Source organism: Lemur catta, chromosome 4 (genome assembly GCF_020740605.2).
Source record: "Lemur catta isolate mLemCat1 chromosome 4, mLemCat1.pri, whole genome shotgun sequence".
In the NCBI taxonomy this organism is placed as follows: domain Eukaryota; kingdom Metazoa; phylum Chordata; class Mammalia; order Primates; family Lemuridae; genus Lemur; species Lemur catta.
Genome location: NC_059131.1, coordinates 28,245,041 through 28,306,539, shown reverse-complemented (window position 1 = coordinate 28,306,539; position 61,499 = coordinate 28,245,041). Strand labels below are relative to the sequence as shown.

Sequence of the window (61,499 nt, the reverse complement as noted above, 5' to 3'; positions counted from 1 at the left end):
ATTGTTGTGTGAGTACTTAGGTTTCAAGAATCAGATGCCTCTTATGTAAGATCTAGATAGCTGTTTCTGCTTCAACGCATGCTGGTGGAGACATTTTTTTCTTTTGTAATGGTGGTACTAGAGGTTTTGGTGTTCATTTATTAGCTTCATGAATATCAGGAAGCATGGGTGGTGCATCTATTTTGCTGGTGCAGATTACAGTTGGTATGGTATGATTCTGGAGCTAGCCATCGAAGTGGCAGCTTCCTGATCATGGTGGATTCCAGACTGTGGCCACCGTGGTGTAGTGGTGGAGCTGTCAGCTTCTCAATGAGGGAGAGCACAGCTATTTTGGTTTTCCAGTTCTGAGGTATAGTTTTGAAAGTCATTTCACTAGTATTCTCAATTTTTTAAGAGTTTTAATACTTCTAGCTTATACTAAATAGAGTGTATTATGTTCTCTGCAACTAACTTTGACTGATACAGTCTGCTCTACCTGTTTTCAGTAACACTGATATTTTAGCAAATATTTATTGAGGACATTCTATAAACAGATGTTGAGATATATTTTTTCCAGAGGTGTAAAACAATAGTTTCAGTTCACACAAATTCTGGGTTGCTTAAAAAATTATATTTTCAGGAAAGTAGTTCTGTCCAAATAGGGCAGAAAAATTAAAAGTTCCAATTTCAATGTAGTCACCATAGATAGTTCATATGTCCTTATTGATATAGTGAAAAGAAGATGGGAATTTAGAGACAAAAGATTAGTCTTTCTGAGCTTCATCTGACAATTGAAGACAGTAAGGACCTGCCCCATCTACCTTATAAGGTTTCTGTGACAATCAAATGAGACAATGTATGTGACAGTGCTTTGTACATAGTAAAGTGCTACACAGTGCTGGTTATTTATTTGTAATTAGTAATAATAGTAACTTTATCCTACAAAGTTTTCAACATCAGATGATTATAATAGCACCTTCAAAGAAAACTACTTTTGTTTGCCTAATTCCTCAATTCAGTGCAAATTTTGATTTTCACGTAATGGTGTGCTTAAAGTAAATCAGAGAGTAACTACTTGCTTTGTAAAGGAATTTTCACTTTTGAAGATATTCACAATAGGAAATTTTTTGTTACAATGCCTCTCTCACATTTATTACAATTGGTTGATTTACAAATTCAAATCACACATATTTTGGTACATCGGGTGCACAAAATGAGCCCTATCTGTTTGGTTACTTGAAAAATGAAGTTATATTTTAAAAATGATTTAATTTCAAATATGAGTGAGGAGAAAATCAAATTTTAGATCAGTCTTTGGGATACTTGTATGGACATAATTTTCAAAGTTTACATGCTTTGTTTCATGTGCCAGAGAAAGAGAAGCTTAATTTAGATCAACAAACATCTAGTCAGTGCCAGGCAACGTTCTAGGTGCTAAAGACAGAAAGATAAATGAGATACAGTCATTCTCTATGCTATAGTCCAGTCCAAATATGTCCAATGTGGTAGGCGCTTTTTATGTGGCTACTGATAAAGTGTGGCTAGTGGGACTGACATTGAATTTTAAATTTTATTTCATTTTAATTAATTTAAATTTAAATAGCCACATGTGACCACTGGCTACTATATTAAACATCACAGGTCTAGGCTAAACCCCCTAGTTGATTTGTGGTTACCAAAGAGAGGATGCATAGGCAAAACTCTTTTGTTCTGTTTTAAAATAAAGGTGGACTATTAACTTTCTGGATTTAGGGGTAAGGATGAAGAAATTGGTGGAACAGTTTGGGAAAGTAAATAGCAACAAGGGAAACAATTATACAATTCTGTATAAACTCTGTTTTATTGATTCAAATGTTCCCTAATATATTGAGAATGCAAAGACATTACCTGGCTTTCAGAATGCTGAAGACAGCAAGGGTCAAAAAAACTGAGCTTTGAGACCGGGCGCGGTGGCTCACGCCTGTAATCCTAGCACTCTGGGAGGCTGAGGTGGGAGGATCGCTCAAGGTCAGGAGTTCGAGACCAGCCTGAGCAAGAGTGAGAGCCAGTCTCTACTTAAAAAAAAAAAAAAAAATAGAAAGAAATTATATGGACAGCTAAATATATATATAGAAAAAATTAGCTGGGCATCGTGGCAAATGCCTGTAGTCCCAGCTACTTGGGAGGCTGAGGCAGAAGGATCACTTGAGCCCAGGAGTTTGAGGTTGCTGTGAGCTAGGCTGATGCCATGGCACTCACTCTAGTCCGGGCAACAGAGTGAGAGACTCTGTCTCAAACAAACAAACAACAAAAAAAAACAACTGAGCTTTAAAAAACCCAGTTTATATGTTATTTTTAGAATCCATTGTCCTTTTTATATTGAATAGTAGTGTCAGCATCCAAAGATCGGGAAAGAAGAATGAGTGAATTAGTAACTTGTTTACCAAAGTAACTTGTTTACTTTTATGGGGTGAGGGGGGCCATTCCTAAGATATTTTTATTTTGCTCAAATTTAAAAAGAATTGTGAGCTTAAAACTTTGAATTATTTTTCTTCAGGAGAAACAAAACAATAGAATAATTGGAAGAGATCAATAGTAGTTAATATCTTCTTGTCGTTAAGTACGAGCAATTGCTTGTTAATTTTTCCTATATTTTCATATGCAAGGTGAATTTAGCTTAACTCTATTCACTCCCAACTGTGGACAGAAATGGTATCATTTTACACTTTATTTATTAAATTATAATTTATTAACATTATTTTAAAATATCTAATGCACTATCAATTCACATGAGTCAGAAAGAAAAGTGAAAATAATTTAAATAGTAATTTTAAGATTAAGTGGCTATAGGCCGGGCGCGGTGGCTCACGCCTGTAATCCTAGCTCTGGGAGGCCGAGGCGGGTGGATCGCTCGAGGTCAGGAGTTCGAGACCAGCCTGAGCAAGAGTGAGACCCTGTCTCTACTAAAAATAGAAAGAAATTATCTGGCCAACTAAAAATATATATACAAAAAAAATTAGCCGGGCATGGTGGCTCATGCCTGTAGTCCCAGCTACTCGGGAGGCTGAGGCAGTAGGATCGCTTAAGCCCAGGAGTCTGAGGTTGCTGTGAGCTAGGCTGATGCCACGGCACTCACTCTAGCCCGGGCAACAAAGTGAGACTCTGTCTCAAAAAAAAAAAAAAAAAAAAAAAAAGATTAAGTGGCTATAATCAATAACAAGAATCTGAATTTTACATGTCATTATCTGGTAAATGAGTGAGCACTTCTAAGATCAATCTTTTATTTTTGCAGATTTATCACTATTTTTTTACAATTTTTTTTAAAGAGGCCAAACATCGTGGCAGCTGGAGCCCCAAATCAGTTGTGCATAACAGTTCCTGAAAGAGTATACCACTGTGGTTACACTCCACTACACCTGGAGCTAATATTGCTCTGGGGCACTTCCTGCAGGGTGCATCCTCCTCGAACTGTGGTTCTTTTGACCATAATTAAGCAAATGTGGGTTGAATTAAAGGGGCTAGTTTTAGCAACAGCACCACAGTACACTTTCTCTGTGATCACTGTTAAACAAGCCAAGTGGTAGCATCAGAAATAGTGCACTCTGGATTTAGCAAAATTTCGTAGAAACTGATTTGTCTCTAAATAGCTGGATTTCATATTAGACATGTTGTCTTAATCATAACAAACCTCTATGGCTCTAATCCTTTGGAAATGTGGCACACAGTAAAATGTACATGAGGCTTTATTTGACTTTTACAAGAGTTGAGGCAGGAAACAAAAGTTTTATATATTCAATGAAATAACAGCAATATTGGAAATTGGGTATGAAAAACTCATAATTTGCATCTCTGGTTGTTCAAAGGATGCATCCATCAGAAAATAGTGACACTTTTCACATAATTTCTGGGCTTTTTCTACAAAAATTAAATGGAAAAATTAACAGCAAAACAGTGCATCATACTTGTAATTTCCTATGGAAGTAAATTGAATTTCCTTATACAAGTGCCAATAGTGAAAACTATAATCTTTTTGGCCCATCCCAGAATTACAGCTGCATAAACCCAGGTATAAATTAGTCAATGAATTAGTAACATGCTAAGTGACTGTAAATTAGATCTATATGTCCACGGTACTAAATGACACAATATTTAAATCATCATTCTTCTGATGAAGAGTACTGGCTCTGGAACCAGATGGCTTGGGTTCCAATCCTGGCTCTCTAGTTTATTAATTATGGCTCTAGGGCAGGTTTCTTAACCTCCCCTAGACTGTTTCTTTAATTGAGTAACGGGCAGAATAATAATAATGCCTTGGGTAGAGGGCTTCTGTCAGAATTGTTAGCACAGTGACTGGCATATTATATGTGGTTATTATTATTGCATGTGTATTATTGTATATGTGCCTTGAGCCTATCTCTTGGGTAAGTGCCTTGTTTCCTTAATTGGATTGCAAATCTCAAGATGGCAGGGACCAGCTCATGCAATTTTTTAGTCCCCTTATCATCTAGCACAATGTCTTATAAATTAGTTTACATAGGTCAGTAATGAGATTTGAAACTAAAGGGCAATTTAGGGCCAGACTATCAAGGCCCTTTACTCTCAGTTTCCCTAGGCCAGCCCTAGGCTTGTCTTCCACTCTGGTATAATTCCTGAATCCCCTTTGGGATGTGGCAATGGGAAGTCTTGGCTGCTGCCTACTGTACTCGATAGCAGCCAATCCAATCAAGCACTCAGAAAATTAGCCAAAGGTCTGAGGCTGTAATGCACAAGAGGTTCCAGATGGTAGTAGCATTTAGGAGTTTTTTCTTACTGTCTTAGGCATTTCTGGTGACTGGGTAGTGTGCCATTTCTTTATCTTATCTAAGTGAAATCACATAGAATATAATTGATGTCCTCCCTCTTTAGCTCTTCTCATAAGCTAGCTAGCATTTTCCTTATCAAAGAACCTATTGTCCTGTCTGAACAACTCATCTGCAACAAGCTAAAATGTCACCCACAGTCCGTGAACTGACTGATATAAAAATGCTTCCAAAGTTTTACTTCTTCGATAATTTTTATTCAACAGTTTGATTAGCACTAGTCACAAAAAGAATGAATTTTAATATTGGTACATACTGATTCTTACCACTGTTAGTGAAGCAATGCTGAGTCTGAGTTTCCTCACATATTGGTGAGAGAGTTGCATTTTAACTTGGTATAATCCTTAGGTTGAATGCAGGGCTTTGAGAATTTAAAATATTTTCAGCATCACAAGTAATCTTTGGAAAGTTTGTATAGGGACTAATAAGTTCACAGTTGGGAGTCAACAGAATTTATCCAAACTAAATTTGCCTTGCATATGAAAATACAGATAAAATTAACAAGTAGGTGTGGATCTACCATCTTGTCTCTCCTTTCTCCTGCCCAAGACATGGCTTCTGTTCATAAATCCCTATTAAATGTTTCTTTCTAAGAAAAAAAAAATTAACAAGTAGTCAATCATACCTAACAACAAAAAGATAGTAAGTGCTACTGATCATTCCTAACTACTTCACAGAATATTCTATTGTCTTGTTTCTCCTAAAGAAAAATAATTCAGAGTTTTAAGCTCCCAGTTTTTCTTTTCTGTCTCTTTTAATTGGGGCAAATTAAAAATATCTTGGGAATGGCCTACCTCACCCCATCAAAAACGTTTCCTTTGTAAGCAAGTTTACTAATTCACCCAACTTTCCTGATCTTTGATGCTGCTGAAACTACTATAAAAAGCACACTGGATTCTAAAGATAACACATAAACAAGTTTTTTCTTTTTCTTTTCCAACAGGGTCTCACTTTGTCTCCCAGGCTAGAGTGCAGTGGTATCATCATAGCTCACTGCAACCTCAACCTCCTGGGCTCAAGCGATTCTCCTGAGTAGCTGGGACTACAGGGGTGCCCCACCATGCCTGGCTAATTTTTGTATTTTTTGTGGAGTTTGGGTCTAGCTCTTGCTCAGGCTGGTCTCAAATTGACCTCAAGCAATCCTTCTGCTTAGGCCTCCCAAAGTACCAGGATTACAGGCATGAGGTACCACAACTAGCCCTAAACTAGGTTTTTTTAGACCTCAGTTTTTTGACCCTTTCTGTCTTCAGCATTCTGAAGGCCAGGCAATGTCTTTGCATTCTGAATATGTTAGGGGACATCTGAATCAATGGAACGACCTTAAACAGAATTGTATAATTGTTTCCCTTGTTGCTATTTAGTTTCCCAAACCATTGTAGCACTTTCTGCTGGTGACATTTTCTCATCTGTAGTCAGCTCTGCAGCTTCCTCTTTGATACTTCCATTTTATTTTATTTAAAAAATAAAATTCGAATTGTTTTTTTAGTTTAGTCAATGTATACCTGCAGCAGCACACAAATTTGATTATAACTGTACAGTATTTTGGAAAATCTTGCAATTGGATTCCAAAATGACAGGCAATGTAAATTACAAAGTACAAAACAGTGTATGCGAAAGCATTGTCAGCAATAAATATAAATAGCTTTTAGGGAGGAAATAACTTTGGAAAGGAGAGAACTGGGCTGGAGGAAGAAACAATCCACAGTTAGGAAAGAAAGGGCCACATTTATGGGAGCATCTGAGGGACAAGGACGACAGAAACACAGAGACTCGATCTCTAGTAATCTACAAAGGGTAACAGAGAGCAGTTAGGTTGCCTTAGATTTGCCAGTTTCTCTTCTGAAAGATATACTGGACCTTTATTTCCAAGGAAGACTCATTCAGCATTTTTGCGCACCTAAATTGTGCCGGAGATTGTACAGGAAACTAGGTTTACAAAGATGAAAAGTGCACAGTTCCTGTCCCCAAGCTCTCCTGGTATTTAAAACAGAACATCTTAAGAGGTAAGTATAAAGGGCCCTGTTGCAAAAAGGGAGCGCAGCAACTAAAATCTTGAAAGAGTCCCTAGGACTTCACAGAAGAAGTGAGCTGTGGTCCGAGGGACAAACAGAATTTTGACAGGCGTTCGTATCTCTCCAAAATAAATGATAAAGTGAAATAGGTTGTCCAAAAGTGAAACAATTGGGATGAAGGATGAAATTTTATATGGAAGGTTTAAAACATATTTAACTGGAGCAGGATAACCGCTCAAACTGACAAGCGCCCCAAGCGCCCGCGCAGAGCGGCTCCTACGGACTTGCACCTCGCTGGCACTCCACAATGTTGACAGCTGTCTCGAATATCTAGGCAGGGGCGGGGGGAGAGTCCACCCACTTGTATTACATTTTGCACACAACATAGTAGGAAGGCTAATTTCATGGTTCCAAACCCTTTTCTCCCCGCATCCCTTACAGTTTTAGGGCTCTGTGGGATGTCCCTAAGGATTTTAGAGGTTTTCCTCATCCTCTCTTGAAGAGAATAAAAGCATTTAAATTAGCGGGAGGGCGGTTAACACCCGCAGCCCTGGCGCCACTGCACGCTTAAGCGCCCGCCCGGGTTCACTCCGAGCCTGGCCTCGGGTAGGAGCCTTACAGTGCCAACGGCTGCAACCGCTCCCGGCGGCGCGCGGCGGGCGTTGCGCGGCGGGGTCTCTCAGGCCAGCCTGGAGTTCAGAAGGCGCTGGCGGGGAGGCGAGGCCCGGCTGCGGGCGGTTCTTGATGAGCATCCCTGAGAGCCAATTGGAAACCTGGTCGACTTTTCCCCTGCCAATAGGGAGCAGGATCCAGGCTGGGGGGGGGGCGCTTCCCGCGGGCTGCTGCTGGATTCGATCCTGCGCGGCGGCCGCTAAGGCGGGGGCGGAGGCTCGGCCTGGGCGGCGGGGAGCGGATTAGGGGAGGAGGGAAGACCGGAAGCCACGGTCGCGTCCCCATCCTTAGAGTCGCTCCCTGGGGCTCGGAGAGGAGACGGAGGAGAGAGAGGCTGAATGTTGGCTCGGTAATAAAGGGGAGCGGCCGCTCCGGAGCCTCCTCCCGGGGCGACCCCCCTCAGGCCCCAGGTCTCCTCAGCCACCCGGCTCCTGGGCGCGCGGCCCCCGCGGACCGCCCGGCCGCGGAGACCTTCGCTGAAGAGGCGCTGCCCGCGGCGGGGACTGGCCGGCGGCATCCGAGGCCCGCGCCCCACCGCCACCACCACCCGCCTGCCCGCCGGTCCCTCCGGCCGCCGCCATGTCCTCCTCCTCCTCTTCCCCCAGGGAGACTTACGAGGAGGACCGGGAGTATGAGAGCCAGGCCAAGCGCCTCAAGACCGAGGAGGGGGAGATCGACTACTCGGCCGAGGAAGGCGAAAACCGCCGGGAAGCGACGCCCCGGGGCGGGGGCGATGGCAGCGGCGGCGGCCGGAGCTTCTCACAGCCGGTAACAAAGCGCGGCGCCCCGTCCGCTGCGCCGGGGGGCTCCCCGGGAAGCAGGGCCTCTCGCCCGTTGCGTTTACCTTTTCTGCTGCGCTGACCCGGTCGGGAAGTGCCCTCTCTTCTCTTTGGGGCTTCTGTTCTTGCCTCTACCTGTTTCCCGCATCCCGATTGCCAGCCCGGCCCGGCCCGGCCTGGCTGCAGGCCCCGCAGCGAGTCGGCCGCCGGGCCCTGAACTTGGGGAGGGTCGCGGGGCGGGGGCGGCGGGGAGGCGTTGCTTCCGCTCCGGGGGGCGACGAGCTCTTTGTTAGTTTAACTCCTCGGGCTCGGGGCCAGCGTCCCGACCGCTGCCGACCGCCCGCTGCCCCTGCGCCCTCGCGCTGGTCCCCGTCGCAGGATGGGCGCCTCGGTTCCTCCGAGGAATCAATCTCCTCGCCTCGGTCCTGTGGAGAGCCTTAACTAAATGACATATTACGCCCTGGCGCTGGCTCCCTAGTTCCTTTGAAGGTTTCATTCAGAAAAATTTAGTCTTTGCAAGCATGGCGTGCGTGCTTTGCTACCCAGTTTTGTAATGATTGCTCAGTACTTTTACCTCCTCGGTTACAAAAATGAGTTGGCAAGTGTTAGTATACCCCCCCGACCTTCAAGTAAAACAAATCTTAAAATTACTTCAGTTCTTCATCGGCAGTTTATTCCCTATTTGCCCCACGAAAGGAGGAACTGAACTCAGTCAGGGCTGCATTAAACACACATTCCTGGAGTCTTGTCTTACTCTTACCGAAAATGTTAGCTGGAGGCAGAAGGAACGTGAAAATCATTTTGCCCACAGCAAGTAGTCACTCAGCTTCAGTGGGATGGAGACTTTAAGGAAACAAAGCAAAGCAAAAGTTTTTGCCCTTTTTGGTGCACTTAAACTGTCTTAATGACTTAGATGTTTTTTAAACATTTAACACATTTGAATTGTGATTAATTCAGCAAACTTTAACCGAAATTTACGAAGTTGTACACTTCTCTAGTATTAGATTAAAATGTTTTCCACCTTCCTTCTACAGGAGGCAAATTAGAAGCCTTTTTTAGCTGTTTCAATTTTTATGTAAAAAATTCTGATTGGTAGTACTCAACGTAAGGGTTTGCGATTACAGGAATGTGACGGCTCAGTTTCTAACACATGTAAGGAACTTTTTCTCCCTCTAAATGAAAGTTTCCTTATGGTTAGCCATTACTTTTGATTTTTGTGTCTAGCTATTTGAAATATTCAAAATGTAACTTGGAAGTATGAATAAAGGAAATTCATTTCTTAAGTTTCAGTTCAAAGCCAACTCTTGTGGAAGTTGGAAACAAGAATAGGTATAACTGATACTTAGGTGTATTTGATCAGCATACCTCCTTTGTCAGAAGTCTTGTTTGGGTTTTTATGCAGCAGCATGAAATGTCTTCAAGCGTCTCGAAAAGGTACTTCAATAAGTTTATAAAAATTTGTTTTTGAAAACAGACAAAGCATGAAACCAATAATATTGTTTTGTATATTGGAAAGAAAATAATATATAATATATCCAAAGTGAATTGTATAGAGCAGTGGAAATAGCATTGAGCAGGGTTTGGGGAGGGTCTTAGCTGGCATAAATTTATGTGAGCTTGAAATAGTTATCTACTACTCTGAGTTCTCTTAGTCTGTAAAATATTAAAGTTGAACTACGTGCCATTTTTATCTGAAGCAGTTCAGTGACTAATGCAGCTTTTATCAGGCAAGATTTAACATACACTGATTGAGTTACAAATTCTAATTTTTATCTTAATGCTGTATATTTCGTAGGAAAGGGCTAATTGCTTTTATTTAACAGTAGAACCAATGTTGTGCAATGAAATCTAAGGAAGGTCTGGGCATAGTGACTCATGCCTGTAATTCTACCACTTTGGGAGGCTGAGGACAGGATTGCTTGACGCTAGGAGTTTGAGACCAGCCTGAGCCAGAGTGAGACCCCGTCTCTACAAAAAAATAGAAAAATAAGCGGGTGTGTTGGCTCGAGTAGTCCCAACTACTCCGAAGGCTGAGGTAGAGGGATTGTCTGAGCCTGGGAGTTTGAGGTTGCAGTGAGCTATTTTGATGCCACTGCACTCTAGCTCAGGAGACAGAGCAAGAGATCCTGTCTTAAAAAAAAAAAAAAAGAAAAAAAAAATCTAAGGAAGGTTTTTTTTTTTTCTTGTTTTTAAACATTGTTTTCATCATGTAGTTTTTGGTACTATTTTGAAATCATTGCAACTGTGGATACCTGTATATAATAAAATTTTATTATTAGGGTAGGCATTCCCTGGATCGATGTTTACCATCTAGTGTTGCTTCATACAGAAATACAATAATTCATCTACTTGAAAAGGGTTTGACAATACCTCAGTGGTCCTTCAGCCCAAAGAAGAAATACTTTTGTGGTCAGACTATTAAAGTAAATGTAGATTAGGTACAATGATAGGCAATCTTTTCAACTCTAGTTGGAAGTTTGTAAAGTACAAAGTAAGACTTCGAAGATTTACATTGTTTGGCTTTTTATGGTTAAGTTTCCTCGAGTGCTTTAATAATATATTAACTAGATTTAAAGAGGAAAATGAGTATTTAAGAAAAACATTGTGGTTCTACAAATGCTCTTAACTTAAAGATTATGGATCACTGTGAATGATCATGATGTTTGAAGGTGTGAAGAGAGAGAATTTTTTGGATATGAGGAATAAGACATCCTTCAAATTTATGTCTCCTGGCACTTATTTTTTATAGAGCAAAAACTTCCAGGGTTTTTCAGATTCACTGAGTTATACTGTTAAACAAGGGTTGCTTAGAGAGGTCCATGCCATGTATTATACAGTTACTTTATTCTTGTGGAATAAATAGTGTCGTTAAATTTAGTAGGTATGACCTTCAAGATCATATTAATAGTAAGTTTCTATAGTTCCTTATTTCTAAGAAGGCAGCTTGACTTACAAATATTAGAGCTTCACTTGGCAAAGCCACTTCAGGAATTGAATTGGGATAGATCGCTAATTTGTTTTGAAGATTTTTAAGTTTTTCTTTTACTCTATTCTGCTGGTGAATAAACAGGCAGATCGTAGTATTAATTGTTTGCTGATGAGGTAAAAATTTAAGTTTCTCAAACTTTAATAAATAGACTTGCAAGACAGCAAAATGCCAAGATAAAATTGTAGTTTCTAGGATTTCCAAACAGGATTGTACACTACATAGAGAATCCGGTTTGAATGTAGTTCAAGGATGTGTGCCCCAGAGGTAAGTGCCAGAGCTTTAAGGCTTGCATAGCAGTAGTGTCTTGTGTCTTCTCTAGCTAAATTGCTATAGCAGAGTAAGGATTTTTAGGCCCAGCTTTGGGAAAGAAATGAAAAGCAGTAGGTTTGGCTTTAACAAATGACTATTTCTTCATGTTAGTACATACAGTAAAAAGAGCTGCTATTAGAGCCAGTAGCACAACCAAGGCAGGTGTCTTGGCTGTGCTACCAACAAACGTTTTGACTTAACCTTTGTGAGGCTCAGTGATCTTTATGATCTCATACCTCAGTGAAAAATAATAATCGAGCTTCTACCATGTGCCAGGTGCCTGTCTTGGTGATGGGGATATGATAGGGAAAAAATACTCCAGATCTACAAATCCCTCATTCTATGTCATATTGCTTTTATCCTCCCTGAAATTGAATTCAACTCTCAGGGATTATAGCCACAGCAACAACTCAGATGAGCAAAAGGCAGGGAGGGGTAGGGAATTTATTGGCCCATGTAACTAGGAAAGCCAAATTGTGGTACTAATTCCAGGCATGGCTACTTCTAGGAATTTAGATGATGTCATAGGGACTTGATGCTGTCTCCTTCCATGTTTCAGTTCTGCAGAGTAGAAAAGCTAGGCTTATATTCTTATAGCTAGCAGTTAAAAAGAGTATTCTCTCTCTCAAAGCCCATATTTAATCCTCCCCTCTTTTTTAAGGGAATGGGGTGTTACTCTGTTGCTCAGGCTGGAGTACAATGGCACAGTCATAACTCACTGCAGCCTCAAACTCCTGGGCTCAAGCAATCCTCCTGCCTCAGCCTCCTCCTGAGTAACTGGGGCTACAGGTGCTCACCACCATGCCCGGCTAATTAAAATAAAAACAAATTTTTTTGAGATGAAGGTCTTGCTATGTTGCCCAGGCTGGTCTCTAACTCCTGGCTTCAAGTGATCCTCCTATCTCAGTCTCCTGAGTCCCTGAGATTACAGGAGTGAGCTACCATGCCTGTTCTGTCCCTTCTTGTCAACCATTTTTGCTCCTCCCCTCTTCTCCCAACTAATCAGTGGTCCATCTCTGAGGTTGGGGAGGGAGGCATAACTGTATGATTGAAAATACCAGTGTAATAATATGGAGTTCAGGAGTTTAATAAAAACAAAACAAAAGAGGTAGAGGGCTCTGGTTAGGCAAAACCAACAGTGTATTTTTTTCACATGAGGAAGAAAATAAAGATTATAATTTATTTTTTGAAATAGAGTCTCACTTTGTTCCCCGGGCTAGAGTGTCATGGCGTCAGCCTAGCTCACAGCAACCTCAAACTCCTGGGCTCAAGCAATCCTTCTGCCTCAGCCTCCCGAGTAGCTGGGACTACATGCATGCACCACCATGCCCAGCTAATTTTTTCTATATATTTTTAGTTGTCCAGGCAATTTCTTTCTATTTTTTTGGTAGAGATGGGGTCTCTCTCTTGCTCAGGTTGGTCTCAAACTCCTGAGCTCAAACGATCCACCCGCCTCGGCCTCCCAGAGTGCTAGGATTACAGGCATGAGCCACCGCACCCAGCCAAGATTAGTTTTTAAAAAGTTATTTGAATCATATGATTGTTCTTTTTAATCTTTGCTTTGTGACCAAATGGATCTAAAAACTTTGGATAGGAAAATTAGAGAGTTTTCCATATTTTGAATCTGCTATATTATTTCTTTATAAAGAGAAAAAGTCCAAATAAAGAGAGATTTGTTTAATTTAATAAGAAAAAAACATATAGGTTAACTCTAAGCATAGTATGAGTTAAAATAATATTTACAGCTGCCCCTTACTTGGTCTATATGAAGTATCCAAAGTAAGGTAGGAAATAATCTTGTGTACCTGAAAATATTGTACTCATTTCTTGGTACTATGTTAATAAATACTAATGTATCCAGAGAAAGATTACCAGGATGGAGAAGGCACTAGAACTCAGGTCATACGAGTAGTGACAGAAGAATCTGGATGATAGTTAGCTTGAGGGGTAAACTTAGGTGTGATTTAAGAAATCATTACAAGGCCGGGCGCGGTGGCTCATGCCTGTAATCCTAGCACTCTGGGAGGCCGAGGCAGGTGGATTGTTTGAGCTCAGGAGTTCAAGACCAGCCTGAGCAAGAGCAAGACCCCGTCTGTACTAAAAATAGAAAGAAATTATATGGGCAGCTAAAAATATATATAGAAAAAATTAGCCGGGCATGGTGGTGCATGCCTGTAGTCCCAGCTACTTGGGAGGCTGAGGCAGAAGGATTGCTTGAGTCCAGGAGTTTGAGGTTGCTGTGAGCTAGGCTGACGCCACGGCACTCATTCTAGCCCAGACAACAGAGTGAGACTCTGTCTCAAAAAAAAAAAAAAAAAAAAAAGAAATATTACAAATCCAGGTAATTGGAAGGTTACATAGAAGAGGGAAATGTGTAAGTGAGGGTAGCAAGTGCCAGCTTACCTTATTGAACACTTGTTCAATAACTACATCTAGCACTATGCCTGACATTTTACATATGTTTTATTTATTATAGTCATGCATGGTAAGGAATTTGTGGTTTTTTAATTTTTTGTGTTTGTCTTTTAACAGAGAAACTCAGGCTTAAAAATTTAAAGTAATTAGCCTAAGATCACTGAGCCAGTAAATGTCCAAAGATTCAAACACTGGTCTGACTCCAAAAGCCATTTTGGATAGGGAGCTACAGAAGACAGATTTGGATGCATATAATGAAGACTTTTCTAAAAATATAATGGATTGTTGCGAGGTAGTGTGTTTCCTGTCATTTGAAGATGTTTAAGGAGAGTTTAGATTATCATTTGGCAGTGGTTCTGTGTGTGTTTGGTGTCAGAGAATGAAAGAAATGAATTTTAGGTTGATCTTTTAAAATTCTATAATTATAGGAGGGCAGAAAAAGTTATTCAGTGGCTGTTGAGCTTGTGCTATGCATGGAGACAATTGAGAAAATAAAAAAAAAGCTTTAAAGACGTTGTATCTAGCCTTTGTGAGTTTATAGTTTAGTTGTTTCTTTTTATTATAGGACAAGTTGTTAATGGGCCTTTCTTATTCCTTTTTTCTTTTTCTTTTTTTTTTGAGACAGATTCTTGCTCTGTTGCCTGGGGTAGAGTGCCATGGCATCAGCCTAGTCACAACAACCTCATACTCCTGGGCTCAAGCAATCCTTCTGCCTCAGCCTCCCGAGTAGCTGAGACTACAGGCGCATGTCACCATGCCTGGCTAATTTTTCTGTTTTTAGTAGAGACGGGGTATCGCTCTTGCTTAGGCTGGTCTCGAACTCCTGACCTCAAGGGATCCTCCTGCCTCTGGCCTCCCATAGTGCTACGATTACAGACATGAGCCACCACGCCCAGCCTTTTATTCCTTTTAGATAGAAGCTTCATTTATACTCTACCAAGGTGCTCTTCTCTTCAGTAGAGTCTGATCTTTAATCTTCAGTAGTCAAAGTTACTACTGGTCTACTCATAACCATTCCAAACTACTAGCCCCTCAAAGGCCAGCCTGTAGTGGGGACCAGATAATGTCTCCATAATACTTAGCCCAGTTTACCTAAAGAAAGGATTTTGCAATTAAAAAAAAAGTATTCCTACATTGCAGGCATTCCTTCATTTGCTGGGTATGCATGTGGAATATTGTTTCTAGTCTGGTAAATATTAAATATAATAGTCCAAGAAAGAGCCTAGATAACTAAACATTTGAAATGGAGAGAACTTGTGCTTCTCTATGAGAAAGGATTAAAAAAAAAGACTCCTTAAGCTGGAGAAGACATGACCAAAATATTAATATATGGATGGGGATAAACAATACAGATCTATCCATCAGTTTAGGAATCAGATGCATAGTATAATGCTTAAAAGAGGTAATTTTAAGATAGGTAAAAGAAGCTTTACAAATGATTTCAGATTTCTTCTCACCAGTAAATAGTACAGGTAGAGAAAAGAAAGTGATTTAAGAAGAGTGTTAGTATTTTGGGGGGAAAAGTGGGGGGTAGAAAACTAAGCTCTGGAGAGGATATGGAAATATAGTTTGAAAAGACATCTTTATCTTTTTTTTTCCCTCCTGGTTGTCAATACAGAACAAAGAAAAGACATCTTTAATATATCAGTTTTATATTTGAAAATAACCCTATGGTTTTTTTTCTTTCTTAAATAAACCACAAAAAGGATGAGAAAATTTTAGGTTAAAGAAAAGGGGATGTAAGTTAATGTTAGGGAAACATCAAGGTAGATACACCCATGAATGGAAGATTCATGGAGTGGGAATAAGGGAAATACATGAGGTGTGGGATGTGTTTTCTGTCTTGAGTTTGAGATAATCTTATCTTCCCCTAAGTACCATGTTGATTGTATTTAATATCTTCCAGCTTTTAGGAAATGACTTTGGTTTCAAGCTATTCCATTTAGAAAATATAGTTAAATAATAATATATTAAAATGAGGTCTTTGGAGGGATTTTTAAATTGGTCCTGTAATCCATTTCTTTATTAGAAGACCAATTTGAAAAATAGTCATATTTTTTAACACTATATTCAGGATAGTGGTTACCCATGATAGGAAGGGAAGCATAAGAAGAGGAAATGTGATCAATTGATTGGTATTGTTTTACTTTCTAAACAGGATGGTGGGTTCATGGGTATTTTTATATTCTTCATACCTTTTTATAGGTTTTAAATATTATAATAAAATATCGTACCTTTTTATTACATAAAATGCTCAATTACATATACTTATAACCTAGATTCCACAGTTTTTAACATTTTGCCACTTGGAGTTTGATAAAAACCTCTTTATCTATATTTATATACATACATTTCCCCCTAAACTATTTGAAAGTAAGTTATAGATTTCATGATGCTTCATCCCTAAATATCCCAGCATTCCTAAGAGTAAGGGTATTCTTTCACATAACCATTACCTTTTCATACTTAAGACAACAATAATTCTATTTTGTTAATGTAATGTCTTGTGTATTCACATTTCTCCTAATGTGTCCCTAACTGTCCCTAATATGTCTTCTATAGCAGTTTTAACTATTATAAAATGAAGGCTCACACATTGCATTTGGTTGTTGTGTCTCTTTAGTCTCAATCTACAATCTTTCTTCTACTATTTGTTGATACTAACTGAAGAGTTTAGGCCAGTACAATTTTCTGTTTCCGTTTTACCTTTGCCACCTGATTTCTAAGAATTGACTGAAATGACTGTCTTAATTATGTGGTGCAGTTTATTATTGTCTAATTATTTTGAGAGTTAAACTTGTTATACTTTAAAATGTATACTGTAAATTCGGTATTTAGGTATTATTTAGAGCTTTTTTCCTTACTGTTCTTGAGTTATATTTAATAATTTAGTGATGATAATGCATATTTGCTTATTGAATTTCACCTAGGTAGAGTCTCATTTGTTAACGTTGCTTAGGAGAGTGTTGGTTTATATAGGCTACAATCAAGAGTGATTCATTTCGAACTTAGTGGCATGTAATGACTATCTGTTTAACCATAGAAAAGGCTGAGCATAAACAATTAAATGAAATTCCAAGGACTGAACTAGTATTTGCAAAGGACTGAATTTATTTTTTAGGTTTGACAAAGGTATAAGAGGAGTCCCGTGGTTACTTTATATGTTTAAATCAGTTTCTTTCTTTAAACTAGCTTTTTTTATTGGCAGGGCATTTCGTTTGTTATATTTTCCTAATGGTCGTATAATAAGAAAAATTGATGAGTCATTTAAGATAGCCTTAAAGAGATTTAATTTTATTAAAGTAATTGTTAAGTTTGATTGGTAAAACATTAGTGCTTTCAGATTAGACCATTTATAGGAGGAAAAAACCTTTATTTAACAGATTGTCTTGTGTATATGAATGGATTGTACGTGTAAGTTGTTTGTGACGTGATGCAAGAGAAGTGCCTGGTGGCATTTGTAAATATAGATCTTTGTCTTAATAGAACTTGAATAAGTAAATGAGAGCTCTTTGCATTTAAAAGTAATTCTTACAGATATTACATTTTAAAACAAACTTTAAGACCATATTCTTACATTTTAAAACATCCTGCTGGGCATACTCAAATATACATAACAGTCAGTAGATGCCCAGGAGGGCTTGCACTTTTGAGTATTCCTTGTTCATCAGCAAAGATGGTACCTTGTATAAATTTAAGTTGTCATGTGTATTGTCACGCTAAGTGAGTAACTTCAAGTTGTAATGGGACTAGATAACCGATAAAATAAGAATAAGAAATGATATAAATCTATGTTACAGGAAAAATAAGTATATAATTTTTATATTAAGGAAAAATTTTTAATTGGGACTTTTTCATTTTGGACTAAAGATTTTGATTTTAGGGAGGTAAAACTATGAAATTGTATTATATATATTTCCAATTATAGCATGCCTTATATATCTGCTGAAATTTTTTCTGAGATTTCCTTGAAGTTGAAATAAGTTATTAAATAACTTCTTTGTACTTCTCATTAAGGTACAATGCTCCCTTTTTAGAAATAAGTATTTCAAGACAAACACTTAATTGATGATTTTATTCTCAGCTCCTTTTGCTAACTTGCATGTTGCAGTTTGGTTTGGGATTTTTTTTTGTTTTTTAAGTTGCTTCTCACCTGAGAATGGGACTTTTTTTTAATGTTCGCTTCTTAATGCAAGTTGAATTTACGAAAAGGTAAAATTTTGATTTTTAAAGTTTTTAACTAGAAATTATTTTCTCTTGCTAGGAGGCTGGTGGAAGTCACCATAAAGTTTCTGTTTCACCTGTTGTCCATGTTCGAGGACTCTGTGAATCTGTGGTGGAAGCAGACCTTGTGGAGGCTCTGGAAAAATTTGGGACAATATGGTAAGAACAATAGGGACTTCATGCAGATTGAAAACAGTATGGTAGAACTAGACTTGCTTGCTTGCTGTAAGGCTTGATATTTAGCATAGCATATATTGTTTGCCTATGACTGTATTTCTTTGGAACCCTTTAAACCTGTTATTTTTAACCTTCCTGAGTGATGCATGGATGTATTTTTGTGAATCCACGATCACCTCTCACTCCCCCCACCAAAGTGGTATGTAAAATTATGTGTATTTTTCATCTGAATTTCAAATGCATCCGTGATTGCTTCTCAAACACTGCTTTAAACTGATGAGTTGATAATGCCCCTCATATTCAGAGTTTCAAGTAGTAGTACTTGAATACTGATTTTTTTTTTTTTTTGGTTCTGGAATATTTAGGAATTGGCAACTAATAGTGGGTAGGTTAAGGGTAGACATTTGCTTAGGTGCATATTGCTGAGTTGTTAATGTAAATCATGAACAGTCAATATTTTAGCCCAGTTTGTCTTCCTTTTGTGCTTTGTATTCTCTCAGGCTCCTCTTTTCTCTTCCTACAGCTGATATATGCTTAAGAATATTATTAAGTGAAAACATAATTAGAAAAGTGAATCTGAAAAGTGAAAATAAACACTCAAAAATTCTAAATTATTTTTGGACTATACCTGGCTGTTGTTCTCTTCTTAGCATAGATAATCCAGAGTTGATTTTATAATTTTTTTCTTAATGGGTATGTTTGAGTTCTTTGTTACAGACATCCAAAACACAGACCAAGTTGAAATATATAAATAGGAGATACATTTCAATACATTTGCTGAGATGGCTTGATTCCTTCAATTTTATAAAAATTCATGTTAAGTTTTCAAGTATTGAGAGGATAATGCATAAATAGATAGGAGTGATCAGAGATGTCCAGCAGAAGTGGATCATTCTTTCAATGGAGTAGGAATAGTGTTAGGTGACACTTTCTGTCATGGAATCATTTCTTTGGTGACCTTATTGAGAGGTAGATGACTTGACAAACATGTCATGCTCTATATGTGTAACTAAAACCACTATTACACTTTGTTTATCCTTGGATGTACAAATTGAGAATCCAAATGGACATAGTAAAGCCTGTGTGTTGAAAGTGTATCACTAAGATGACTATATCAATTCTTAGTCATTTGGAGTGGATATTGGAAGTTAAGTCTGTTTTGAGAGTTATACGCTGAAGCAGGCAGACTCCTTAGACCTTCTTTAGTCTTACATGTTGACACTAAACTACCCCTAGTCTCTGTAAGTACCTTCAAATGATATGTAAGTGGTACGTTTTCCCATAGAGTTATAAGAGGTGAGTGTCTCTGGCTTATTTTCCTCTGTTCTTCTATATTAATATTTGAGGCTTTCAAAATAATTATAGTCAAGAAGTACTGAAGCAAATGTCAGAAAACAAGTTGGTGAGCAAACTTTAGGGAAAATAACTATTTTGATGTTAATTAGTACCATGACCTGATTGTTGAGGATTAAAGAAATTGAACTATTTTAAATTGGTGAGTTGCTTGAATTACTCCTGGATGGTCTGTTTTTAGATTCTAGATTTTTTGATACTTAGTCTATGGTAAAGTCTTGCATATATGAATGTCATTCAGTTAATTTGCATCATTCTGCCCTCAAGATTGGTAGTTATGTGGATAGAAAAGTCATGAAATAATTGGAACAAATTAGTGTATAATTAAGAGCTTAATTGGCATAACTAAGTATAATAGGAGTTTCAGTAGTCTGAAATGATCTTGAATAAGAGGAGGCTGCTGTTAAGGCTGAAGGAACCTTGAACAGCCTCTAGGAGTAGAAGTTGTGCTTCAAAATGTTATAATTATAGAACCTTTGCCTATTTGTGTATTTATGTATGGATGTATATATTTAATGTTTTTTTTTTTTGTTTTTTTTTTGAGACACAGTCTCACTCTGTTGCCCCGGCTAGAGTGCCGTGGTGTCAGCCTAGCTCACAGCAACCTCAGACTCCCGGGCTTTAGCAATCCTTCTGCCTCAGCCTCCCAAGTAGCTGGAACTACAGGCATGTGCCACCATGCACAGCTAGTTTTTTTCTATATATATTTTTAGCTGTTCTTTCTATTTTTTTTTTTTTTTAGTAGAGACGGGGTCTCGCTCTTGCTCAGGCTGGTCTCAAACTCCTGTCCTCGAGACATCCTCCCGCCTCGGCCTCCCAGAGTGCTGGGATTATAGGCGTGAGCCACTGCGCCCGGCCTATATTTAATGTTATGTGTGGGATTATAAAGATTATAGAAACTGCTTATATTAAAAAGGTGAATCACCAAGTTCAATGTAGAGTAAGTTTATACCTAGAAACTAGATACGTAGGAAAGTTCAGAAGAAGATACAACAAGATATTAAACATGATTTTGTCAGGATAATAAAACTGCTATATTCTCACCTTTTTGTCTTTTTCTAATTCTGTAATATATTTATATAATATAATCAAAAGGATATTAAAAATATATCGTATGTCTCTTTTCCTCCATTCTCCCTTCCCGTTAAAAGAGAAGATGTTAGATAGTGATAAGCTACACTAGTTTTAACAAAACTTTTGGGACCCGATTTGTGCGCTAAATTTGTTACCTTTTCCTATGTTTTTAATTTAAAAATTATTAAAGATTTGTCATTCTGTGGAGTTAAAAGCATTGACCCTATCATGTCCCTTAACCTTTTTGTTTTGTTATGCTTTTCTCTCTTTGGTCTTCTACTCGCTTGTATTAGTGCTTTTCAAGGATTTTTTTTTTTTTAAATTGTATACCAGACAATTTAAGCACATGGTAAAACATTTTGTAACATTTTAATTTTTTCCTTCTCTATCTTCTTATGATGCCACTTTTCTGGGTAACCTTTTTCACTTTTAAGTTTGTGCTTCTAGCTCGCTAACTTCTTTTTAGTTACAGAAAGCGATTTTAGTATGTCCAGGTCTGTAATAGGCCAATAAATATTTCTGTACCTTTATTTTTTGTGTGTGTTTCCAGGTGGCATTATTAACATAATATTATAAAAACATAAACTTGGTGATACATTTACATTTTAAACCAACTTTTTTGTTTTATGAGAGAACATTTATTCTTCTTGAATTTTCTTTAGCATAGATAGACCTGATTCCAGGGTTTTCTGTTTTTCATATGCAAGACTTTAGACTTCATTGAAGAGTCTGTGTTTTTAAAAGAAGTGTTTTCTCTCCTGGGATTTATATTTTGCACTTAACAATTGGTAAATTTAAGGCTTTGTTGTTTTTGTATTTACTTCTTTAATTCTGAATGATATAGGTGGAGAGAGCTAATAAACCTCCTAGATCAACAAATACTGAGTACTTGCTACGTACCAGGCTCTGTTTATAGCTTCTGAGGATATAAAGATGAATGTGACAAGGTCTGTAGAAACTACAGTAATAGTTACCTTTTATTGAGGGCTTACAATGTGGCAGACACTGGGATCAGCACTTTGTATGCAATAACTCTGATCTTGACAGCAGTTGTCCCAGTTTTATAAATGAGGAAGCTGATATTTATAAGAATAATAATTTGCCAGGCTGTAAGGTGGTCTGTTTCTTACTAATGTTGTACCATTTGTCAGTTTCTAAAGTGTAGCAGTAGGTCCTGGATGCCTGATAGAGAAGCAGTGATGTCACTGAGTATCTGACTTGATGTCATTTCTGTGGTCTTCTGCTATTATAAAAACCATTTAATTGCATTTTAAAATATTTTCAAGGTTCTTGTTCCTGTGAATAGAAGGCATGTTATTTTCCCATTTGTGATCCATATGCTGTGATTTCTGTTTCTCCCTTCCTTCATTTCTTTTTTTTTGGGGGGGGGAGAGTCTCGTTCTGTCACCTCACCCCAGGTAGTATAGTAGTGTCATCATAGCTATAGCTCACTGCAACCTCAAACTCGTGATCCTGTTTTAACCCTCAGGTAGCTGGGACTACAGGCACCCAGCTAATTTTTCGATTTTTAGTAGAGACAGGGTCCCATTCCTGCTCAGGCTGATCTCAAACTCTTGAGCTCATGCAATCCTCCTGCCTCTGCCTCCCAAAGTGCTAGGATTACAGGTGTGACCCACCACGCCTGGCCCCTTTCATTTCTGTATTCTTTACTTCTTCTATTAAAATATATCTCCCTGCCCCCGCCAAAAGGTTATACTATGAAAAATAAATACCACACCCTCCTGCCCATAGGCAACCATAATTACCATATTCTAGATACTCAAGTATCTTTTCATGGATTCTTTTTTTTTTTTCCCTTGAGAGATGAAGTTTTGCTATGTTGCCCAGGCTGGAATCAAACTCTTGGGCTCAAACGATGCTTCTGCCTCCACCTCTTCAGTAGCTGGGAGTATAGACACATGCCACCATGCCTGGCTTTTTCATAGATTCTTTAATATTTAAAAAAATGTTTTGGAGGAGATTATTTTTATGAACTTTGGTCAGTCTATGGTGGTTTCTATTTATCTTTTGGTTCCTTGTTTTTGATAAGATAAATAAAAGCATAGTCAGTTCTTAGTTATTAGTGTGGACATTTATTTATTTGGAAAATTCAGGAGACGTTATAGTTTCTGCTGTTAAGTAGATGTTCTGTCTGTCTAACTTCTTTTGAGTTTTGTATCTGTTGGTTTCTGTATCTTGATATTTTCTAATACTGTTTGAGAGTATCAGCCCAAAGAATAAACTGGGTAGTGTCATTAGTAACTGATAACAGTGAATTGTACTTAAGAAGGGGATGATGAGGGTGGATAAGCTTTTAATCACAGAGAGGTAAGCTTTCAGATTTGTACCATTTACCTGATACATCACAATTTATTTGGATGATTTAAGAGTTGACTTACATTGGATATAGGTAATGAAGAATACTAATCTGTATGATTTGATGCATTTTTATTAAAGTCTGCTTTTACTTGATTGAGAACAAATAATGTTAAGTGAACTGGTTATTTATATTTGTGTTATTTCCTCCCAATCTCCCTTTTCAGTTATGTGATGATGATGCCATTTAAACGGCAGGCTCTCGTGGAATTTGAAAACATAGATAGTGCCAAAGAATGTGTGACATTTGCTGCAGATGAACCTGTGTACATTGCTGGCCAACAGGCTTTTTTCAACTATTCTACAAGCAAAAGGATCACTCGGCCAGGAAATACTGATGACCCATCAGGAGGCAACAAAGTTCTTCTGCTTTCAATTCAGAATCCTCTTTATCCAATTACAGTGGTATGTATTTTAGTATGACAAATGAAATTAAAAGTTATCTTGCAGTTTGTGTCTAGAGTGACTGATCGATAGTTTCCCTCACTGACATCTAGATATTTGAAGATAGTTTTAAAAAATTATTAAAATTAACTTTAATTTTGACTATCAATTTTAATGAACAAAGAAAAACATTGAACACTGAAGCTAAGATCAGAATCACAGTTTTCTTAATTAAATAGCCACATTAAAAATTTAATTCTTTACCATCAGTGTCAATTTTGTTTCTGATAATAAGGGATTATAGACAGACTTGTTGGAAATGGTCCCAGAAATCTCTCTTACTTATATGCCAGCATATGTATGTATAAGAGCATCTACTAGGGAATGACAGACTCCCATAGTATAGTAAGCTGCACATATTATTATATGCTATTCTGAGATAGTATGTTAAAAAACCTGTCTTTGATTTACTTGAAATTCTCTGCTGCTTCACCCTTTTAAAAAGTGATATTAGTAGAATTTTTAAAAAGTATTCATGTCTTGAACCAGTTGAGTTTTCTACTTGGTAATCATATGCTGTTTCATAATAAACTAGTGACAAAGACACTTGATTTTTGTAATGAATGGGAGATATCACAGTAAGGGAAGATTTGATTGGTAATTTCTAGTATGGGCATATGAAATTGGGACATAAACTTAAAGCAAAGCATAAGATATTGTTTAGATTTAATTAAGCATTTTGATTTTACTTAGTCATAGTTATAAACTTATTAATAGATAGTATTGATATATTTACAATATTTAGTGTTTTAGGAAAAAGAATATAACTAATCTAGTATAGGTAATTTGATTTGTTTTTGTTATATCCCTAGTGCTTAACAATACATCTATGTAATTATAAGTGCTCAAGAAATTTCTTGATAGTTGAAGTGGGTATTTAGATTCTCTCTTAGATGACTGAGACATCTTGTTTGGTGACATCAAATACTGTATGATCTTGCTTGCATCTTTTCTCTGTAGCCATTGTGCCTTGTGAAATGAATACTAGAGTTGTTCTAATACTACCCCTTAATAAATATTTATTACTAAAATTCAAGTGATTATAATATTAAATATTTCAGAGTCACATTTGAAAAAAACAAATTGATTATAGTTATGATTTATTATATATTGTCAGGAGATATTTTAGTTACCTGTTGAAGTAAAAATTGAGGATTCATTTAAGAGATAAAATGTTTCACTGGAACTTCTCTAAAGTGAGTATATATTTTTTAAAGTGTAACAATCTTAAAAATTAGTTTCATTGGTAAATAATAGAAATGATATCTTGATAGTTGTTGTTTTTTAGGTAAAATAAAATGAAGTATAGCTTTAATATTTTTCTAAATGTAAAATGTGAAGAAATCTTGTTTGTTTCTTCATAGGATGTTTTATATACTGTATGCAACCCCGTTGGAAAAGTGCAACGTATTGTTATATTCAAGAGAAATGGGATACAAGCAATGGTTGAATATCCTTTATTTGTAAATTTTTTATTGATATGTATGAATGATGTGTAAATTCATATGCATCTTATTTTTTCCTGTTTAAGCATTTCTAGACAAGTAGTGTTTACTTTCTCCTCCCACAACAATGTATTTGGCTTAGATTGAAAATATTAAACTGCAGTACCCGTAGAGAATTTTACTATTTATGATAAGAATAATTTGATATCTGCTTGAGGACAGGAGATCAAGACCACCCTAGGCAACATAGTGAGACCCCATTTCTGCAAAAAATAAAAGAAATTAGCCAGGTGTGGTGGAATGCACCTGTAGTCCCAACTACTCAGGAGGCCGAGGCAGGAGGATTGCTTGACCCCAGTTGTTTGAGGCTGCAGTGAGCTCTGATTGTGCCACTGCACTTAACAGGCTGGGTGACAGAGTTGAGATCCTGTTTCAGGAAAAAAAAAAAATAACTTGCTACCATAAAACAGTCCAGTGCTTCCTCTTACAGTGCAAAATAACACTATTTGATGATATGTACACTTTGTACCTTTTTAATATTTATTGCAAATGAACTTTTCTCTTTCCTTAAAATAGTTTGGCAGTGCCAAAATTTTAGAGTCAGTAGCATCTTTCTTACCTTTATTTATTGAACCTTTTAAATGGTCATGATTTATGTAAGAACTGCTTCTCTATGTTAAATTTGGTATATGTTGAGTAAAAAGAGAGCAAGTTGCAAAATAGTATATATAGTATAAGCCCATTTTAAAAAAATAATAAAAATAAAGAAAAATCCCTAATCTATGTATGCATGTGCATATGTGGGAAAGGGTGGCGATATACAGCAAACTCTTTAACAGTGCTTACTTCTGGCAAGGTGTTTTCTTTTTTGTTTTTGTTTGTTTTTGAATTTTTTTTTTTTTTTTTATTGAGACAAAGTTTCACTCTGTTGCTCAGGCTAGAGTGCCTTGGTGTCAGCCTAGCTCACAACAACCTCAAACTCCTGGGTTCAAGCAATCCTCCTGCCTCAGCCTCCTCAGTAGCTGGGACTACAGGCATGCGCCACCACGCCTGGCTAATTTTTTCTATATATATTTTTAGTTGGCCAGATAATTTCTTTCTATTTTTTATTTATTTATTTATTTTTTTAGTAGAGACGGGGTCTCGCTCTTGCTGAGGCTGGTCTCGAACTCCTGAGCTCAAACGATCCACCCGCCTCGGCCTGAGTGCTAGGATTACAGGCATGAGCCACTGCGCCCAGCCTGGTTTTTGTTTTTTCACCATATGTACTTATTTGATTTTTTTTTTTTTTTCAAAAAATTATAGATTTAAGTAACTTTAAAAAAAAATAAAATTTCTGCCTTCTCAGAAATGTATAAAAATCATATATTTGTTTTATATTTTGATTCTTTGCAGTGTTCTGACTTTTAAGTAAAATAGTTTCTCTTTCAGGATTGCAAGGTTCTTTGCTAGGGAATGGGACCTCACTCCATTATCTCCCTTACCCCCAGTTTATAAAGTACTTCTGATGACTTAGAAGGATTAATGTGGATAGTTTGGTTGTATTATATTTTCTTTGGTACCCTTGATCTTAAAAGTAAATTCTCCTACTAAAATTCATCTAGAAATTTTATTTGGTAACACATTTCCGGAAGTAAAAGAGTTACTTCTGATTATTTTAAGTCCTTTTCTTTGGAAGTGAATAATGATTAAGTATCAGATACCTTAAACCTAATTTCCTTAATAGTGCTTATGTTTGAATCAGTTCTTTGTGCCCAGAAGGCTAAAGCAGCACTCAATGGAGCAGATATATATGCTGGATGTTGCACACTAAAAATTGAATATGCAAGGGTAAATATTTTTTTCAACACTTTACCAAAGAATATTTATGCTTTGGATATACAATTGGAACTTACTTTATTTTCAATCTTAACAGCCAACTCGTCTAAATGTTATTAGGAATGACAATGACAGTTGGGACTACACTAAACCATATTTGGGAAGACGAGGTAGGTATTTTATGCATTTTAGAAAGTACTTACATCTGCTGACAAATTTTTAAATGCAGTTAGATTCCTTTTCCTGAGATGAGCTAGTTAATTCAAATAAAAACCTTGTTGGTGAATGCTTTTGTTGCAAAAGGCCATGTAATGCTGGAAAATAACCTTGAACGTTAGTGCCCCCTACTGATATGTGCTGAGCTATTTATATTTAGTTCAACAAGGAACCCACACATACAGGCACGCCCGCAGTTCAAGGACTTGCATTTCTCCAAGCAGCTCTCTCTCTTTGGAGGAGAGGAAACTGATTCAGAATATTCCTTACAAACTGCAAACTTGCACACTGCTTCTCTATGGAAAGGACTTTTCCCCCAAGCTGGACGAGGCATTAAGAAGGATAGAGGACTCCGGCAGGCTGACTCTACACTTCATCATGCACAACATCGGCATCAGCAAAAAGCCCTCTGAAAAACTCAGACTTGCAATTCACCTTGACTGCATACTGCATGCACCATCACCCCAAGTTTTTAAAGGAGGACACTTAACAGTACTTCAGACTTGCATGGGATGAACACCATGATAGACTGTGCCCATTTATTCAAGTTGTATGTGTATATTGGTCTGATTTCCCTAAGGTTTCAGTTGTAGAATTTAAAACTTTTCACTAACGGAAACTAGACTTTATCTACAATGTTGTAAATCTTAATGCCCTTTACTGTAACTGTTTGCAGCTTAGATTCAAATTGTTAATTGGCAAATAACCAGGGCCAGTTTATCCACAGGTCTTGGGAATTGATAATGCTCAACCAATCCACACAATTAGAAATTAAAGGATTAGAAAGGTGCACACTTGCTGCACTTATGTTTACTTTTTTTGTTTTTTTCCTCAATTGTGGACATTGAACAGAAATTCTAACATAATGAAAAGGTGCATTATATGTAACGTGTGTTTCTGTGTGGTTTGATTTTTGTAAAGTGGCTGTTTATAAGTTGTCACTTTTTGTAACAATTTAAGGTTATCACTAATGTTAATTTCTGTAACTAGTAAGTTTTGACATTTCAAATGTAGGTTAAAGTAACATGTCTGTCCAAGGTAGAATATATTTAAACTTGATAAATCTGAAAAAATAACAGCATTTCATTTGAGATGCATTTTCACCTATAACCTATAAATGCTAGATTTCATGAGCATAGACTTGACTGATAAGATTGTTCAACTAACTGTGTGGCAATTCTGGAATATACAAATTAAAATGTGGATCTTGTAAAAACAAGGGGGCTGCAGTATTGGCTACATCTCAACTACAATATCAGTGTTTGAACCAGGGGTTGGAAAAACTCAAGATGAGTATGGCTGTAAAAGTCAGTAACTAGAAAAAAATTTTATGGCATCCAAAATATCTTGGGCAGTGGGTACTCTATAGTGCATGTACTCTAGCAAAAGAAAAGTAAAAGACAATGAGATGATCCTTTGCATGTTCAAATATTTAGGACTTTTGGATGATTGGCTCCTTTCAGTTCCCAGTAAATCGTCTTGCCTTATGCATGAGGTTGCAAATAGGTTTATTTTGTAATGCAGTTTTGCCCCGCCATTTTACCACTTACAGAAGTCTGCTTGGCCTAGGCTTAATGCAGTTGAATTACAATATTGGAAAACAATCCCTTAGCACTCAAACAACAGGACAAGTGGTTGATGAGAAATCTCTCACTTCTGTCAATTTACAGTCAGTTATTGAACACTCAGGTTTTTTTTTTCTCATTTGAAATAGTTTTGGTTGCATTTTTCTTAACTGCCTCTTAAAACACTTATCCTGTAGCTATGCTTCTTATTTTTAACAGTGTTTATATCTATTCTTTTAAAAGGTCTGAAGTTTACACAAAGCCAGCTTAAGTTAGTTTTTCATACAATTCTTGTTAGATAAATTCAGAAATGTGTAAGGTAGATATTTAAACAGTGAAATATATTTAAAGGAAGTAAAAGAATTTTATGTTGTTTTGCTTTCAAGGAAAAAAATTCTTTTCTAATTCTTTACAGATAGGTATTTATCAGCAAGACTATAGCAGTTTACGTTTGTTTCTGTAGTGATCTTAGCATACACTCAAGTTGATAGATACTGAAACTATTTAGTTGCTATCCCTAAATAAAGACCTTCATATAAATTTTTCTACCCCTCCGCCCCTGCAAAAGAGCTCTTTTAAAAACTTAACTTTATTTTTAAAAATCCTTTTCAGCCCTAATTACATTTTAGTGCAAAGAATCCTTAGCGTGGACTCCAGGGAACCCCTCCAGAAATGTTAAGCAAAACTTGTGTATATGTACATCTTTTCGAGGAGAAGGTCCATAGCTTCCATCAGACTTCATTTGAATCTATGAAAACTCACAAACTACTGTTTAGAAAGTGATATATTCAGCGTTTGACTTTTCTGTTCAACTTCTGTTTTATGTGACCTTATATCAGGTAGTGAATGCTTCAAATAAAGTGAATTATTAATAATGAGAATGTTGAGCTGAAAGATACCTTGAGATCAACTATTCTCTGACTCTTCCTTTTTATGAATGAAGATTGTGACTTTCTGTGACTATATAGCCAATTAGTGGTTAAGTTGGAATCTTCTGATTCCCAACCCAGTTCTTTTTCCTTTATGGCACACTATTTTTTTTTTAATTTTTAACATCATTTATTTATAGCTAACATGAATTCAAAGGAAGTGTGCAGTTTTTTTTTTAATACTTGAACAAATCAGGTAATCAAGACAATTGCCATCATTAAGTCTTAATCTTCAGAGAACAACATCTCCATAAGGTTGGCTTGAAGACACTCAGATTCTACCAGTTTTTGAGGTGTTCCATATTTAAGTAGTGTAGGCACTGTAGTTATTTTCAGGGTTTTTCTAAAGTCATTGTTTGAATCTTTCCAGTAAGGTTTTTCTCCTACTTGGCAGTAGATGAACACACATCCTTCACTAACATTCTTCAGCCCCTCTCGTACGACTGGTTCAGCCTGCACGCAGTCGGGACACCAGCTTTTCCCTCCGTCGTCCTTATATGGCACACTATTAACTGTTTTAATAAAACTGAGTCATGAAGACATTATGGTGGTTTTGGTTTTAAGATTCATAGGCCAGTTAAGAAATTGTGTTTAGTGTTTGGCATATATGCTTACATAGGGGAACTTTAATGTAATGGATTATTAGCAGACTGGATTGGTTCAAGAGGGGTGAGACTTAAATGATGAGAGATGCTGAAAGCCATGCAATAGAAGGAACTTAATATTTGGATGTTTAGACTGGAGAAGAAGAAACTTTGGGGAAATGGGAAGAGGGTCGTAATAGTTTGTGAGGCCTTAAACAGGGTAGAATATGGGTAGAAGATCAATATCTATATGGTATAAAAGTTAATTTTTTCACAATTTAGGACTATCTGAAAATGTAAGGGAAGGTAGTACTTACCTTGTTACTGGTTTGGGGTAAGCAGAGGCTGTTGGCCCCGGTTGATAGGGATGATGTAAAGATAGTTTTTATGTTGAATACAAGTTGAATTAGATGATCCCCTATCCCTATGATAACTTGGAATAGGTAGTTAAAACTATACTTCTCTAGACTGAAGTGAAAATTAAAGTATTTCTCATCTCCCATAAACCTCATTTGTTTAGGTGACTAAGGATATATGGACAGCCTCTGTATTTTCAAAGATCAGAATAACCAGAGTCTTAAGATACATATTTAAAAAAATTTATTGGGCCTTATGATTTGATCAGGAAACTTTCTAAAAGCATTGTATAATGATTTAAAAAATTTACTAACCAACACAAGAAATGCTGTTTTAGAAACCTACAAGTAATTTTTTAATTGATATATCAAATTAGATTTGGGGAAAATTGGCATGCCTTCCCTGAAAATGTAGCTAGAATAAAAATTATCCTTTAGAGTATTGTAGTATTCTCATCCAATAATGTAGCCCCCTTGGTTAGCTTTATCTTGGCATATTTAAACTTTGGGGGTTGCTCATAGTCCTGCCTGGTGTTAAGGTCTATAGGCAATGACCTATCCATGATATAATATGGGCCAGTGATGTGCAAATTTTCAGCTCTCAAGTCAGTAGGTGTTTATAAATATGTATATATACATATAAAATACTCTGTGTTTACTGATTGTGAAACCATGTAATACAGGTTGTTGTTGGCTTATGCTGAAACTTCTTGAAAGAAGCCTACTTTGAAAATGTGTTGCTGTTGAAGCTAATAGTATGATTCAGGTACTGTCTTTCCAAAGTACTGCACTTAAAGCTTGTTTTAAAGACATGTGTTGGTAAGAACTTTTGTACAGTGTCAAACTCTAGCATTGTGTACATTCACTTTCTGAAAAGTATCCATTCTTCCCTTAAATTTGCAAGTGTGATTGTATTTGGCATTTGCCAAAAAGATATTTTCAAGTTAAGTGGAATTTGTTAGATAGAATTATTTTTTTAAACTTTTTGGTGTTTGTATTTAAATTGGATATGAATGGATGTTTAAAGTTAACCAGGAATCTTATTTCTTTTATGAATTGTAATGGATGTTTTGAATGGGTGTTTCCCATGTGAGAACTCTGTTAAGTACTTGGGTCAAAATTGTTAAAACAATGTTTCTACTTTTGTGTCAGATAGAGGAAAGGGTCGCCAGAGACAAGCCATTTTGGGAGAACACCCTTCTTCGTTTAGACATGATGGCTATGGTAAGTTTGTCAAGGCAGAAGGAAGGTAGTATAGATGAACTATTAGAATTCTTGCATTTCTGGTGAAGAATTGCACGTTTCTTGTCTCTGTATTTTTCCTGCTCACCTGACTTGGTTTATATAGGATCAGTCACTTATAACGTACTCCCAAGGAGTTGTCCACAATCCCTTGTTTTCTTAGGATATTGATAAACCAAATAATTCTTGAGGTAAATGAGAGCTATTGTTTGAGTATTGAAAACCTTTTTGCCCACTATATTTTGTTTTGGGTTTTGATTTGTAGTAGGCACTGGCCTGTAAGAGGACCAGAAAGAATTATTATTGCTCAGTAAGTGTATTTTCTTTCATTCCAGTGATTATGAGCAAAGAGGAAATTTGAGTAATAAAGGCAGAAAGAGTGGAATATTTGTCAAAAAGGAAACATGCTTCTGGTCAGACTCTTAACTTCTTTTAGTTCTGCAGTTGGCATTTTGGCTTTGGTTAAATTTGTTCATATTTCATTCCCCTTTTAAAACTTCTCAGCTTTTACTGTTTGCTTCGTTAAGATTATGAAACCTGGAATAACAATCTTCCCCAGGAAAAAGTTAGGTTTCAGACTATTGTTCTTTTAAGTAGATGTCTTGTAGGTAGATGTTGTAAGTAGAATTGCTATTGATAAGACTTTAACCGGCTATAAATTGTTTTCAAATATTTTTAGTTTTTAGTGGTAGTTATTGATCCCACCTATTGTGTGCTTAAAGTTGAAATACAAAATTATTAGAAAGTGGCAGAAAATAGAAATTGCTATATTGTGCTTTTGGGATTTATCATTGAGAAGCCCACCAGAGTTGCCTGTTGTCCTAAATGTTTTCAAATTGCCAACGTGTTTACTTTAATGACCATTATTAGCTGTGCGTTTTAGCTCATTCCCTAGTGTCTTTTTTGAACTCCAGGAATTTATTACCTGTGTGTATGGGTGTGTATATATTTGTTGAAGGATCCACAGAGTCTATACAGCAGAAAATATTAAAACGATCTCTGTGTTATGTCAAAACAACATGTGGTATATGTATAATGAAACGCTTATTACAATCGTTTTAGTGAGTCTGTAACTTGATCATTTTTCTTAGTTCTTGTGACCAGTTAAATACTAAATATGGCTGTATGGGCAGTAAAAAAAAACAGGGAGCCTGTTATGCTTTGCATAATGGAGGGTTACAAAAAAATTGCTAGTTGCAAGTTTATAGTATAGTTGTGGTGTTAAGTATGTCATGGCAGTCAGCTGAAGGTTAAAAAGCTGGTTAAATGTTTTGCCAAAGGAGGCTAGAAAAATCTGTGAAGAGTAAATGAAGGGTAAGAACACTACTGTAGAAGTGTTAAAACAGAGCATTTTCTTAGTTTAGGTTTGCCTTCTTTTATAAAATATACTGAAAAATTGTATAACTAAAAATATTATCCACCCTACAAGAACCTTTTATTTTTAAAAAGCCTATTGTGAAATTCTTTGGTAGTTATAGTGAGATTGTAAGATTGTGTAGGGATTCTGAGCTATGTACATTAAGATATTTATCTCTTAGGTTAATTTGTTCTACTTTCCTAGGGAAGAAAGCAGAATGGGATGTAGGAGGAGAGAGAATGAATTAAAAGAGGTGTGGAGAAGAGAAATAAGATGAGGAAATGGTGGAAAAAGCAAAGAAGATGGGGATGTGTGCTGGTGGTATTGAACCTTTTTCTGAATATTGCAAATCACAGCTGTATCCCTTCAGATCAGCAGTTCAGCAAAACAGATTTATTTGCATTTTGAGGTCACATGGGTGGCTTTTCCTATGTGATGTTCTATAAGAAAGAGGGGATAGAAAAGGTTAATTATGATTCAGGGCCCATAGATTCTATGAGATTTATTCATTGGTTTATTATAGCAGTTTAAAATCTGTGCTAATCATCAGTTCTTTAAATCTTTTTTTCTTTTTAAATTACAAATCTAGAGAAAATCTTTAAATCTTTTAATTTGGGAAGCCCAGCCCTGTGAGATGAACTGGTAGAAGCTCTCACATTTGAACAGTGGCAAAACTGAATATATAGATTGGCTGTGAGCCTAAGAAAAGTTTGTGTATTAATTGCTAGCATCTTTGGCTATGATTCTTGGACCAAAGATTTTAAAGTTTGAAAAATAGGAAATTCCTTGAAAATATTAATAATACCATTTATGTAGCATTTTCTCACATACGTGAATGTTTTAAATACAGAAAACATTAGTTTTTTAAGCTTACATTACCTATTTTTTTTACATTACCTATTTAGTGTAGAAGCTTTTAATTTTTCTTATCTTAAACAATATAAGTGATTTGAATAGTGTAGATAACATAATTTAATCCTGATGGCTCAAAGTCATAATTACAAATATCAGTTATTCTCTTGCATTGATTTTGGTTGTTACCTAGGACGGTGGTTCTTTAAGTTTTTGGACCTTAGCCATTGTAAGCAAAGTGAAAGTTTCCACTGCCCATATACCGTACTTTTTCCACTGCCTATGGAAATGAAGATTTAGGTATAATGAAGTATCATTACTATGTACAAGCAAGTGGTAGTGGTGGGGAGGCAATATAATATATTCATGTACTTTTGGAGTAGAGATAAGGGTGATTGATATTTGAACTTTGGTGTTTGTATAATAGTCTAAATTAGAGGCTGAAATATGTATGGTTACAACATACACATAATGAGCTATATTGATTATTTTGGCAAAGTGCCAGTTGTCAGATGAGCAGTTGAAAACCATGACCGATCTAAGGCAACTGATGATGGTGCATTGATAAAGTATTCCTCCCCAAAATTGCAGAAGTTGACACTGTTCTTGTGTACTCAGTGGTATTATTGCTGTGTTGTTATGAATGGCAGCTTTATTTAGAATACTGAAGATTGGAGTCCACCATAAGCTCTAATAGCATGTAATGAATAACAAAATTTAGTAGTTTTTAGTAACTCACTTGGTAGACAGATGTCCCTCAGTCGTACATAAAAATGAAAGTTAGTGGCGTTATATACTCTTTACGTCTTAAGAAATGAGGACAGGACTCGGGTTTTTGATTGGATTCTTGCACATCAGCAGGATCTTTGCATGCGCTCCGGACTATGCTTCTGTAATCACTAACTCAGGAGTACCTAAGAGGTGTAGGATTTATGTTTCTAAGCTATGTATCTCCATCTTAGTTGCTTGTTGATTCTGAGTTCTTCCTTTCTTCTTGTTGCTGTAAAATGTGCCCTATGCTTGCTTTTAGTATCAGTTTCTCCACACTCTCATTCCTTTCCATTCCACACTCTACCTTTATTTTTCTTATTACTTCTAATCTGTTGTGGATGGGAAAATCAGATAAAGTTGTTTAAAACTACTGTAAAGTTAGCAAGTTGATTCTTGATAAGGAATCTCTGTGTAAGAGATGTAGATTTATGTGGGTGTTTCCTTACTCTCAGGCATTATTTCCTTCTGGATTCTTGATATTGTTTCAAACAATGGAGGTTGTGGAGAAGTAAGACACTTGTGTTTAGATAAAATATTAACTAAACCTAGGCTTTTAACTTGTTAAATTAAAATTAGAGGAATAAAATACCAACACAAAAGTACATTATAGTTAAATATATTCAATTACACAACTTTCCAGTGGAACTAAGGATATTCTTTTTGTTATGTCTGTACAGAGATAGCTTCCTAGATTTCACTGTATATTTTAATATATTACTCCTCCAGAAGATATTGGCAGGATGTTTATTTTTTAAATTTATATATAGTGGCCCAAAGTTTTATATTGGTTTCCCTGCCCCCCCACCATAGCCTAATTTTATATACTTTTTTGTTAAACTACTATTTTTTTAAAGTATAAATTGACAGCCTTGTGTATGCAGGTATAGGTAATTATATCTTGGATCTGGTACAAATAAATTTAGGTTTTATTACTTTCCTGTAGGTTATGTTTAAATACCCATACATTTGAGTTTTCTTTGGACATCAAACTAGCTAATGTTAAGAGTTTATTTTTTATGTGGTGAAGTGTATCTACTGAATTATTTATAACAGAACTATGTATATACGTTTTATTTATTTATTTATTTTGATCATTTTTATAGGATCCCATGGTCCATTACTACCTTTACCAAGTCGTTACAGAATGGGCTCTCGAGATACACCTGAGCTTGTCGCATATCCGTTACCGCAGGCTTCTTCCTCTTACATGCATGGAGGAAATCCCTCTGGTTCAGTTGTAATGGTTAGTGGATTACATCAACTAAAAATGAATTGTTCAAGAGTCTTCAACCTATTCTGCTTATATGGGAATATTGAAAAGGTAAGTTTCATTTTATATTTGTTTCTTTTGCTAGAATATCTGGTAGTAATTCAGAAAAGTCTGCAAATATGTAAGTATCTTCTACTTGTATCAGGAACATCCAAGTTCTTTCAGTAGTGACCCATATAAGGAAAAAATCCATTATATAGAAACCCTAGAACTTGTTTTTTGTTGGTAAGTAGTAAGTTTAGGTTGTTAGTACTGAAAATATTTTTAAAATAACCAATATAAAAAAATCTAAAGCAATAGTTTAATTAGCTACTAGAGTATTATAGGCATAAAACCTATATTTTGATGATCATCTCAAAGAGATTCTTGCATTTAACATGAACTGTAAAATTTGAAAGAGCAGTTGCTTTCATAGAGATAGGTATACATAAACATATCTCAGAGCTTGGCCGGAAGTGAATTTTAGGAGAGTTCTAGGATTTATACACCTTCCTCCTAAGTGCTAGGGTTCTATTATCTTCTGAGGAACAATGTGCTTTAGTATAATCAATATTTGAAACTGATTCTCTTTGATAGAATGTGTCCTAGACTTTCCATCTAGAGGTTTACACTCAAAAAGTAGCAAAACATTTAAAATTTACATATTTTGAAGGTCTTTAAAAATTGTAACTATATTTTTACCAGGTAACTGGTTTTCCCAAATCTGTGACATTTTATTCCTTGATATCTTAACAAATGCCTAGAATTATGCCTGGCACAAAGTAGATGCTAAACTAGTTTTTAAAGAATCATGGAAAATTTATCTAGGGAAATGAATGGTAGTCTTAAGTTACCAATTGTTTGATACACTTGCTAATAATTTTAGTTTATAGTAATGCTATTTTTCCTTGTTTTAAGTGATTTTAGTGTTCTTTTCACAACAATAAGAAAGTATAGGCCGGGTGTGGTAGCTCATGCCTTTAATGCTAGCACTCTAGGAGGCCGAGGCAGGAGGATCGCTTGAGATGGGGAATTCAAGACCAGCCTCTGAGTAAGAGTGAGATCCCGTCTCTACAAAAAATAGAAAAATAGCTGGGCATGGTGGTGTGCTGTAGTCCCTGCTATTGGGGAAGCTGAGGCAGAGGATCGCTCCAGCACAGGAGTTTGAGGTTGCAATGAGCTATGATGATGCCACTGCACTGTAGCCAGGGCAACAGGGTGAGACCCTGTCAGTCAATCAATCAATCAATCAATCAATCAATAAATAAATAAATCTAACTAACTAACTAACTAACTAACTAACTAACTAACTAACTAACAAACATGTGAGTCGTAAGTGTGTGAGAAGAGGGAATGGCTTGAAAGGTTGGTACTTTTAGTTCTTAGTTCATAAAGCTCCTTGATCTCATGAAGTGACTCTTCCAGATTCTGAAATGAGAATTTCTTCAACTATTTGATCACAGAAAAAAGAAAAGAAAGAAAACTCCACATTTATTCTGGGGGATAATATATAGGATACTTCTGCTTGTATAACTGGCCAGGAATACATGGGATAGCTTTAGCAACATTGGGAGAAGTAGTTCAGATTTTTTTCATAGAGACATTTATCTTAGACCTAGGTAAAAGTCTAGGTACTGGATGTTTGATAAGTAAATGGTTATATCTATCTATCTATCTATATCTATATCTATATCTATATCTATATAAAGTTTCTTTACAGAGTGTTACTTTTTGTGCATTTCGTATGAATGTGTAGTGTAGACAATCAGAATCAGTTTAATCAACATTTTTGGTAGCTCTTTGTCTTTTGTGCTTTGAACAAATTGTCTCCTATGATTTAGAAACGCAGATAACTTTTTTTTTTTTGAGATAGAGTCTTACTCTGTTGCCCAGGCTAGAGTGCCTTGGCATCAGCCTCGCTCACAGTGACCTCAAACTCCTGGGCTCAAGCAATCCTTCTGCCTCAGCCTCCTGAGTAGCTGGGACTACAGGCATGCGTCACCATGCCCAGCTAATTTTTTCTATATATATTTTTAGTTGTCCATATAATTTTTTTCTATTTTTAGTAGAGACAGGGTCTCACTCTTGCTCAGGCTGGTCTCAAACTCCTGAGCTCAAACGATCCACCCACCTCAGCCTCCCAGAGTGCTAGGATTACAGGCATGAACCACCACGCCAGGCCCCAGATAACTTTTTATAATAAAACTTAACTTCTCTCTATGTGATTTGAATGATTCTAGTCTCTTTCACTCTACATCTCTTTAAAATTTTTTGAACATTTTAGGCCCGACATGGTGGCTTACGCCTGTAATCCTAGCACTCTGGGAGGCCGAGGCGGGAGGATTGCTCGAAGTCAGGAGTTCGAGACCAGCCTGAGCAAGAGCGAGACCCTGACTCTACTAAAAATAGAAAGAAATGATCTGGACAGCTAAAAATATATAGAAAAAAATTAGCCGGGCATGGTGCCACATGCCTGTAGTCCCAGTTACTCGAGAGGCTGAGGCAGAAGGATTGCTTGAGCCCAGGAGTTTGAGGTTGCTGTGAGCTAGGCTGATGCCACGGCACTCTAGCCTGGGCAACAGAGTAAGACTGTCTCAAAAAAGAAAAAAAAAAATTTTTTTTTTTAAACATTTTAGGCTGGGCGTGGTGGCTCATGCCTATAATCCTAGCACCCTGGGAGGCTGAGGCAGGAGGATCACTTGAGGTCAGGAGTTCGAGACCAGCCTGAGCAAGAACGAGACCTCCTCTCTACTAAAAATAGGAAAAGTTAGCCGGGCGTGGTGGCGTGCACCTGTAGTCCCAGCTACTTGGGAGTCTGAGGCAGGAGGATCTCTTGAGCTCAGGAGTTTGAGGTTGCTGTGAGTTAGGCTGACACCATGGCACTCTAGCCTGAGTGACAGAGGAGCACTCTGTCTCAAAAAAATAAATAAATAAATAAAATGCGGGGGGAAAAGCATTTTAAATGATATGTTATGATACATTAAACTCAAACCAATCATAATCCTTTAATGATTTATATATGCTTAATTTTTCCTAACTTTCTTTTGGAGGTTTACTACATATTTAACATATTATTATGTCACTGTTAGATTTGTAGCTTGCTATTGATTAAATCAAGGGAGAGGAATTTTGCTCCCAAGGAGACAAGTGATTTCAAATCTGAAAAATCCTTCTGTGAGTTTTGTTCAAGTACAGGTGTAGTATAACCCATTAAAATTGATAGTTGAAGTGATGGAGATAAATGCCATCTTTCATTTGTCATATAAATATGTTCTTGGTATTCCTTTGAGGTTAATAGATAAGAAGGAAGTACATTCAAGGTGTCATGTATGTTAATTGTACAGTACTTTTCCCTTATCCATGGTTTCAATTACCTGCGTTTAGCTGAGGTAATTGAATAGGTTAAATAGTTGAGTTTAGTATAATAAGATATTTTGAGAAAGAGCCTGTCACATAATTTTATTTCAGTGTATTGTCATAATTGTTCTGTTTTATTATTAGTTGTTAATCTCTTTAGTCTCTTACTGTGCCTAATTTATCAATTAAACTTTGTCATAGGTATGTATCTATAGGGAAAAACATGGCATACATATGGTTTGTTACTATCTGTGGTTTCAGGCATCCACTGGAGGTCTTGGAATGCATCCCTTGCAGATGAGGAGGAACTACTGTAAATGATACTTAAGGACTTTCCGAGGACTAGGCACTATGCTGAATGATTATCATACTTGTATCTCATCTAACCCTTAACGGCATTATTATTATCTTATTTATTTATTTATTTTTGAGACAGTCTCACTCTTTTGCCCAGTTTAGAGTGCTGTGGTGTCAGCCTGGCTCATGGCAACCTCAAACTCCTGGGCTCAAGTGATCCTCCTGCCTCAGCCTCCCAAGTAGCTGGGACTACTGGCGTTCGCCACCTGGCCTGGCTAATTTTTTGTTTCTATTTTTAGTTGGCCAGCTAATTTTTTCTATTTTTAGTGGAGATGGGGTCTCACTCTTGATGCAGCTGGTCTCAAACTCCTGCCCTCAAGCAGTCCTCCCACATTGGCCTCCCAGAGTGCTAGGATTACAGGTGTGAGCCACCATACCCAGCCCATTACAGCATTATATACTAAAATTGGAATAGTACGAGAATATAAGTATGGTCTCTGCCTAGCATGTCATGAAAACTCATGAAGTATTGCTTATTTTTTTAAACTTCCCCTATATTGCACAAGCCTTCCTACTCACCATGCTATCTCATGGCCATTTTTTATTATTTCTTTTTGTTGTTGTATTTGTTTTGTTTTTTGATAGAGATGGGGTCTCGCTTTGTTGCCCAGACTGATCTCAAACTCCTGGCCTCAAGTGATCTTCCCACCTTGGCCTCCCAAAGTGCTAGGATTATAGGTGTGAGCCATTGTGCCCTGTATTCTTTCTTATACAGCATCTTGTTTATTGCCTTAACATAACTCTGCATAGATTGTAATTATTATTTTGTTTACTTTTAAATTTCTGACCTACCTACTAGAATATAAGGTTCAAGAAGATAATGTCTATTATGTTCACCATTAAATCCCCAGTACCTAGCTCAGTGCTCATCAAAACATATTAGACAATTAATAAATGTTTGTTGAATGAATAAATATTGAGTCCTGCCAGGTGTTGTCATTATCTGCATTTTATAGGGACAATGCAGAAAAGTTAAGTAAATTGTACCCCCCAGTCACACAATTAATAACAACAGAGCCAGGATAAGCCTGTGCTATTCTTCAGTATGCTATTGTATAGAATTATAATCTTCCTTTTTAATTTTACTGAATTTTGATGAGAGTTAAGGGTGTCTCATAACATGACAGAATATAGTTAAGATTCTAGGTGATCTTCTATATTTGACTTTAACCACTTAAAAATCATATTGTCTTCTAAAAATTCTGTTATTGTAAAAGGGAATTAAATGGTGATCTTTTTGGGATTTTGTATTTCCAGGTAAAATTTATGAAGACCATTCCTGGTACAGCACTGGTAGAAATGGGTGATGAATATGCAGTAGAAAGAGCTGTCACACACCTTAATAATGTCAAATTATTTGGGAAAAGACTTAATGTTTGGTAATTATCTTAAGTAATAAATTTTAAAAATATTTAAAAATTGTCCTTTTTATTAGAGAACATTAATTTCAACTTCAGAATATTTTAATGTAACTGAGGGTACATCTGAAACTAGCAGCTGTAGTATTCTCATTTTAGATAAGTTTTAGGGTCATATAATTTAGATTTTGCTTATAGCTATATCTTGTTTTTAGTTTTATAATCATAAAACATGGTTAAAATGGGCAAATTTTTAAGTTAAAGTTTTCTGAGAATATATTCAATAGGTTTTCTTTCTAATTGATGCATAAAATATAAGAGTGATTGATTATAACTCAAACTAAATCCTGTATTTAAATAGCTACATATGTCTTTTTTTTGTTAAGATTCATGGAAGCAAAATATGTTAGCATTTGGAGACTATTTGCTGCTTTTTATCTAACAAGGTGTGTTCTGTATGTTTTTCTTTTCCTATCTTCAGTGTGTCTAAACAACATTCAGTTGTTCCAAGTCAGATATTTGAGTTGGAGGATGGTACAAGTAGCTACAAAGATTTTGCAATGAGCAAAAATAATCGCTTTACAAGTGCTGGTCAAGCATCTAAGAATATAATCCAGCCACCCTCATGTGTGCTGCATTATTATAATGTTCCATTGTGTGTCACAGAAGAGACCTTCACAAAGGTACGCACTGAGATACAAATGTGTACAGAATGTTACCATTTCCTATTTTAAATATACTTCAGCCTCACTTTGAAGTCCTCTTGCTCTGTCTTCCGCTTTTGATGTTATTCTTTGTTATTTATTTGGTACTTGTACTTCTCTGGCCTCCATTCTTCATTGGTTTTCACTGGTTTGTGGCTTATTCCTTTTGAGAGTTGGAATTAGAATGAGATAATCCTTACTCTTGCATTCAGAAAGTTATTTTACCATGTCCTTAAATCTCACCTATAACAAAATTTTATGTAACCATGCCTTTTTCTCTAACTTAAGAAATGCTAAGTAGGAACTTTAAGAAATGCTTCATAAAAGAAGGGATTTTTCTGGAACTCTATACTACCTTAGGTTCTAGATAAATCCTGGTCAATTCTGAGAATATATATCTTAGTTAACAAATGTGTGGTTTTATTATACAGCTCTAAGTTATTTACATAGTTTATAGAATTTTACTGTTTTTGATTTTCTCATGTAGCTTGATATTAACATAAAAACATTTGATTTAATTAATTCATATCAGACTCAAAACTTAAATGCTGCCATAAAGTTTACTGTCTAAAAAAAAAAGTGGAAATTTTATTTTGGCCATATTTTTAATGAAGTTTTCACCTTTCTTTGGCAGTTGTGTAATGACCATGAAGTTCTTACATTCATCAAATACAAAGTATTTGATGCAAAACGTAAGTGAACAGTTCCTCTTTTAAAGTTTTCTGGTTAAGTTGATGACAGGCAAATAACAACTGGGTTTGTGTTTGTTTGTTTTGTTTTAGCTTCTGCCAAAACACTTTCTGGGCTGTTAGAATGGGAATGCAAAACTGATGCAGTAGAAGCCCTGACAGCACTTAATCACTACCAGATAAGAGTCCCAAGTAAGTAAAATGCTTTATTTTTGTTATAATAATTCAGTGGGAGTTACCTTTAGAAACATTGACAATAATTTTAAGATAACACGTATTAGATTTTTTAAATACAGAGAATTATGAAGAAAAAGGCATATTGATCCCTGTATTAGTTATCTATTGCTGTGTAACAAATTACCACAAAATTTAGTATCTTAAAACAGCAAACATTTATTATTTTACTATTTCTGAGGGTCATTAATCTGGGTGCAGTTCAGCTGGGTGGTTCTTGCTAGGGTCTTTCTTGAGGTTGCAATCAAATTATTGTGTAGGTCTGTATTCATCATAAGGCTTGTCTGAGACTGGAAAATCCATTTCCATGCTCACTCATGTCTTCTTGTTTACGGGCTCAGTCAAACCATGTTGGCCTTTTCATAATAGCTGGCTTCACTGAGAGTGAGCAATTAGAGAAAAGCAACAATGTTTTTTATAACCTAATATTGGAAGTGACTTACCATCACTTACATTGTGTTCTTTTGGTCACACAGACTAAGCATGGTACATTATAGGGGAGGGGACTGTACATGGGTGTGAATATCAGGAGGTGGGGATTACTGGAACCATCTTGGAGGCTGGCTTCCACAATCCCCGTTGACCATTTTAGAGGAAAGCATTACATATGTATGGTTATAAAACTCAGGCAGTACTTAAATCTACAAAATGAAAAGTGAAAGCTTTCTACAACTTCAACTTTTTTTTTGTTTCATCCTTTTTTTCCTCTTCCTCCCTAGTGTGTATATATACATTTTTAGAACTTACACAAAATGGTTTCTCTATACATACTTTTCAATGCCTTGCTGTTTTCACTTAATATGTCTTGGATTTATTTCTATATTGGCACATACAAAGAACTTTTTTTAAATTTTAAAGCATTTTCAGGGTAGCTATTAATAGTAGGAGATGTACCACACAGTTTATCTTATTTACCATCTCCCCACTGATGAACACTCTTGTTGTTTCTGTTTGTTTTTTTCTATTATTGCAGCAAACAGCCTTATAGTTGCACTTTTTTTTTTTTTTTTGAGACAGAGTCTCACTCTGTTGCCCGGGCTAGAGTGCCGTGGCATTAGCCTAGCTCACAGCAACCTCAAACTCCTGGGCTCAAGCAATCCTTCAGCATTCCGAGTAGCTGGAACTACAGGCATGCGCCACCATGCCTGGCTAATTTTTTTCTATATATATTTTTAGCTGTCCAGATCATTTCTTTCTATATTTAGAGACGGGGTCTTGCTCTTGCTCAGACTGGTCTGGAACTCCTGACTTCAAGCAATCCTCCCGCCTCAGCCTCCCAGAATGCTAGGATTATAGGTGTGAACCACCGTGCCCGGCCGTAGTTGCACTTGTTAATGTGTCTTTGTAGAGCAAAATTTCCCAGCAGTGGAAGACATAAAAGAAGTTTATATTTTGGTAAAATGTCATTAGATAGCTCGTTAGAAAGTTTGCACCAGTTTACTTTACCACCTCTTTGTAGTATGTGAAAATGGCCATATCTTAACACTTACATTGAATGTTGTCATACATTCAATTTTTACCAGTATGACAGATGAAAAATGGTATTCCATTATTTTAATTTGTGTCAAGTGTAATTGTCACCCTCTTTGTTTATCATCTCCATAATGATGAATGGCCTCTTTTTTACCATGCATAGGACACCTAAGTTTAACTCTTGAAATTTTGTGCTATGTAATTTACTTTGCCTGGATCTAAATGGTATTAAAATTTCATTTTTTTAAGTAATAGGGGAAAATCTATTAATTTCATTGAGTGTGGTGATGAATGTTGGTTAGGAAAAAAGAAAAATACACAGTGAAGGATTAATGGGTGGAATAACACATCTGGAATTTGCTTTAAAATATTCTAGCTCTCAGCAATGCATATTGAGGGTAGTTACATGAAATAAGACTGTCAGATGTTTACAGTTATTGAAGCTAGGTGATAGGTATGTGGGATTCATTAAATTAACCTACATTTTTGTGTGTGTTTGAAAATTCCTTAATAAAAAGTTAAAAATAAAAGAAATACCTCCTCTCGTTTTACTTTTAGTCACAAAAGGAAATTTTAAGTAGTGAGTCAGGCTTGATTTTTGATACAAAGTTTTAAAAGGCTTTAAAGTCATATGAGATGAATTCGATAGTTGTATGGATTGTAAACTCCTTGGAGATGGGGATAATTGTTTATCATTTTATCCTCTGCAGTATCTTGCACATACTTGTTTACACATATGCTTTTTCTCTTCCAGTAGTTTTTTTTTTTAAGGAGTTATAGCTTTTAATAATAAAATTCTGGTACATTAAGATACCAGAATTGTTTCTTTGCTTTGATTTCTTTCTTTCTTTTTTTTTTTGAGACACTCTCACTCTGTTGTCCAGGCTAGAGTGCTGTGGCATCAGCGTAGCTCACAGCAACCTCAAATTCCTGGGCTCAAGCAATCCTTCTCCCTCAGCCTCCCGAGTAGCTGGGACTATAGGCATGCGCCACCATGCCCGGCTAATTTTTTGATGTCCAGCTAATTTCTTTCTATTTTTTTTTTTTTTTTAGTAGAGATGGGGTCTCACTCTTGCTCGGGCTAGTCTCGAACTCCTGAGCTCAAACGATCCACTGGCCTCGGCCTCCCAGAGTGCTAGGATTACAGGCATGAGCCACTGCGCCCGGCCTGCTTTGATTTCTTATATAAGCAATTGATGAAGAGTTATTTCTGCTTGATCTGAAAAATTAAAGGAAAGAAGAATTTATAAAATGGAAATGTTTTTGTGATTTATACCCAATTTTTTTTGAGTAGTTTTAGAATGTATATGCCCAATTGATGATCAAAAATTTTTAAAACTAGATTTCCTGGAACCTTTTGAGATCATAGATATCTTCACGTACATTCTAGTTTTGTCCCACTTCCCAAGCTGTTTGAACTGGCTTTTTATGGACGATTAACATTGATGATATTTTCTCCAAAGCAAGCTTTGCTAATGGATATATGTGTAATTCTGATACTATTTATCTTTAATGATTAATTCACTAGAAAAATATTGAGTGCCTTCTATTTGCTAGATAATGTTTAGAACAACAGCATTGTAACAATGAGCAAAGTCCCTGCATTCACGGAGCTTTACCTTTTAGTAAATGTGAATAAAAATAGTCTTCTGGCTGGGCATGGTGGCTCACACCTGAAATCCTAGCTCTTTGGGAGGCTGAGGCAGGAGAATCGCTTGAGACCAAGAATTTGAGGTTGCAGTGAGCTATGATGATGCCACTACACTCTAGTCTGGGCAAAAGAGAGAGATCCTGTCTCAAAAAATAAAAAAATAAAAAATATTCTTCCCCTTACCTTTTTTTTATTAGTTGTTTTATTTTAAGTTCAATTTAGTCTTTTTTTCTCTTCCCCTTACCTGATGTAGGTAGAATTTTCCTTCTTTATATTCATGTTTTTAATGCTATTAAAACGTGAACTAATTTACTCTGCTAATTCAAGGTGATCTTGAAAGTTCAATGAAGTGAACTATTAACTTTATTTTTTTAATTTTTACAGATGGTTCCAACCCCTATACATTGAAGCTTTGCTTTTCTACATCATCCCATTTATAAGAAGAGAAGAGCATGTTAGAATTTATGTTCATCTTTATTATAATTTTAAAGCTATACTTCATTAAAAATAATCTAAAATGGTTGATCTAAAGTTGCCTTGCTTACTTTAAGATCCTGTTCTGTAATAAACATATTTTGCCTTGAGTAAATTTGTTGTAAACTTAAATATTGAATTGTTTTCATTTTAAGATAGAATATCATTATGTAGACTATCTACAGCTTCATTGTAGATTATATAAATATATGATTTCTAACCTTATTACTATAATTTTTCTCCCACAGTAAAAATATATTTGCATTCTTAATGCTAATTATCTACAAGTATTTTTCCATTGTGTATGAGATTAATGCAGGTGAAAAGTATTGCATTTTAATATAGAATTCCTATTACACGTTTAGATGTTTGAGGATGTTGCCAGTTACTCATATTAAACATAACTTGTATTTATTATTTTAATCAAGTTTGAGAATAACATTGCACATGATGAGTTTTAAGTACTACAGATTTAGCTGATTTTATATTTCTGAAAGGCTAACAGATATGGATACACTTGTACAATATGCACTCAAACTTATTTAAATTGGTGTATTTTTTTTAAGTCATTGTCCATTTGTAATTGACATGCCTCTGTTTCTAGTTCCAGTTTGGAGATTTTATAAAGTTAAAACAATGAGTTAACGTGTTCATCTTCATTTGTTGCATGTGACTTAATCTTTAAAATATATTTAGCATTTGGCATTGAGATTTTATTTTAATAAAAGTTATGATTAACAATTCCTATTATAGAAAACAATCTGGGATCCATGGATGGGTTTAGAGAGTCTGTGAACTCCCTAAAATTATATGTAGAATTTTAAGTATTTGCATTTTTATTTTTTACTCTTGGATCTATCAGTAATATATGTATTTTTCTATATGGTGGAAAATTTAAGGACCTGATTTTATTTTTATTCCAAACATAGCTATTTGTTTCAATACCATTTATTAAACAGTCTTTCTCCCACAGGATCTGTTTTTTTTGGTTTTTTTTTGTTTTCTTTTCCTTTTAAAAGTAATACGTGGCAGCTGGGTGCCATGGCTCACGCCTATAATCCTAGCACTCTGGGAGGCCAAGGCAGGAGGATCACTTGAGGCCAGGAGTTCAAGACCAGCCTGAGCAAGAGACCTCGTCTCTCCAGAAAGAAAAACTCACTGGGCGTGATGGTGTGTAACTATAGTCCCCACTATTCAGGAGGTTAAGACAGAAGGATTGTTTGAGCCCAAGAGTTTGAATTTGCAGTGAGCTATTAGGATGCCACTACACTGTAGCCCAGGGGACAGAGCAAGACTCTGTGTGAAAAAAAAAAAAATAATAATACATCTCATACCTGGGCAAGTAAGATTTAAAGACAAAACATGTTATTAAGAGACAGTTAAGCACAATTGTTATCAAATTCACAATTTCTTTTTTTTTTTTCTTTTTTTTTTTTTTTTGAGACAGAGTCTTGCTTTGTTGCCCGGGCTAGAGTGAGTGCCGTGGCGTCAGCCTAGCTCACAGCAACCTCAAACTCCTGGACTTCAGCGATCCTACTGCCTCAGCCTCCCGGGTAGCTGGGACTACAGGCATGTGCCACCATGCCTGGCTAATTTTTGCTGTATATATTTTAGTTGGCCAGATAATTTCTTTCTGTTTTTTTAGTAGAGACGGGGTCTCGCTCTGGCTCAGGCTGGCACAATTTCTTAATAATAGAAAACTTATGTGACCATTTTATTTTCTTCTTTCAAACAAGGGACAATGTGTGTCATCTATCTAGAATAACTGTGAAGTTCATAGTTGGCAATAGCAGGTTTGTGATCCTGAGACTTTTAAACAAATTTGCAAATGGAAGTTCCATTTAGATCTTTTGTAAAGACTTTATTTTGAATTTTAATGTAAAAAATTTCCTTAATCCTTTTGGAAATGAGGCAAGGGTTTAAAAAAATTTAAGATGTGTTGAATAGAAAATTTAGATGGAAACTAAACATACATTAACGTTTATTTCCTCTTAAATTTTGATGGCAGTGGACCAGTGTGCCTCTAGTCCTCTTAAAATCTAGAAAAATTTAAATTCAATCTAGAAGTATTTTAGACCCTTATGGAATCCAGTAAATTATGCCAAGGGTAACTTGTGTGAGTGAACCATAAATGTACGATACTAGGCTATGTGTGTTTTCATTCATTGCCAATTTAATACCTAAGTTTATCTAACTTTACAATACACAAAGCTTTTTTTTCCCCATAAGTACTTTTCTACCTTTGTCACAAAATTGAAATGTCTTTTTTTTTTTTTCTTTTGAGACAGGGTCTTCCTCTGTCACCTGGGCTGGAGTGCAGTGGCATCATCATAGTTCACCTCAACCTCGAACTCCTGGGCTCAAGCAATTCTCCTACCTCTGCCTCCCAAGCAGCTGGGACTATAGGTGTGCACCACCATGCCAGGCTTATTTTTGTATTATTTGTAGAGACAGCGTCTCACTCTTGCTCACGCTGATCTCGAACTCCTGGTCTCAAGCAGTCCTCCCGCCTTGCCTTCCAAAGTGCTAGGATTATAGGTGTGAGCCACTGCACCCAGCAAGATGACACTGGTATGTCTTAATTTTGAAAGGTAACTTGTGGCCTTATGTAATAGTTGTGTCCTTCCCTTCCCCTCCTCTGAGAACTTAATATGGGTTGTCAAATGTTAGATTTTTTTATGCCTAAGATTTAAGAAATAAACTTATGGATATTGGCAGGGCTTATTTAATTTAGATTTGCTTTAAATAATATTGACTTTTAGATATGATTTCTGTCTTTTAACACTCCCTTCCAACCAAAATGATAAGTGAATTCTTTAGGAATAAACTAGTTGGTAAGTTGGACCTTGCTGATACATGCATTGTGTATAAGCCCTATACTACTTGTCACTAATGTCTTTGATTGTTTACTTGAGCATCACTGTTGTTAATGGCATTTGCTTTATGAACGTTCCCTCTTTCCTTAGCCTTGACAGTAACATTCTTCTTTGTGCTATCTTTCTGTTTTTAGGAGAACATGAAAAAGCAGATTTTAGAGCTATAAAGAAATAATACTAGCTTTGAGTTTATTTTTTTAATATTGAAATTTCTTCTCCATGTACAAATCCCATTACATATTTGGTAATAAATCTGCCAAACTGAGTTATGGAATATGAGCTGCCTTTTAAAATCTCTACTCTCCTGCTGAAGGTCTTAACCCCCACCCAATAAATAATTGCATCCTAGCTGAACCTTCTTCTATAATTAGAAGTCTAAAGCACAAGGAGCTTTGCTTTACTTACAAGTTCTCAGATGGCCAGATGTGGTGGCTCATGCCTGTAATCCCAACACTTTGGGAAGCTGAGGTGGAAGGATGGCTTGAGCACACAGGAGTTGGAGGCTTTGGTGAGCTATGATTGTGCCGCTGCATTCCAGCCTGGGTGACAGCAAGATCTTGTCTTTATTTATTTTTTGAGATACTTGCCCGGGCTAGAGTGCCGTGGTGTCAGCTTAGCTCATAGCAACCTCAAACTCCTGGGTTCAAGCAATCCTCCTGCCTCAGCCTCCCGAGTAGCTGGGACTACAGGCATATGCCACCATGCCCGGCTAATTTTTTTCTATATATATTTTTAGCTGTCCAGATCATTTCTTTCTATTTTTAGTAGAGACGGGGTCTTGCTCTTGCTCAGGCTGGTCTCGAACTCCTGACCTCGAGCAATCCACCCGCCTCGGCCTCCCAGAGTGCTAGGATTACAGGTGTGAGCCACCTCGCCCGGCCAAGATCCTGTCTTTAAAAAAAAAAAAAAAAACATCTGGTAACAAAAGTCCTTATAAGAAGGATTAACTGCAATAACCTTCCTATCTCTGTATGGTTGTTAGACCCAAGAGACTTTTAGTTCATTGAGGGTCCATTTGAAGAGGAGCAAGCCTTTTAATTCATAGTATCACTGATCTGCTTGTAGAGTTAAGCCTAAAAAACAAGGATAAATGAAACAAAAAACTAAGGTTTGTAGGTTCTATGCCTCAGCATGTTTTATTCCTTCAGAGGTTGGTTTTTTTTTTTTACTATGACATGATGATTTCCAGTGTCAACCAAAAAGTAAATGAATGTATAAACGTGAATCCCATTTAAGCCAAAGAAGTTACCTAGAATTTTAAATCTAGTGGATGTTTAATCCATGATATCACTGCTTTTGCCTAAAATCTAGCATTTCCACCAAATGTTGATTAAAACCTAATACATTTTTGTTTAGCCAATCACCTTTTTGGGGATTTCAGTTTTAATATGTGTTGAACTTGAACAAATACAATAATGTATTTTGATTTACTGGTAAAAGTTGTTCCAATATAAAGACCTTCATCTGAGGGAACACTTGATATTCTCTTAATTTTAGAACAAGGAAGTTAGTAATGGTAGATATTGTCATTACATCTTTCTCGTCCATTCCCTCCATTTTGTAGCAGTAATCAAGATTTGAGTGTGCCTGATTAACTTAGTCTCATCACATCTAGCTCAGTGTCTCTTAAGGGAGGTACTGTTTCCTAGAGGGACATTTTGATAGTTTGAACTTTTTTTTTTTTTTTTTGAGATAGAATCTCACTCTGTTGCCAAGGCTAGAGTGCAGTGCAGTAGCATCATCATAGCTTACTGCAACCCCAGGCTCCTGGGCTCAAGCAATTCTCATGTCTCAGCCTCCTGAATACCTGGGACTACAGGTGCATGCCACAACCCAGCTAATTTTTCGTAGAGACGAGGTCTTGCTATGTGCTCAGGCTGGTCTCCAACACCTGGCCTCAAGCACTCCTCTTCCCTCGATCTCCCAAAGTGCTAGGAATAGACATAAGCCACTGCACCCAGCCCCATTTTGATGGTTTGTAGGGGTGTTTTTTCAGTGTTTGTGGACACTGCAATTTGATGGGCAGGGACCAGGAAGGATTATCTCTTGTCCAACATGACTTTCCAATATCCCATCAGATACTCTAATAGGTAAAGAACCTGTTTTTAATGCTCTGATCCTAGAATCTTGTATATAAACAATATTTTTGTATGGTTTTATTAATAATATGCAGTATACTGAATTTTCTAGCAATCTATTAAATACCTTATAAATCAAAGGAAGGATTGTTTTGTTGAGAATGTTTCTAAAGAGGCCGGGCACAGTGGCACACACCTGTAATCTTAGCACTCTGGGAGGCAGGTGGATCATTTGAGCTCAGGAGTTCGAGACCAGCCTGAGCAAGAGCGAGACCCCGTCTCTACTAAAAATAGAAAGAAATTATATGGACAGCTAAAAATATATATCAAAAAAATTAGCTGGGCATAGTGGCTCATGCCTGTAGTCCCAGCTACTCGGGAGGCTGAGGCAGGAGGATTGCTTGAGCCCAGGAGTTTGAGGTTGCTGTGAGCTAGGCTGATGCCATGGCACTCTAGCCTGGGCAACAGAGTGACACACTGTCTCAAAAAAAAAAAATAATAATAAAAAAAAAAAGAGAATATTTCTAAGAGTTGTTCACCATTCTGGAAAATTGTATCATTGACATGGTATTGGTGTTGCCATACAACACACCAGGAGCAGTTTTCATTTGTAGCTGTCGCATTCATCTCTTTTTGTCTTCCTTTGTAGTCATACCTGAGTATTTGTGTGTCACAACATTTTAGGAATTTTTTCTCTCTTATAATTAGGATTTTATTTGTGTTTTCTTCAAATTGTGTGTCTACAGATAGAAAAGTATTATCTAGAAATTTTATTTCAGCATTATAAAAGGGTATCAGATTGGGTTGGGAACCCTTGCTTTAAACAAGGTAATCTGGTTCTGTGTTGAATAGGTAACTTAGCTTGATCCATAGAGAGTGACACCTAGGATTTGTTGAAGAATGGATAAGGAGTTGCTCTCCCTAAAGGATGTGGTCTGCATGCATAAGGTTAGGCTTGGGACTGCTATAGTCAATTTGATATTTTGAGGGAAACTTGCCAGTGTAGAACTAAGGGATCCTAAGTGAGAGGGACTTCAGCATGTGGGGACCACCTTGAACTAGTTTGATCGTTTTGTGCTCAATACACCCATTCCCAGAGTTTCCTTTTAAGTTTGAAACCACAACTATATATTTTAAGGATCTCTAGTTGACCAAATCTCACCTTTAACTGTTTTTTTTCCTAATGTACAAACAACCAAATCAAATGAAAGAAAGCACTGAGAGGCCGGGTGTGGTGGCTCACGCCTGTAATCCTAGCACTCTGGGAGGCTGAGACAGGAGGCTTGCTTGAGGTCAGGAGTTTGAGATGAGCCTCAACAAGAGGGAGACCCCGTCTCTACTAAAAATAGAAAAAATTAGCCGGGCCTGATGGTGCATGCCTGTAGTCCCAGTGGCTTGGGAGGCTAGGGCACGGGGATCACTTGAGCCCAGGAGTTTGAGGTTGCCGTGAGCTAGGCTGATGCCACAGCACTCTAGCCCAGGCAAAAGAGCGAGAGTCTGTCTCAAAAAAAAAAAAAAAAAAAAAAAGGAGAAAGCACTGAGAATTGTTTGGCAGAGGGTCCTATTTTAAACCTGAAATATCTTTTATCCTTTTGTCAGTTGTAGACCTATGACTCATCTATTTTTTTCTTTTAATCTGTCATAAATAGTACCACAAAGTTTAACACATTAACTGCCATGTGAGTTGTATTTAACTTATGCTAGTTTTGAGCCTAGGGCCTTGTGAAACATGTAATTCACAAGTCTCTACTTTGGGAGCCGTGTGAACTATTTTTTAAGTTGCATATAACTCACACACAGAAAACAATAAAAAACAACAAATATTTCATTAAATTAGAAAGGTCTTTTTTTTCTTTTTTTTTTTTTCAGTTGGGGAGGGTGGGTGAGGGAGAGAAAGGTCTTTTGTTTTTGAAGTTTTTATTCTGTTTTTCTGATAAAACACCATGGCCCAAGAAAAAATTTTTTTTCTAGTGTGGCAGTCAATGTGTTAAACATAGGTGCAATATTTCTGGACACTTCTACACAGAAAGTGTTGTCTGTAGATTTGTTAATGGCTTTTTTTTTTTTTTTTAGAGTTTTAAAAATTTAATTGACAAACATTGTATATATGGTATACAAGAAGGCGTTCCCCTATATGTACAGATTGTAGAATGGCTAAATCAAGCTAATTAACATATCCATTACTTTACATACTTTTTTTGTGTTAAAAACATTTAAAATCTAATCTAGGGTCACTTTATTTTCAAAAGCAGAAAGCTTATATACGTGCAACTTAGAAAATCTGCTGTGTACATTAATCCTTTTACTTTAAGTCATATAGAGAACTGTTAATTAAGTAAAAGCACTGAATAAGTGGTAATTCCTGATTTGGAAATTTACACAGCTCCCTTGTGGTATGATATAGAAACCAGATAGGCTAAGCTGCTGAACAACCTTGAAATGTTTGCTTTGAGATGATTTGATAATTGGGTTATCATTTCTTGTTTTTTTTTTTCTCCCCAGTAATACCAAAAGAAATTAAGAGGCAATATTAATCCTTTCTGGGGAGTAGTCATGGTTTACTGAGAGCCTGGAAAATAAGCCAGTTAATGGCCTGAAAGATCATGATTGTTAACATAATTTTAGTGTAGCTTATTAGATAACGGAATACCAAGGGAACAGTTTTGGAGGTGTGAAAGCTTGATTACAGTTTATGATTGTGAAACTTGGGTTATTAAGGTGATTTTTGGATGTGATTTTGTTTATTTGAAATACATTTTTCTTGGGAGAGAAGGGAAGAAAAAAGACAAAGTAGATAATGCCTGTATTGCACAGTAATAGTTAGCAGTCCTTCTCAACAGGAAAAGAATGTTTTCTTTTGGAGGGCAGATTTCATGCATAGAAACTAGAATCATGTGGGAGAACTTCTAAAAAATACTGATATTCTGGGTCATCTGCAGATTCTGACTTGTATATATGTGTATATATTCAAATCAAATTGTATTATCCATTGACTTCTATTTAAAGTTTATCTTTGTGGGTTATTTGATGTCACAAAACATGAATGTAAAGTAGATAAGATTATTTTTGTTATAACTTAGAGATGCAAAGAAAGAATGACAGTTTGAACCAAAAGGCCTTCAGTTTCTACAAAAACCATTTCAGAAGTGTCACTTGAAACTGTTTGGTTTTTTGGACATTTAACTCACTTATTGTGACTTCTGTCGAGTGCACATTGACTACAATCCAGATGTTAATCCTCAAAAGTTTTACAAAACCCTTTGATTCATTGAAATAATTGACCCTTCTCAGTGACTGTATGTTAATACAATTTTACAATTGTTTAATTATATTAAACAATTTTAATTGCTTTGGTAAATGGTTAGAAAGCAAAATGGTTGCCAGCTGAGGGAAATGGGGGTGACTACTAATGGCTACAAGATTTCTTTTTGGGGTGATGAAAATGCTGTGGAACTAGATAGTGGTGATGGTTGTACAGATTGTGAATGTACTAAATGCTGAGTCATATAATTTGAAATGGTAAAATGGTAATTTTGTGTATTTTACTACAATAATAAAGTATCAGTCTAGCCCTGCAATCCTTCAGTTTAAACAGGAGCTCATTCAGTGCCTCAGGGCTTTAATATGGCTGATTAGATAGATTGAGAAAAGTGTGTAGGGGGAAATCTGTGAGTTAGTTTACCCCCACACCAGCAGGAGATGTGATTCTAAGTCTGGCTTATTGTATTGCTATGGTGGCTGGCTACTTCTGTCACTCTGGACTACAGGACAAGGGAATTGGTGATAGGGAAGAGAGCCCACTGGGGTCTTGTGCATAGTGAACAGTTAGAGGATTTGAGGGTGAGGAGGGGATGATTCCATGAGTAAAGAATAGAATTTCTCTGGATTCCTATACTGGAGTAATGCTCTGGTTGCTTAGTTTAGCTTCTGCTGGGACTCTACCTAACTAGTTTTGAACTACTCTCATTGAATCCCAGCCTGTAGGAAGATTATATTCATGAATGTACTCAAATTTTCTTGGAAAATTAAGAGGATATTTTATCCAGTTTACCCAATTTTATTTAGACTTTTACCCCCATACTAATATACACAGCTGCTTCAAAATCTTGAAAAGAAACTCAGTAAGAGACTGATTTATATAAACAACAGTGCATAAAAACAAAAATTTTGTGTGTAATTATTTATAAATCCTTCAGAGGCTTTAGGAGTCTTTTTTAAAAACTCTAAGATGAAGTAGCTAATGCATTTTGGTTTATGTACCTGTGTAATACATGTTAAAACCTGAGATTTTCTGCCTGATAGAAAATGCTATTATCAACCTCAATTGTTTTCTTGCTAATCTGTTAGAAGGATAAGTAACATTTACAGGACCGTTGCCAGTAGAAATACAAGTTTGTCTTAGAAATACAAGTTTGTCCTACAAAGGCCTACTATGATCATCTTTAACACTACAGTATTTCTCAGCATGATGCCTGTATTTGAGCCAAAACTTCTACCACTTGACCAAAAAGACTAAAATTGTTCTATAGCCTGTTATACCTCTTCCTGCTGTGTAATAACCCTTTGCTCCCTATGGTTTCTGCTCTAAACACTAGTCTCAGGATCAGTAAAACCTGTTATTTTCATTAGTTTATTTATGTATCTGAGAAAGGTAGGACTGCTGTGGCGAATTATTGCCATTAGGAGTGAATAAAGACCACATGGTTTATAAATTGTACAGCAAGACACTGAAAATGCACAGGGAAAACATCTTGGGATTCCATCCTCAACCCGCTTGCCACCAGGTGTGGCTCATTGGATGGAACTGTAACCCAGGTTTGTGTGATGGGTTGTGACGCTCTTCCAATGAAGAATGTGACATTGTACAGGGGAAAGGCTGAGACTGAGGAGTGACCTGGATTCGAGTAATCTCTGCCACTAACTCTATTTGGTCTTGGGCAACTCAGTTCCTAGGTCTAGGTCTAATTCCTCATCTACAGTGTAGAGTTTAGGCTAGATGGCATGGTTTGTTCAAGAATGCAGTTCTGTTTGATGGTGTTTTTTCTTATTCTTTTCTGGCTTAGCAGTTACCACTTGTGGAAATGGGCTGTTGAAATTATTTGAATAAAATAGATAAAATTTATTGAAGGCCTGGCATGGTGGTGCACACCTATAATCCTAGCACTCTGGGAGGTGGGAGGATTGCTTGAGCTCAGGAGTTCGAGACCTGAGCAAGAGTGAGACCATGTCTCTATTAAAAATAAAAAAATTAGCCAGGCTTCCTGGCACATACCTGTAGTCCCAGCTACTCAGGAGCCTGAGGCAAGAGGATCGCCTGAGTCCAGGAGTTTGAAGTTGCAGTGAGCTATGACGATGACACTGCACTCTACCCAGGGCGACAGAGTGAGACTATGTCTCAAGAAAAAAAACACAAACAACTTATTGAGTAAAGGTTTTATTCTTGCCTGAATTATCCAGATAGGTTTCTTAAACTGATCAAGTTTGTTCCCTAGTAATTTGGGAACAAAATTACTTTGTAGCAACAGTTTTAGTGAATAAAGCTGCCTGCCAATTTCCTGCATCATGAAAAATGCTCATCAGTCAGAGAGGCAGCTTGGACAGGGAACTTTCTATCCCAGCATATGGGAAACTAGCTGAGGAAATGGTTATTAAGCAGCAGTGGTTCCATGCCATGGGATTCTCAAATGACACCAACTACCTCCTCTTAAGTTATGGGTAAGGTTTTGGGAGACAGGATATGGGTTAGGTTGATGGGGGGAGGGGAATGATAGTGTTGGCACACCAAGGCATTGGATTTGGATATCTTGAAAGCTGTGTTCTTCAAGGACTAGCCATTCTGAGCTTGAACAAATTTCTGGGGTATACAAGGTCCTAACTCAAACTTGGGAAAAAGAGACACGATAGTTAGAACTTTGATTCCTCCCTCCAGCCCCACCCTGCAGTCATGTGGCTTTGGAAAATAACTAAACTGAGCATTTGTGGCCACAAGAAAAATCTCACTGTGCTATTGGCCATCTAGTGGTGAGAGGGAGCTACGCATTTTTAAAACTATTAATAGCTCTGTTAAATTGCAGAGCTTGCTGGGAAGACCTGGATGTAGGGGTGGGGAACCTGTGGCCTTGGGACCACATGTGGCCTTCTGGATCCTTGAGTGTGGCCTTTTGACTGAATCCAAATTTTACAGAACAATCCTTTTAATAAAAGATTAACAAAGGATTCCTCCTTTGATCACATACACATCTTGCTGCTCCCAGAGTCTTGGAAGAAATACCTTTGTGCTAGTAGACAGGTTAACTTGGTTATACTGTAGGAAAGAGTAGTATTTTCAATTAAGGCACAGTTTATATGTATCCCAATATCATGTGTTGGAGTTAAGAAGGGACAGAAACAGAACTCATTACATTCTGGTCATTTTGGATGAGTCAAAAATAATTCCCAATAACTTTGAGATGGCATTGTACAGTAGAGCGCTGGGTTAGGACCCTGTAAGACCTAGCTTCTCATCCCAGCTCTGCCTACTTATCTCACAACAAAATAATATGTAGAAAAGTACTTCTGGGAATACTCGGTACAAATCTCTAGGAGAGATAAGGGCCCTTTCCATTCCAGAGGGGCCTGGCACTACCACAGGATTAACACTTGGGAAGAAAATGTCACCTGCCACAATCCAGTCATTGCCACTGTGAATCCATGGTCAGCTGTTCCTTTGAGTGTTTTTTCAGTAATAAAAATGGATTTTATAGATTAAAAAGTAGCCTAGCTCAGGTACTGAAAAATAACAGCAAGTTGGCAATTCAATTTATTCTAACCTACATGAACAGGCTTTTCTTTTTTTTTTTAAAGAGACAGGGGTCTCATTGTGTACCCCAGGCTGGAGTGCAGTGGCCTGATCATAGCACGCTGCAACCTCGAACTCCTGGGCTCAAGCAATCCTCCTGCCTCAGCCTCCCAAGTCACTGGGACAACAGGCACATGCCACTGCCCAGCTTTTTTTTTTTTTTTTAAAGATTTACCTCATTTATATAATATCAATAAAAGCTCTCCTAAATTCTAAAGGTAAGCAAAGTTAATATTTTAACTATTAGGTTTAAGGGAAATTTATGATAGAAGTTTTAGTATATATGAAAATTATATTTGTATACATAGCTTATGGTAAATGAATCCAGGATATGGTATATATAAACCCTTTTATTTTTAATGAATATGGAGTTTTCCAGTCACAATATTGGATTTTAATATTATGTTGGCCATATGTATAGTTTATTTGACATGATATCCCCTGGGTCAGGACCCCTCATCATACTGCTGTTCATATGGGAAAACACCATTTAATTCCCAATGATCCAATTTATTATTTTTTTCCAGGAATTCAACAGCATGAAGACTGCCTGCCTGAATATTTCTGGCTAGCACTCTTTATGGAAGTGTAGAATTTGATAAATTTGTTTTTTGCTTTGTGATGAAGTACTTTAAAAGGAGTTTGAAAGGTGCCAACTAGATTATAGTAAACCGTCCCTGTCAATCTTAGTTTTACCAGTCTGGATTTAGTAGTTATTTTTTTCTCAACTAACATTTCTAGCCTGAAGAGTCCCAATTTTCTTTTCTTATTTAGTTTATTCTAATTAAGTAGCTCTTTCATCAAAGCCCCAAGAATTCTTCCATCATTTGGCCGGGCGCGGTGGCTCACGCCTGTAATCCTAGCTCTGGGAGGCCGAGGCGGGTGGATCGCTCGAGGTCAGGAGTTCGAGACCAGCCTGAGCAAGAGTGAGACCCCGTCTCTACTAAAAATAGAAAGAAATTATCTGGCCAACTAAAAATATATATACAAAAAAAATTAGCCGGGCATGGTGGCTCATGCCTGTAGTCCCAGCTACTCGGGAGGCTGAGACAGTAGGATCGCTTAAGCCCAGGAGTCTGAGGTTGCTGTGAGCTAGGCTGATGCCACGGCACTCACTCTAGCCGGGGCAACAAAGTGAGACTCTGTCTCAAAAAAAAAAAAAAAAAAAAAAAAAGAATTCTTCCATCATTTAGTTGTCCACCTTCTGAGGCTTTTCAGGTTCTGAGATGTGGCAAGCAGGACTGTGGCAGACCCCACTCCAGCCTTAGATAAACATGGGAAGCTGTTTTCTATTTTGGTTTCCACATCCTCAAGGGAAAAAAAGTGCTGAGGGGGAGGGAATATAGGACTTGGAGTCAGAAATTTTGGATTCATGTCCTTACTCTGCCCTTTTTTAGCTATATGCACCCGAGCAAATCCCTTAAAATGGTCTAAGCCTTAGTTGATTGTTAATCTATAAAATAGGGGTGTTCATATCTCCCTTATTTATGTCATCTATTCATTTAAACTCAAATTGAGTGACATAGAGTAGGCCTTGAGTACCATTGCAGTGACCTTATCTTTTTCAATTTTTGTGAAAATGGCTGTTAGACAATGAACTCTGTAAGGGTAGGGAACTTTGTATTTCTTTTCCCCATCCTCTTGGCACCTTGCCCTTATAGTCAGGGCTTCCTAAGTGAAATTGTTTTTCACAGATGAGAGTTGCCTCCCATGGTGCCAAAGCCACAGCTTGACCTGCCTACTAACTTTGTGACTGAGAGGAAAGAGCAAGCATGCTTCTCAAGGGGAAGATAACACAAATCTAAAAGGAAGTTATAATAATAAAAGGCCACAGAATCAAGATTAAAAACTATCTTGACAGGCTACAGCCCTGGGTTGGAAATCATAAGATGAAAACTGAGATAAGAAAATGTTCCTCATTTAAGTTTAATATTAATAATGATAGCTAACATTTATTGAACACATACATGTTAGGCATCCTGCTAAATATGATTGAAATGTAATTCTTATGATGCTTGGATTAGGTAGAGGCTATTATAAAGATAGGGAGGCTGGATGTGGTGGCTCCCGCCTGTAATCCCAGCATGATGGGAGGCCAAGGCATTGGTGGGGGGGGATTGCTTGAGCCCAGGAATTTGAGACCAGCCTGGGCAACAGAGTGAGACCTTGTCTCTACAAACAATAAAAAAATTAGCCAAGTGCAGTGGTATGCACCTATTGTCCCAGCTACTTAGGAGACTGAGGTGAGAGGATCGCTTGAGCCCAGGAGTTTAAGATTATAGTGAGTTATGATTGCGACACTGCACTCACCCTGGGCAATAGAGCAAGAACCTGTCTCTAAAATAATAATAATAAATCTGACAAAAGGTGTGCAAGACCTGTACATTGAAAACTGTAAAATATTGCTGAGAAAAATTGAAGAAGACCTAGATAAATTGAGAGATATATTTTGTTCATGGGTCAAAAGACTCAATATAGTTAAATTGTTAATTGCCCCAAATTGACCTATAGATTTAATGCAGTCTTTATCAAGATCTTAGCAGACTTTTAGGTAGAAATTTATAAGCTAATTGTAAAAATTCACATGAAATGCAAAGGACCTGGAATGCCCAATACAACTGAAAAAGAACAAAGTTGGACTACGTCTTAGTCTGGTTAGGCTGCTATAACAAAATACCACAAACTGGGTAGCTTATAAACAACAAAAATTTATTTCTCATAGTCTGGAGCCTGGAAAGTCCAAGATTTTTTTTTTTTTTTCATTAGGAAATTGCAAATTTTTTTTTATTTTTTAATTTTTTTTGTGATTTACTTTTTTTTTTTATTTCAGCTCATCATGGGGGTACATAAGTTCACGTCATATACATTGTCCTTGTCCTGCCCATCCCCCCGAGTCAGAGTCCCAAGCGCGTCCGTTCTCATTCTCCAGACAGTGCGCCTGGCACTCATCATGTATTCATACCTCCATCCCCTCCCCCCCCCACCTCCCCGGGTCTGCACCTTCAAGCATGACCATTCCCCAGAGGGTGCGCAACACACTCGTCATGTAGGCATACACCCATCCCCTCCCCCCACCCCCCCATCCCAGTCTGATATCCAATTGGTACCCTTCCCTGATGTACATTTAGGTGATGATCAGGGAAACCAGTTTTCTGGTGAGAAAGTCCAAGATTAAGGCATCAGCAAAGTCCATGTCTAGTGAGGACCTGTTTTGTCATAGATGGCTATCTTCTCACTATAACCTTACATAGCAGAAGGGGTAGGGGATCTCTCTGGAGCCTCTTTTATAAGGGCACTAATCCCATTCATAAAGGGAGCCCTATGATTAAATCACCTCCCCAAATCCCCACCTCCTAAATACCTTGGGGGTTAGGAGTTCAACATA

The 61,499-nt window shown here is 36.8% G+C and overlaps 1 protein-coding gene across 2 annotated transcripts; it reads left to right on the top strand.

The window, feature by feature from the left end:
- Nucleotides 1-7,676: 7,676 nt before the first annotated feature.
- Nucleotides 7,677-46,962, top strand: HNRNPLL (heterogeneous nuclear ribonucleoprotein L like). Of its 2 annotated transcripts, XM_045549431.1 has the most exons (14): nt 7,677-7,850; nt 8,107-8,269; nt 18,258-18,376; nt 23,365-23,602; nt 25,006-25,091; nt 26,820-26,916; nt 27,002-27,074; nt 31,707-31,778; nt 35,880-36,097; nt 40,997-41,118; nt 41,579-41,780; nt 42,436-42,493; nt 42,584-42,682; nt 46,233-46,962. In XM_045549431.1, exons 1-14 carry the CDS (start codon nt 7,840-7,842, stop codon nt 46,286-46,288), a joined length of 1,614 nt encoding a protein of 537 aa, XP_045405387.1. In that variant the 5' UTR covers nt 7,677-7,839; the 3' UTR covers nt 46,289-46,962. The 2 variants fall into 2 exon arrangements, with proteins under 2 accessions (XP_045405387.1, XP_045405386.1); XM_045549430.1 differs by having other exon boundaries at nt 7,746-8,269.
- The last annotated feature ends 14,537 nt before the right edge of the window (nt 46,963-61,499 follow it).

Bases quoted from the DNA above. Each gene is read 5' to 3' on its own strand.
- HNRNPLL (XM_045549430.1), top strand. From the start codon at position 8,081: ATGTCCTCCTCCTCCTCTTCCCCCAGGGAGACTTACGAGGAGGACCGG. The intron at 26,917-27,001 runs GTAAATATTTTT...CAATCTTAACAG, and splicing joins TAAAAATTGAATATGCAAGG to CCAACTCGTCTAAATGTTAT. The intron at 41,119-41,578 runs GTAATTATCTTA...TCCTATCTTCAG, and splicing joins GGGAAAAGACTTAATGTTTG to TGTGTCTAAACAACATTCAG.